Source organism: Muscardinus avellanarius (genome assembly GCF_963383645.1).
Source record: "Muscardinus avellanarius genome assembly, chromosome: 7".
In the NCBI taxonomy this organism is placed as follows: Eukaryota; Metazoa; Chordata; class Mammalia; order Rodentia; family Gliridae; genus Muscardinus; species Muscardinus avellanarius.
The window spans coordinates 32,132,702-32,204,566 of record NC_137793.1 but is presented as its reverse complement, the minus strand read 5'-3'; the positions used below and the strand labels follow the sequence as shown (position 1 = coordinate 32,204,566).

At 47.4% G+C, this 71,865-nt stretch overlaps 1 protein-coding gene across 1 annotated transcript; it reads right to left on the bottom strand.

Annotated features, from left to right (window-relative positions):
- Window positions 1–21,077: 21,077 nt before the first annotated feature.
- ARHGEF37 (Rho guanine nucleotide exchange factor 37) lies at window positions 21,078–59,483 on the bottom strand (the record flags this gene model as incomplete). Its single annotated transcript, XM_080699407.1, has 12 exons — window positions 21,078–21,287; window positions 22,796–22,953; window positions 24,958–25,153; window positions 28,878–29,006; window positions 32,168–32,497; window positions 33,386–33,496; window positions 37,025–37,129; window positions 37,727–37,857; window positions 40,185–40,384; window positions 50,235–50,382; window positions 56,338–56,461; window positions 59,301–59,483. The coding sequence occupies 12 exons, from the start codon at window positions 59,481–59,483 to the stop codon at window positions 21,078–21,080; spliced, it is 2,025 nt and encodes a 674-aa protein (XP_080555533.1).
- Window positions 59,484–71,865: the final 12,382 nt, after the last annotated feature.

Here is a 71,865-nt window from a genome sequence, read left to right as displayed (position 1 = left end):
CCCGCGCTTGGGAGGCGGAGACAGGAGGATCGCGCAGGTTCGAAGCCAGCCGCGCTGGCGTAAGAGACCCTGTTTCAAAAATATAAAATAGGTCTGGGAGTGTAGTCCGGAGGTAGAAGGGCTTCCAGGAACCCCAGTACCACCAAACAAACAAACAAACAAACAAACAAACAAACAAACAAACAAACACCCAATAAGTAATAAGGGGACATTTCCTGCTGTATCAGTGACGTTTCCATGCACGCGCGCGCATGTGCGTGACCTCCCTGAGTCGGCGCCGCTCTGTTCGCAGCTCCGGCTCTTCTGCTAGCGCTGGCTCTCTCCCTGCCCTGGCCAGAGCTGAAGCACTTCACAAATAGCATCTCGAGGCCCTTTTACATCAACCACCCGCCCTTAATGGCTGTGGTTGACAAGATCAGACCAAGTCAAAATGGACTCTGGGTTTTTCTGGGGCTCGGGCTCCAGGCTTAGAAAACAGAGCATTTCCGCTACTTACAAGTCCCAGAGGGTTTGAAAATGGGACCGCAGTGACAGATTAGAACAGAGGGGCCCCAGGCTAGTGCACTCAAATACTGGGGTAAAGGTGGCTCTGCCAGCTCTTGGAGGGCTGATTGCTTCAGGCAGTAGGCAGCGCTGGTGTCTGCAGTGGAGCCCTGCTGCCTGCCCACCTGCCCCAGCTCTCCCACCCCAACAGAGCTGGGTGCAAATCCTGACTCCCCACTTTCTCACCTGGTAATCTTGGGAAACCATCAACCCCTTCAAACTCCAGTTCCACTGTTGGGAATTGCAGGTGACAGGGTGGGAGCAGGGCTCACACCTGGCCACACCTGTTTTTGTACAAACCATGAGCTAAGAGCACATTTTATATTTTTAAATAGTTGGGAGGGGGTGTATTCATTTCGAGTCACCCCCTCATGCCATTTTGGCATGGTGCTGTATTTCTATTTTCTGTATTTCTATCTTTTTAATAAACTTCTTTAAATCTTCAAAAAAAATAGTTGGGAGAAAACTCAGAGGAAACATTGAAAATGATATGAAGTTCACATTTCAGCGGCCAGAAATAAAGTTTTGTCCATACCCAGCCATACCCATATATTCCATATAGTCTACCGCTGCTTTTGCACCGAGGCAGAAGAGGTGAGGAATTGTGACAGTTTGTATGTGGCCCTCAATATCTAAAATTCCATGTAGCCTTTTACAGAAAAAAATTTGTTGACCTTTGGCACAGACATAAGGTGCAAACTACTCAGGTTCAAATTTCCTCCTTCCCTCCCTCCTTTCCTTCCTTTTTCTCCTCTTCCTCCTCCTCTTCCTCCTCCTCCTCCTTCTCCTTCTCTTCCCCCTCTTCCTCTTCCTCTTCTTCTCCTCCTCCTCTTCTTCTTCTTCTTCTTCTCCTTCTCCTTCTCCTCCTTTCTCTCTCTCTCTCTCTCTCTCTCTCTCTCTCTCTCTCTCTCTCTCTTTCTCTCTCTCTCTCTCTCTCTCAGCATGCTGGGTAAAGGCTATATCACTGAGATCTGTTTCCAGCCCTTATTTTTTTATTTTGAGGTAGGGTCTCTCTAAGTTGCCCAGGCTGGCCTCAAAAACTTTTTTCTTCACTCTCCTTTTTCTTCCCCTCCTCCTCTTCCTCCTCTGGAATTAACCCAGGGGCATTCTATTCTAAGCTACATTCCCTAGCCCTTTTTTACTCTTTGTTTTGAAACAGGGTCTCGCTAGGTTGCTGAGAATCCTGCTATGTTGCTGAGGCTGTCCTTGAACCTGCAATCCTCCTATCTCAGCCTCCCACGTACTGGGTTTACAGGTGTGCACCATCATGCCCAGAGAAGAAAAGATTTTTGACTCATGGAATCCTGCAAAGGAATTAAAGGTGGGGGTGTTTCTCCCAAGATGGGAGAGGGATTGGAAGACGTGAGGTGACCTGGGAGACATGACTTAGTAGCAACGTATGTGACATCCTTTTAAGCACAAAACATAAGGTGGAATGGCCAGAGTGAGTACGATTTTAGGCTGCATTAAGTAGGTCTTATAAAAAGAGGTCAGAGCTGTCTTCCCCTTTACCCTGGCCAGCCTGTGTCCTTATGTGGGAAGCTCAGTGGGCCTGTGGACACCTGCTGGCTCCCCGCCCTACTCATCAGCTACATTATGTTTCTCCCCACTTCCATCACCCCTGACCCCCAGGAGCAGTTAAGAAATGCAAGTACCCCCTGTCTTCCAACTATTCTCAATTATGCAGAACTCACCTGACTATCCCCTGGCCAAAGTGTGCCTAGAGGAGGGTCCTGCTGCGGGTCAAGCATTCTTCTTTATCAACAGCTGCGAAAACATTAACCTGATCCCTAGGGGCAAAGTTGAGCCTGTTTGGCAGTTACTGAAATTGCCTGGCCTCAGGAGATCCTGTGTCTTACAGTGGTCTCAGAGGTGCCATGGCCAGTTATCCCCCACCCCCATGGGGCTCCAGCCTAATTTCCCAACCTTGTCATCCATTATTCCCTTTTACACAACCATGCCTCAGCCAAAGGACAGCAGTCCAGCTTTTTCAAGTATACACACAGCCAGGCACAGTGGCACATGCCTGTAATTCCAGTACTTGGGAGGCTGACAGGAGGATTGCAGGTTTGAGGCCTGCCTCAGGAACTCAGCAAGATCTTATTTCAAAAGAAAAAGAGCTGGGAGTGTAGCATGGAGGTAGAATGTCCTTGGGTTCAATCTCTAGTACCAAAATCAAAAACCATAAAAACAAAAACAGAAAAAACCACACCATACCAGTTGCCTTTTGGTCACAAGGGGCAGAACGCCAATGCAGACTGGGTTGACCAGGAAGGAGACTGGGGACTGAAAAGGTGTAGGGTTTCTGGTGCCAGACCCAGCTGGATCCAGATGCTTGGAATCTGAGTCCTCCATTCTCAGACCAGCTTTCCCCCAGCACGTTGCAAAGTGGATGCTGAATGCTCCACACTCAGGTCCTGTAGCTTGTGGAGATGGAACTGTTCCCAAGAGTTGGAGCCCACGGCCTAGAAAGCAATTATCATGGAACAGACCAGGGTTACTGTCCTTCACAAACTCTATCCTATGGAAAAGATGCTGAACACAAGAAATGAATGGGCTGAGGCCATATGCCTTGGGAGAGGAGTCTGGGGTCCCCTGAGGATCTAGGGTGTATATACCATGTGGTTTGAGACTAGGAAAGGGTGAATCCCTAAAGGACAGCGTGGATTTTGTATTGAGAAGCCAGGAATCTGGTGATGAGCAGGCAATAGCACACGCCCATTGTACGCTGTCCTCCTGGCCACTCAGCAATGGTACTAACCCAACAGGAAACAGGGAAGTCAACCGGAAGTACCCGACAGTGTGTGAAGGCAAGTCCTGTGTTTCTTCAGGATGACTTACTGGATGTGGAGAGAGCTGGTGAGGGGCTATGGGGCGGCCTTTGAACTTGAAAGTTGACCTAATGAGGGAAAGAGACTAAATTAGCCAGCTTTCTATCACTGTAGCAAACAACTGAGATAATCAACTTAAAAAAAAAAAAAGGTTATTCTGGCTCACCATTTTAAGGGTTTCAGTCCATGACGGTCGGCTCCATTACTTGAACCTGTGGTGGTTGCAGAGCATGATAGGAGCCAGGGTGCAGCAAAACGGATTACCTCACGGATTACCTTCGATTTCCTCTCAAAGAGGAAGAGAAAGGGGTGGGGCTCCTAGAGTGCCCTCCAAGGGCACACCCCCATGATCGAGCACTTCTCCCTGGGCCCTGCCTCCTAGAGGCTCCACCAGTAGCACCATGCTGGGGACCAAGCCTTCAACACATGGGCCTTTGGGGCACATTCAAGATCCCAACTCTAGTGGACCATGGGAGCCAAAGTTACATGGTGAATACTACCCAACGCCTCTGGTCTCTTCCTTCCTTCCTTCCTTCCTTCCTTCCTTCCTTCCTTCCTTCCTTCCTTCCTTTTATTCCTTTCCTTTCCTTATTATTATTATTATTATTATTATTATTATTATTATTATTTTGTGTGTGTGTGTGGTACTGGGGATTGAACCCAGGGCATTCTACCTCTGAGCTATCCTCCCAGCCTTTTAAAAAATTATTTACTTTAAAACAGTGTCTCACTAAGTTGCTGAGAGCCTCACTAAGTAGCTGAGGCTGGCTTCGAACCTATACGATCCTCCTGTCTCAGCCTCCCAAGAGCGGGAATTACAAGCGTGCGCCACCTCGCCCGGCAAAACTATTTACTTTAAAACAGGGTCGCTAAGCCAGGCGTGGTGGCGCACGCTTGTAATCCCCGCGCTTGGGAGGCAGACACAGGAGGATCGCGCAGGTTCGAAACCAGCCGCGCATGCTGGTTTAGAAGACCCTGTTTCCAAGTACAAATTGTAAAAATAGGTCTAGGAGTGTAACCCGAAGGTAGAAGGGCTTCCAGGAACTCCAGTACCACCAAAAAACAAAAAACTAAAAACAAAAAACCAGGGTCGCCAGGCGTGGTGACGAACGCTTGTAATCCCCACGCTTGGGAAGCAGAGACAGGAGGATCGAGCAGGTTCGAAGCCAGCCATGCTTGCTTAAGAGACCCTGTTTCCAAAAATAAAATAGGTCTGGGAGTGTAGCCTGGAGGTAGAAGGGCTTCCAGGAACTCCAGTACCACCAAAAAAATAAATAAATAAATAAAACAGTGTCCAACTAAGTTGCGGAGGGCCTCGCTAAGTAGATGAGGCTGGCTGCGAACCTGAGCTTATCCTGTCTCAGCCTCTCAAGTCCTGGGATTATAAGCGTGCGCCACCACATCTGGCCCCTTTCTTTCTTCCTTCTGTACTGTTCGGGGTTTACTCAGCTCTCCTTGTGCAGTGAAACCTGATCAGACTTTGCTGGGAAGCTTTTTGAGAAATACAGATTTTTAGACTCGATCCGTGGAGATCATGATTCAACAAATCTGAAATGAGTTCCGTGTACTAGTCAGGACTCTCTCAATGGCAAGAAGCAAAAACTCAAGTCCAACTGGCTGAAGAAAAAAAAAAAAAAAAGAATGTATTGGCTCATGTATCTGAGTAGCCCAGGGGAATAAACTGAAGGCTTGGCTGGATGCAGGTGCTCCTGGAACGTCAGGTGTGTGTGTCTGCCTGCCTCCATCTGTCTCTTTCTCTTTCCCCCATTCCTTGTCCTGGTCTGTCTCTGTTGGCTTCCTTCTTAGCCTTCAGTTCCAGGCTGACAGCCACCAGCCTGGGGCCTCTGTGGGAGGACATAATCTCTCCTCTTGCTCTGACCCATCTTGGGGACTGCTGATCCGGCCCCAGCTCTGGCTCCAGACTGATCACTCCATTTGTGATTAGCCAGGCCCAGGAGCTGCGTGTCCCTGGAGTATCAGAGCAAGGTCTCCCCCAAAGCACATAGATGGCCTGGGGCAGGGATGGCTCTCTGAGGGCTCATAGGGGATCTCCTCAGGGGAAAAAGAAATGGATATCAAGCAGGCGAAAGTATTACTGGGCTCAGAATCGGTTTTTCTTACCACCACACAGTAAATTCTCATTCATAGGCAAGATGGGGAATGACTGCTGGGTCTATTAGAGCCATGGAATCTCTTTCTTCCTAGAGCATCTTAAGCAGGAGTGAGTAAACAGAGCAGACTCCCCCCCCCCCAACATGCTCTGTCCTCATGGAAAGAGATAGGGGCCCCTCGTCATTGTTGAGCAGCTCCTAAGGCATCCCGGGACCCCCTGAGCTCTTTTTACATACCTCTAGGATTTAGTTGCTCTCTGAGGCCTTTGATTCCTCACTACTGCATTTTGTGCAATGGACAGGGGTGGGGGCTCGAGGAGGTCGGTCACCTAATGCCATCCCCCATCCCCTGCCCAGCCCAAGAAGCCAGTGCTTAAGGATCAAGGGGGACAGGCAGAGCCAGTGGCTGGCTTGGAGGTGCACCAGACACGCACGTTGGATTCTCTGGCTTTGAAAGCCTGGCCCGGGGCCAAATAACTCATGGGCTCTGCAGAGCCGCTGGGCTCCAGGGCTGCGTGGGCGTTGATGACGCTCCCGTCTGCCAGTGACGGAAGGGATGGCGGCAGCACGGCATCCGCTGCAGCACAGCGAGATGATACCGGGACGAGCTGGCTGGGAGGTGTGGCGGAGGATGAAGTCAATTTCACACTTTATTAGTCAGTTCAGGGCCAATTGAGGCCATCCTGAAATGGGACCGAGGCCCCAACTCTCCTCCCTTTCTCAGCCGGAAACTCTTCTTGGTGAAGGAAGAGTATTATTTCTTTCCACTCAAACCCCATAGCAATCAAACAAGGGCTTGGGATCTTTTTATTCTGAAAGAGAACGCTGCAGATGGGCAAGGCCTGCAAAGCCGAAAGGTGGGCATATGGGATATCATACTGCTTGAGTCACCGTATTTATGCGTCCATTCATTCCTCCCTCTGTCATTCAGTGGATATATTTGGAAGCCTACTATGTGCAGCAAACAGAGTTTGGTACTAAATATAGATAGATAATTGATGACTGATACACATATAGATAAACAGATGCTAGACAGATACAGATAGATAATGGCACCGGGTGTGATGGTGCATACCTGTAATCCCAGTACTTGGGAGGCTAGACAGGAGGATCACAGGTACCAGACCAGCCTCGGCAACTTACTGAGTGAGATTCTCAGCAATCTAGCAAGACCCTGTTCAAAAATAAAAATAAAAAGGGCCGGGGCTTGAAGGCAGACTGCCTCTGAGTTTAATCCCCAGTGCCACAAAGGTATAATGATGGTAATAATAACAATGGAACCCTCATTGATGTGTTTATTGATTTCTTCAGCAGCTTTTCACTGAGCATCATCCTGCTACCTACGGAATCTGTTCCACCAACTGCTGCTCAGAATCTCGTTTGCCGGTGACAGTGACCCCGTGCAGCCGTCAGCGCTCTGGTCATTGACTTCCTGGGTTTGAGTCCCAGCTCTGCTGCTCAGCAACTCTGTGACCTTGGACAAGCTACTTAAGGTCTCTGCCCTCCTCGGTTTTCCTCGTAGGGAGTGACAGTAGCATTTTTTCAGAACCACTGGCATAGATGAGAGGGTGCATCCCAGGTGCTCCGCCAGGGCCTGACACATGCAAATGCTCGAGAAATATTGGCTTTTGTATTTGAGCAAAAGGAAAGATTATTGGTCCCTTTAAATAAACCATAGAAAAAACAAGCATGGATCTGACTTTGGGTCACCAAACTGCAGGACTTAGATGCCAGGACTTAGATGCTGTCAGAGGATACCTGTTGGTCTGTGACATGTGTGTGTGTGTGTGTGTATTTGTGTGTGTGTGTGTTATTGGATATTGAATCCAGGTAGTTTCTACCTCTGAGCTATACCCCTAGTCCTGTTTTATTTTGTGGTACTGGGGATTGAATGCAGGCATTCCACCTTCAAGCTATACTCCCAGCCCTCTTTTATTTTTTATTTGGAGACAGGGTCTCACCAAGTTGCTGGGACCCTGGCTAAGCAACTGAGGCTGTCCTCGAACATACAATCCTCCTGTCTCAGCCTCCCAAGTACCGAGATTACAGTTCTATGCCACAGAACCCACCCTAACTGACCTCTCCCTCTCTCTCTCTCTCTCTCTTTCTCGCTCTCGCTCGCTCTCTCTCTCTGTCTCTGTCTCATACTTTCTATACCATTTTTCCTTGTTCTTTCCTCTTATACTTTATTTAAGCTTCTTTTTCTTTCTTCTTCCTGTTATTTACTCTCTCTTCCCCTTTTCTTCATATGCCGGCTTTATTCCCTTGGTTCCATGTCCTCAAGACATGAACCATGGGCCTGGAGTAGGATTGCCAGTTAAAATAAAGGGCACCTCGCTAAATTTTAATTCCAGATAAACAATACAAAAAATTTTTAGTACAGTATCCCCAAATTATTTGAATTTAGCTTTGAATAAGATAAATAAAGCTTCTACCTTTAAGCTGGGAGTGCACTATAGTAATTATAGTACTTGGGAGACCGAGACAGGAGGATGGCAAGTTCAAGGACAGCCTCAACAAGTAAGTGAGACTCTCAGAAACCTAGTGAGACCCTGTTTCAAAAATAAATAATAAAGCCAGGCCTCGTGGTGCATGCGTGTAATCTCAATACTTGGGAGGCTGAGGCAGAAGGATAACAGGTTTAAGGACAGCCTCAGCAAGTAGTGAGAATCTCATCAACCTAGAAAGACTATTTCAAAATAAGCCAGGCATGGTGGCACACGCTTGTAATTCCAGCATTTGGGAGGCTGAGACAGGAAAATCACAGTTCGCAGCCAGCCTCAGCTACTACTTAGTGAGACCCTCTGCAACTCAGTGAGACCCTGTTTCCAAATAAAGAATAAAAAATAAGACTGGGGATGCAGTTCAGAGGCCAAATGCCCCTGGGTTCCATCCCCAGTACCACATTAAATAAATAAATAAATAAATAAATAAATAAATAAATAAAAATAGGACTAGGGGTATAGCTCAGAGATAAAATATCTCTAGGTTAAATCCTCAGTACCACAAAACAAAAAAAAAAAACGAGCTTGAGGAGTAGCTTGGAGGTAGAACGCCCCCTAGGTTCAATCCCCAGTATCACAAGAAGAAAAAACAAAACATAAAAAGCTTTTATTTATTTATTTATTTATTTATTTATTTATTTATTTATTGCAGTACTAGGGATAGAGTCCAGGGGCATTTTACCTTTGAGCTATACCCCTAGTTATACCCAGCTCTATTTTTTAGTCTTTTTTTTTTTTTTTTTGAAACAAGGTCTCACCGAGTTGCAAAGAGCCTCGCTAAGTAGCTGAGGCTGTCCAAGAACCGTGATCCTCTGGTCTCTACCTCCCGAATGCTAAGCTTACAAAGGTGCGCCACCACGCCTGGCTGTTATTTATTTTGAAACAGGGTCTCACTAAGTTGTAGAGGGCCTCACTAAGTAGCCGAGGCTGTCCATGAACCGGGATCCTCCTGTCTCAGTCTCCCAAGTACTGGGATTACAAGCATGAGCCACCACGCCCAGCTTATATTTTGTTTTGAGACAGGGTCTCATTAATTTGAAGCTGGCCTCAAAACTGTAATCCTCCTGTCTCAGCCTCCCAAGTCCTGGGGTTAGGCGTGTGCTGCCACGCCCAGCAGGTTTTGTTTAGTTTTACACAGAGGAGACATATTCTTTACTACACAGTTTCAAAGAATCACTCTGGCAACTCTAAAGAGTGGGTTCCAGGTAAGGGACAGGGTGGGAACAGCAGCTGTCTGCGGCCACTGCAGCAGGCCAAGCAGGTGGAGGGCACAGGGCTGGAGGAGGGGTGGCCTGACTTCAGGGGCGTTTCAGAGGTAAAGATGACAGGCCCACTGAGCTCTGAGTGTGAGGACAGGACCACGAAGAAGAGAGGACTCAGGGGCCAGGCCTGGGTTTTCAGCTTGAGTGTGCCCGCACACGTGTGTGTTTATTTTATTTTATTCTATTTTATTTCATTTTTTTGGACTAAGGATTGAGTCTATAGGCATCCTACCTCTGAGCTACACCCCTAGCCCTAATTTTTTTTTTTTTTTTTTGCAATACTCGGATGGAACCCAGGGGCATTCTACCTCTGTGCTACACCCCCAACCCTATTAATGTATGTATGTATGTATATATGTATGTATGTATGTATTAACGGGTCTAGGGATGGAACCCAGGGGCATTTGGCCTCCAAGCTACACCCCCAGCCCTATTTTTTTATTCCTTATTTTGAAACAGGGTCTCACTAAGTTGCAGAGGGCCTCACTAAGTAGCTGAAGCTGTTCACGAACCACAATCCTCTGGTCTCAGACTCCCAAATGCTGTGATTACAAGCATGCGCCACCATGCCTGGCTCTATTTTTTTTTTTTTTTTTAATTTTGAAACAAGGTCTCATTAAGTTGCTAAGGGTCTTGCTAAATTGCTGAGGCTGGCTGCAAACCTTTGATCCTCCGGTCTCAGCCTTCCAAATCCTGGGATTACAGGTGTGTGCCACCACACCCAGCTTTATTTTTATTTTATGGTTACTGTTGTGATTGTTGTGATTTTGAGGGGAAAGGGTAAAAAAATAAAAAAGTGTGAAAAGCTGGGTGTGGTGGCACACACCTGAAATCCCAGGACTTGGGAGGCTCAGGAAGGAGGATCGAAGGTTCTGGATCACCTTCAGCAACATAGCAAGACATTCAGCAACATGGAAAGACCTTGTTTCAAAACCAGAAATAAGGCTGGGCATCATGGCGCACGCTTGTAATCCCAGCATTTGGGATGCTGAGACAGGAGGGTCCCGGTTCGCCAACAGCTTCAGCTAATACTTAGTGAGGCTCTTTGCAACTCAGTGAGACCCTGTTTCAAAATAAAGAATAAAAAAATCAGGCTGGGGTTGTAGCCCGGGGGTAGAATGCCCCTGGATTCCATCCCCAGTACCGAAAAAAAAAGAAAATCCCAAACCAAAAATAAGATGGGCAGAGAGATCAGCCCCGAGGTAGGATGTCATGGGCTCCAACCCCAAACACACACACACACACACACACACACACACACACACACACACACACACAGGTAAAATAAAAGCATTCAGAATTTGGAATAAACAAAACAACCTAAGAACCAAAAACATAGAGGAAGCCAACTAACAAGCACCGGCCGCATCAGCGAGTCCTCCCACAGCTGCACCGTCCGCGGGGCAGGACCCAGGAATCATTCAAGATGGCGGACTCTAATCACCAGAGAGTAGCTGAGGACATGGTCCCAGTGACCTCCCTCAGGAACGACCTTTGGCTTCTGAAGACAGCGCGTTGCTTTGGTTTTGAAAGAGCTTGGGCTCCATGGGGTGTTTCAGAGTTGCCCCTGGTGGGGGTCAGGAGCGCTGCATTAGGTCAAAGGGTGAGGCTCGCAGAATTAGGCCAGTGGAGGACGCCTGGGGCCCAGGAGCCCTGCCTGTAAGGCTTGAAGGCATACTGGGGAGGACTAAGAGGGGACAAAATGCGTATGACCAAGGATGGATTATTCAGTGAGGTCCTGTAGGTCCAGGACTCAGGACCCAGTGCTCCATTCAACTTCAGCATCCCAGCAGCCCCTCGAGGTAGACTACTTCCTGGCTTAGCCACAAAGAAGAAAGTGAGTGGCCGGGCATGGAGGCGCACGCTTGTAATCCCAGTACTTGGGAGGCTGAGACAGGAGGATCCGGGTTCGCAGCCAGCCTCAGCTACTTAGTGAGGCCCTCTGCAACCAAGTGAGGCCCTATTTCAAAATAAAGAATAAAAAAAAATCAGGCTGGGGGTATAGCTTGGAGGTAGAAGGCCCCTGGCTTCAATCCCCAGCACAAGAAAGAAAGAAAGAAAGAAAGAAAGAAAGAAAGAAAGAAAGAAAGAAAGAAAGGTTTTAGACAGAAAGACCTTGTTTTACAAGGTCACATAGCTGGAAGTGTGTGGTCAAGATTTAAACTCCAGCATCTTGTGTAGGCTCCTGGCCACCCCAGCTCTTCATCCCCCAGCCCCTGTCATGAGTCCAGGGCTCCGGGGACCAGCCAGTCCTCAGATGGGAAGGTTTGCAGCTGCTGGCAGGGCCCAGGGCCGAGCCCCTGGCACCGAAGCTGGTTCCCTGACCTTGTGTCCTTTTCACCACTCTGCTTTCTGCCATGATCTCTGTCCTCTAGGGACCTGAGTCCCCAGAGCTGTGTATTTGGGCCACCACCCCAAAACTGGAACCCTGATGCCCATGCTCTGACCTGGCTTTGGCCTTTGTCCTGCCTGGACACTAGGAGAGGCCTGTCCCCAAGTGTCCCTTGGGTTCCCAGCTGCCTGATGGACACCTGTGGCCTCCCTACCCCCACCCCTGGGGAGCAAGTCTGGGGTCACGGTGTCCTCCCACCCTCCCCGCTCCTTTACCTGACTTGACCCTGCCTGCCCTGGCAACTGGATCTGTGTCCCCACCCTTGCCCTAGCCCAGGACAGGCCTGGGGCTCAAGCCCACCGGCCATCTCATGAGACGCCTAGAGAAGGACGACCCCGGGGGCTGGCTGCCGCTGAGCTTTCTCGTTTTTGTTTTGTTTTTAGCCTGTAGTACTGGGTTAATTATGTAAAGTGGATCCAGGTGTGACAGCGCACACTGGTAATTTCAGTACTTGGGAGACTGAGAAGGGAGGATCGCAGGTTTGCAGCCAGCCTCAGCAACTTAGTGAGATCCTGTTAAAAAAAACCAACTCAGGCTGGAGGTGTAAGCTTAGAGGTAGAATGTCTCTGGCTTCTATTTCCAGCAACACACACACACACACACACACACACACACACACACACACACACACACACACATCATGTAAAATGTATTTTTCTTTTTCTTTCTTTTTTTTTTTTTTGGTGGTACTGGGGTTCCTGGGAACCCTTCTACCTCTGGGCTACACTCCCAGACCTATTTTTTATATTTTTATTTGGAAACAGGGTCTCTTTAGCCAGCAAGGCTGGCTTCAAACCTGCGCGATCCTCCTGTCTCTGCCTCCCAAGCGTGGAGATTACAAGCGTGTGGCACCACGCCCGGCTGTAAAATGTATTTTCCATGTAACCCTCCAATATCCCTAGGCATGGTGGCACATGCCTGTAAACCTAGGCATGTGCCACTTGGGAGCCCGCAACAGGAGGATTGCAGGTTTGAGGACAGCGTCAGCAACCGAAAGAGACTCTCAGTAACCTAGCACGACCCTGTTCCCAAACAAAAACATAGAAAGGGCTGGCTATAGAATGCCCCTAGGTTCAATCACCAGCAAAACACACCACACACATATACACACATACCCTCCCCCAAGCAGCCTCTCCCTGGTCAGAAGCCTTCCCATCTCCCTGGCCTGGGACTGCTGCCCCTCCCTAGGCAGGATCTGATAGATGCTGCTCAGGTACCTTGGTAGAAAAACAGTATCCCCTCCCCACTTCTCTCCTCCAGGGATGTGGGGCCAGGTCTCACCTTAAGCTCTGCTCTGCTGCAGTGACCCTTGGATTTCTTCTGTGTCTGTCTGCTCTGGGCCCTGCAGACACAGCCTCGGCCGGCCCAGACTGAGGCAGCTCAGCAGATTCCCACAGCCACTGATCTTGGAGCATGACCACTTAGCTGCTGGTAGCTGAAGACACTTCCAAGAGCTCTGGAGAAGGTGCAGACAGACCTGGCACTGGTCCCCAGTCTTCCATGAGGGCTGGGAAGCCTGAGGGGTAGAGGTGCTGGGAGGCCCATAGTGCCAAGCCCCAGTCCCTCCCTGCAACCCGGGCTCCTGGGTGGCTTATTGGTTGCTATGGAGTCAGAAAGCAGAAACCACTCTATGCACTTCGAGCAGAAGGAATTTAATATAGGAAGTGGGTTTCATAGGTGAAAGAAGATCTGAGTAGCAACCCAGAGACTGTCAATGGCAAAAAAATATTACAGCCTGCAGGTGGAGGGGCACAGCGTTAGTGGTGTCTAGGATCTGAGGCCACCAGACAGTCCCAGGAAACACAGCCAGGCCTTTTCAAATGGGACTAAAGACCCATGAAGGAGGGTCCGGTGTGACCGCAGAGGAGACTAGCCACTGACAGAGATGCTGCTGAAAGCAAAGATGGGGAAAATGCCTTGGTTTCTCCCACCAGCCAATGCCTCCCATGCACCGACCTATTTGGGAGCCAGAGGGAAAAGAACTTGAGGAATACATAGTTCAGAGAAGAGCAGGGAATCAATCTAAGGGTGGGGGAGCAAAAAATAGGCGCTGCTCAAGAAGGGGGGCTGCAACTCCAACCTGCCTGGGGTGCAGGTCTGTCCCCAACCTGCAGCCACCGTGGGGAGCTGAGTTTCCACTCATATGCCCCAAAGATGCTCAGATCTCCGAGGAGTGGTAACAGGAAGTAGAGCAGGGGCATCTGCATAGTGGAGCGGTCAGGCCTTGTCTCTATCGACACATACAGGGGATGCAAACTTTTATTTTTTGCAGGTCTGGGGATGGAACCCAGAGGCAGTTGACTTCTAAGCTACACCCCCTGCCCTATTTTTTATTCTTTATTTTGAAACAGGGTCTTAGTGAGTTGCAAAGGGCCTCACTAAGTAGCTGAAGCTATCTGAAAACCACAATCCTCCTTTCTCAGCCTCCCGAATGCTGGGATTTCGAGTGTGCGCCATCATGCCCGGCTGGGATGCAAACCTTTGACAGGTTCTGCAAACCTTCTTCCAAATTTCACGCATCCCTGCTGAAGTCCCCATAATACTAATACTATGTTTATTGAGCACGAATGAGATGGGCACTGGCCAAATGAACTCTATCAGTAAAATCAGTAATGCAGGTATTTCTCCCAAGAATCTTGTGAGATAAGGGACTGTGGAGTCCTCACTGGTTGATTGGAAAATACAGCCAACAATCTAATAGAAATGTGAAGGCAGCCGGGCATGGCCGCACACGCTTGTAATCCCAGCATTCGGGAGGCTGAGACCGGAGGATCGTGGTTGGCGTACAGCCTCAGCTACTTAGTGAGGCCCTTTGCCACTCGGTGAGATCCTGTTTCAAAATAAAGAATAAAAAATAGGGCTGGGGGTGTATCTTGGAGGTAGAATGCCCCTGGGTTCCATCCACAGAACCGGAAAAAAAAAAAAAAGGAAACATGAAGACAATAATAACAATAGGTACAATAACATAAAAGGAAATGAAGCTTCCTGGAGCTCCAAGGAAGAGAAATTAAAGTCGGGTGGCTTAATGAGTAACATGGGGACACATGAAGATATTCAAAACTACTTTTCCAGAAAAGATCCTCCACCTAGTAGGGTTACCCCACATTTAGTCAGCAGATACAAAGAGAGGACCTGTTGTAGATGATACAATCTCCCCACAGAAGATTTCATGCAAAAAATTAAGGACAAACAAAAACCCTGGTTTCTGGCTTCTCTTAAAATCAGAATGTCCAAGCCAGATGTGGTGGCGCACTCTTGTAATCCCAGCATTCAGGAGGCGGAGACAGGAGGATTGCAGATGGCAGACATTTTCAGCTACTTCGTGAGGCCCTTTGCAATTCGGTGAGACCCTGTTTCAAAATAAAGAATAAAAAATAGGTCTGGGGGTGTAGCTCGGAGGTAGAAAGCCCCTGGGTTCCATCCTCAGTACCACAAACAAAACAAAACAAAACAAATCAGAATCTCCAGAAGCACAGGGCCCTCTTTCTGATGAAGCAGCAGTGCTGGCTGGGACCATGAAGCCGCAGTCTTTAGACCTGAGGTGTCAGGCTCTGGTACAACACAGTCTCGGAGGCTCCCTTATGTCCCTTCTCTCACTGTCCTATCTGCCCAAGACTGTGGATACTTCAGCTTGACCCCAAAGGCCTTTCCAGGCCGCCTCTACCTACTGCAAGAGCCCTGCTGCCACCTGGTGGTAGGTGATTCTACTGATGCATGTCCTTGATACCCCTGCACCACCATTTTCACTGATCGCCTCATTTAATCCTTAACAAAGCACACCTGTAATTCCAGTACTTGGGAGACCGAGACAGGAAGATTGCAGGTTTGAGGCCAGCCTCAGCCACTTAGTGAGACACTATTTCAAAATAAGAAGGGAAGCAAGGCGTGGTGGCGCACGTTTGTCATCCCAGTATTCGGGAGGCTAATACAGGAGGATCGTGGTTCGCAGCCAGAAGCAGTTACTTAGTGAGGCCCTTTGCAACTTGGTGAGACCCTGTTCCAAAATAAAGAATTAAAAAAAAATAGGGCTGGGGATGTAGCTCAGAGGTCGAATTCCCCTGGGTTCTATCCGCAGTACTGCAAAAAATAAATAAATAAAAAGGACTGGGGAGCCGGGTGTGGTGGCGCACACTTGTAATCCCTGCGCTTGGTAGGCTGAGACAGGAGGATCGCAGGGTTTGAAGCCAGCCTCAGCTACTGAGTGAGGCTCTCAGCAACCTAGTAAGACCCTGTTTCCAAATAAAATATAAAAAAGGGAGTATAGCCCGGAGGTAGAAAGCCTCTGGGTTCCACCCCCAGTACCACCAAAAAAAAAAAAAAAAAAGGACTGGGGATGTAGATCAGAGGTAGAGGACCCCTGGGTTCAATCTCCAGTATCACACACACACACACACACACACACACACACACACACAATCTTTCACAATCCTATGAGAAATAGATTGCTATATCTATTTTATAGATGAAAATTTTGAACACAAAAATTTCCAGAGGAAGAAGCTTAAGGGAGTATATTGTTATATTGTTGAGGATCCCAACACCTGCGACATTGCCAGAGCTGGATCTCGTCCCTTACTCCTAGTCCAGAGTATCTTAGTCTCTGCCACAATACTTCCTAAAATGACTCTTCCATGTTAGAAATCATGACCTAGTAGAGGGAGCTGAGGATCCCTGGAGAGAAGCCAGAACACTGCAGTGAATTTTTGGGGCTTAGTGGGAGGGACAGAGCAGGCTGGAGGCCCTCATTAGACTCCTCCAAGAACAGAAACCATGGCAAACACACTTGCTACTTGCTTATGATCAAGCGGACCTTGGATTCAGGTTTTTCTTTTTTACTGGGGTGGAGGGTAGTACTGGGGATTGAACCCAGAGGGGTTTTACCTCTGAGCTACATCCCCAGCCCCCCCCCCTTTTACTGGAACGGGGGTCTTGCTAAGTCGCTGAGGGTCTTCTAAGTTGCTGAGGCTGGCTTTAAACCTGTGATCCTCCTGCCTCAGCCTCCCAAGTACTGGGGTTACAGGTGTACATCACCATGCTCAGCTTGGATCAGGTTTTTCTGAGGCCAAGTTTTGGGCACTTTTATGTCAGCACACTGCTTCCCCAGGCCTGGGGCTTCTCTGTTTTTTGTTTTCTCCAATTCTATGTATCCCACAAAGTGTAACACCAGTCCCATCTCCAGGAAGCTTTCTCGGACCACCTCAGTCTTCCCAAATCTCTTTGTCTGAGCACCTATGAGCCAGCCCATGACCCCCTCTAGTGCTGATGGCATCTTGCCCCATGGAATCAGAAAACTGTTTGATACTGGTACGTCTCCGGCCAGCCAAGGCGTTGCCTGAAGTTAGGGCTGTGGGATTCTCATTCCCTCTGTGATGCTGGTCTAAGTGATATGTGTCCATCTGTTACTTAAGGCACGTGACAGGGGCTTAGGGAGATTCTGGAAGGAATCAGAGCTTCCTGACCTCGAGAAGCAGCCACCTGGGGCACACCAGGGGCATATCCTGGTCCAAGGGATCTTTCTCACACACAGTCTTGAGCCCCTCACTCCTCTGCCCCAAACCCTCTAGCAGCTTCCCACTGCCCTCGGGGTAAAGTCTGAAGATCCTCGCCATGCTGTCCTTGCCAGCTCAGCTCATGGCCCCCCACACCCCAGACACCCTGTCCCAGCCCTAGGCTTTCGGCTCTGGGATGCACACACACTGTCTCTGGCCTTAGCACGCGCTCTCCTGACCACCTTCACCTGCTCTCCTGACCTCCTTCACCTGCTCTCCTGACCACCTTCGCCTGGCCCCACTTGTCCACTGTCTCTGCTTAGATGTCACTCCTCTAGGTGGCCTTCCTTGACAACCTTGTCTGTCAGAGGCGGGCCCTCCCCTCTTACTGCCCCACACTGACCCTAGAAGTGTTCAACCCGTGTTTAACCCTGACCCTCATATGTGTGCAACAGTAGACTATGGGTTCTGGAAGGACCCATCTGTCTGGGGTGTGTGTGTGTGTGTGTAGAATGCAACCCAGATGCATTCTACCTCCAAGCTACATCTCAGCCCTTTTTCTTTGTTGTATTTTGAAACAGAGTCTCACTGACTGACTGAGGGTCTCACTGAGTTACTGAGGCTGTCCTTGAACCTGTGATCCTCCTGCCTCAGCCTCCCAAGTACTGGGGTTACAGGTGCGTGCCCCGCTCTGTCTGATCCTTTGCTGTATTTCCAGCATCTAAATTTAATTCTTGCTGGGCATGGGGACCCGCACCTGTAATCCTAGTACTTAGGAGGCTGAGACAGGAGGATCGCAGTTTGTAACCAGCCTCAGCTACTTAGTGAGGTGCTTTGCAACTCAGTGAAACCCTGTTTCAAAATAAAGAATAAAAAATTGGGCTAGGGGTATAGCTTGGAGGCAGAATGCTTCTGTGTTCCACCCCCAGTGCCACAAAATAATAAAATAAAATAAAATAAAATAAAATAAAATAAAATAAAATAAAATCAGCTGGGGAGGATAGCTTAGAGGTAGAATGTCCCCGAGTTCAATCCCTAGTATCACAATAAAATACAAATAAAAATAAATAAATTCAATTCAGTTCAATTATTGGAGAAACCAAGGGTTTTCAGTAGTCACCCAAATGAACGCATGCGTGACCGAGGTCCCATTTTTACATATAGCAAGCGTCCCATGAACAAATGGCTCACTGCAGCATTTTCCCCAAAGGCTAAAGTCATACCAACTCCAGAGACAGTCATTTTGAAGTCTTTTATTGCCGGCAGTTCACATCAGTTAGTCATCAAGCGAATGTTCATCATATCACCCAAGAATTTGTTCTTCCCTGGGATACTTTCCAATGTGTCCCCGTGTCCAGAGCCGAGTGGGAGCCCAAAGGGTTCGAGAGGTCTCGCTCCGCCACAGGAGCGAGGGTACCTCGTGCGTCCGTGCTCGGCCCTCGGGGGTTCCGTTCAGTTCGCAAGTATCTTAGCAAGTTCGCCCGTGACAGCCCAACAGTGAAATAAATGACAGCGCCATGGGGCCCAGGCATTGCGGGGTGAAAAGGCACATTATACAGAGTCCCCTGGAGAACACACAGGCCCCTCTCCATCTTCTCAGGACTCATTTTCTCACTCTTCAGTGACTTTTAATCTCATTTCCTGGTCTGTGAGAAGCCATAACCCACATGCTACTGAATACATTTTTATTTTCCCTTCATGACACAGCCTTGGCTCCAAGCATATTTCATTTTTCTCCCTTATGCCTACAAGAACATCCAATTTTGTTCAGGTCCCTTTTAATGGCACTTAATAAATATACATTCTGAGACCTGACAGAACAGGCTGTCCTATTTCAAAATGTTTCTGAAGCTGCGTGTTTGAACAGCTCGTACAAAGCTCACACGCGGCAGGCACATCCTAACTTAGCCCGTGCCATCTCTGACTGTGGCCTGTCTACCACTGTGGGTCTAGGGCAGAGGGCCTTAAGCTGCTGCCCCTTAGCTGTGCCCGGGGAGTTTCCTGTGATCCTGAGGCCTGGACCACACCCGGCTTGAGCACGCTGGGTGGGCTTCTGGCTTGTGTCGTGATTTCAAGTTGTCTAGGTTGCCACAGTGAGCGGCCATGCGGACAACCCCTGAGCTGGAGTCCCCGTACACAGTGGGCTGTCAATATCTTTGGAACCCATAAGTAGATTTCCTTATTTATTTATATATTTATTTATTTATTTATTATTGTGGTACTGGGGATTGAACCCAGGGACATTCTATCTCTGAGCTACCACCCAAGCCCTATTTTATGTTTTATTTAAAAACAGTCTCGCTAAGTGGCCGAGAGCCCCCCACTAAGTTGGTGAGGCTGGCCTCAAACCTGTGATCCTACTGTGTCAGCCTCCCAAGTATTTGGTAATCCAAAGGCCGGCCAGATTTCCTTCTTTATTATGTTCTCCTATGGTTTTCATTTTTATCAGAAGTCTGAGCAGGACAGAGAAAGGAAAATGCAGCCAGAGCATCTTGTGAATGTACAGCCGGAAAGTGGATGGTGGGGACCGAGTTTCCCTTGCGTTATGCAGTCTTCATGCTTTAACAAGCCCTGCAGAGGCACGCTACGAGCTGCCTGACACAGACAAGCACATATTTCTCAAGAGCCCTTCAGAGACCACAGCGATCGGCGTCGGGCACTCTAGTTATAACGCTAAGACATTCTTGGAAATAAACCTAAGCTGCTGCTCTCACAAGGGTTGGTTCCAAATTTGCAATATGCATGAAGATCACGGCAGATCACCCTTTCCCCTCTCCGGGAATCTTGCAATGGATCTTAGCTGAAAGCAACAGCCTAGAGGCGATGCCCTGGTAGCAACTGCACCCGACGTTGCCCAGGTGGGGCCAGGCTTCCTTGAGCAAGGATGTTTTTGAAAGACATGACTCACTCACTGAGTTCAGGGGATTTGCTTCCTACAATACAGTTCAGTCATGCGCTCCATGGGGGGTCTAGAAACCGCATTTTACCAAATTATCAATGTGACCCATAAGAGAAAAGTGTAAAGTTATACTGGTTAGCGTTTAAGTTAAGTGATTTGGATATTTCCCCTCAAGCAGGATACATAAAGTCTTACCTACCGCGGCCTCCAGGCCCGCAGAGGTGGCCTGAAAGCCGAGGGGCTTCCCCTGGCTCTTCTACCCAGAAACAGGAAACCCAGCCCTGACCTCACCTCCCCACCCACGAGCCACCTGCCTCGCAGAGGTTCTGCAGTGACTTGCAAGTCCCTTTGTCCTTTCCTTCAGAGAAAACAGCAGCAGTGTACAACACCTTCACACACCCCATCTAATGCGCTTCCAAATCCCCTCTGCCCCAGCATCGCCTCTGAATTTGCCTACACACATTCCAGAGCCATGACTGGGCTTCGCCCACTCCCAGGCGGGCCCCGCCAAGAGTCTCCTGGGAACCACTGCACGGGCAAAGCCATGGCTTCCCACTTGAGAGGCCACCGGTAGCCCACTGTCCGAGACAACCCAGCTTGCAGCATGGGAAACAAGAGACAACTGGCCGGCGGTGCCACACATAGGGGTGAACTGTCAGGCCAGGTGGCTCTGGACTTCTCCAGTGCCCCATCCGCCCCCACACACCCCGCAAGCCCATAGCACACAGGTGCACCTAGGCGGCCACTCCCACAGGCAGGCAGGGATGAAGGCACAGAAGACTGGCCGTGAGCTCTGGCAAGTGCTGGAGGTGACCTGCGGTCTAGGCTACCATGACCCCAAGTTGGCACGGCTTCTTCAAGCAGGCATAGCGAGTAGTCCTGGATGGCACTGCAGGGCCCAGCCACCTCTGCCTGCCGCCTCCCAGTGCCCTCTGTTCACCTTGGCCTGATCTCTTCCACATCTTTGTGTTGCTTCTTTTTTCACCAGAGGAACAGCTTCTAAGCCCTTCCCAACCCTTAGCAACATGGAGCCCCCAGAGGGCACCCTAAGAGGGCAGACTCCAGCCCCATGGAGCTGGGCTGGGGGCCCTGACCAGGAAGCTGGAAGGCACGTATCCCCTCTGTCCATCCACTTCCACCAGGCTCCACTCCGGATTCCCCTTCTTGTCCTGCGCCTCCAGGACAGTCACCGGCTGGCCTGCCTGCAGACTCACCTCGTGGCTACTCCTGGCCACAAAGGGGTACGCTGCCACCACCTGAAACACACAGGGATCCAAGGGTCACGGCCAGCCTCAGCGAGTACTGAGACTCTCGTCAGCCTAGTGAGAGCCTCTCTCAAAATAAAAATTAGGGCTGGAGATGTATCTCAGAGGTAGAATGCCCCTGTGCTCAACCCACAGTACCCCACCCACACGGAAATAAAAAAAGAATAATGCTAGCCAGGCATGGTAGTGCCTGCCTGTAATCCCAGTACTTGGGAGGCTGAGACAGGAGGATCACAGGTTCGAGGATAGCCTCAGCAAGTAGTGAGACTCTCATTAACCTAGTGAGACCTTGTTTCCAAACAAGAAATAAAATTGGGCTGAGGCATTCTAAAGTAAAATGCCTCTGAGTTCCATCCCCAGTACCACCAAAAATTAAAAAATTAAAAAAAATAATAATGCCACCGAGCCGGGCATGGTGGTACACGCTTGTAATCCCTGCGCTTAGGAGGAAGAGACAGGAGGATCCCACAGGCTCGAAGCCAGCCTCGCTGGCTCAAGAGACCCTGTTTCCAAATAAAATATAAAATAGGTCTGGGAGTATAGCCCAGAGGCAGAAGGGTTTCATCCCCAGTACCACCAATAATAATAATAATAATAATAATAATAATAATAGTAATTAATAATAATAATGCCACCGACATGAATGTACACAATTCCCTTTGCTTTTAAGAGACAAACACCTTGCCAAGGTCATGGGCCCTGCTGGCCTGGCCCCACTCACCTTCCACCAACCCAGCCTGTCCTTCGCTGTCCCCGCCCACTGGTTTCACTCCGTCCCTCCCACGCCCGTCCTCTCCTCTGTTGTTACTGGGCTTGCCTGTGCTGTGCCTGCTTCCTGAAGAGCTTGTGCCTCCCACCCCCGCCCCCCCTGCTCGACTTTTCAATCTGACAGAAAGCGTCTTTTTTTTTTTTTTTTTTTTTTTTTTTTTTTAGGGGGGTAAGGATACTGGGGATCGAGCCCAGGGACATTCTACCTCTGAGCTACACCCCCAGCCCTATTTTATTTTGAAATAGGGGCTCACTGAGTTGATGAGAGTCTCACTAAGTTATCACGTGCTGGCTTCAAACCTGGGATCCTCCTGTCTTGATTCTCAGTACTGGAATCATAGGCACATGCCACCACATCTGGCAAAAAGCATCTCTCCCCTCAGGAAAACCTCTCCACAGCGAGGGCCCGGCACTCATCACTGCCATTACAGTTCACAGTTACTCGTGTTGATGTTATCCTGGCTTCCCCCCGTCCAGGTGGGCAAGGACTGTGACTGACTTCGCTCATTCTTCCCCATCCTACCTAGCTCTGTGCCTGGCAAGTGTGGAATGAATGACTGGCCCATTCCTGTGGCAAGGGTGGAGTGCTCCTTTCTCCAGGATGTGGACATGCCCACTGGGTTCACAAGGTGGCGACCCTCCCGCCCCCCATAGTAAGAGTGTGGACTGTGCCGGAAGAGGCCGTCCAGGTGGCTAAGGGGAGGCAGGCCCGCAGCCCTCTCCCTACTCACCTGGGCCACAGCTGGGATGGGGAGGATGGGGGCTGGGGTGGGCTCTGCTGTTGAATGTCGGAGGTCCTCACGCAGCCCCACCTGCCCGCTGGGCTCCTTCTCACTGGGAATGACCTGGTACAGCTGCAGTTTGCTGGCTGGCACGTACCCCCGATGACCTAGGATTGTGCAGAAGGTCACCTGGCCATGCCACCTTCCCATCCCTTTCAGTGTAAGGGGTGGGGGGTCAGTGACTGTAAGTGCCCCAACACAGCTTCTCAGCACCCAAAGGGACCTGATAGGGTCATGGAGGAGCCTCTCAGCCCCTTCCCCCTCACTCACTATTTCTAGCTTGTTTGCTTACCCCCAGTGACAGGGAACTCATCCCCTACTGGGACAGCCCACGCTATTTTATTTATTTATTTTCTGGTACTGGGGATGGAACCCAGGGACATTCTACCTCTCAGCTACACCCCCAGCCCTACCTACCTACCTACTTTCTTTCCTTCCTTCCTTCTTTCTTTCTGTCTTTATTTATTTACTTATTTTATGGTACTGGGGATGGAATCCAGGGGCATTCTTTATTTTGAAATAGGGTCTGAGTTGCAAAGGGCCTCACTAAGTAGCTGAGGCTGTCTGCAAACTGCAATCCTCTGGTGTCTGCCTCCCAAATGCTGGAATTATAAGGGTGTGCCACCACACCCGGCCTTTATTCTTTATTTTGAAATAGGGTCTCACTGAGTTGCAAAAGGCCTCACTAAGTAGCTAGGACTATCTGTTGGGGTTAGGCTCTTGCGGACCCCCTGACCAAACTTTGACTCAAAATCAACATAAGATGCTCTAGCAACTATCCTCGAACCACGACCCTCCTGTCTCAGCCTCCTGAATGCTGGAATTATAAGCGTGTGCCACCACACACGACTTAGCCCACTCTATTTTCTTTCTCTTTCTTTCTTTCTTTCTTTCTTTCTTTCTTTCTTTCTTTCTTTTCTTTCTTTCTTTTTCTTTCCTTCTTTCTTCCTTCCTTTCTCTCTTTCTCTCTCTCTTTCTTTCTTTTCTCTTCTTTTCTTTTATTTCGCAGTACTGGGGATGGAACCCAGTGGCATTCTACCTCTGAGCTACACCTCCAGCCCTATTTTTTTTCCTTTATCATGAAACAGGGTCTCATTGAGTTGCAAAGAACCTTACTAAGTAGCTGAGACTCTCTGTGAACAGCAATCCTCCTGTCTCAGCCTCCCAAGTGCTGGGATTACAGGTATGAGCCACCATGCCTGGCTCGTTTTATTAATTTTTAAAAATAGAGTGACATTTTTCCTGACAGGCTTTCAGAACTTGCCCTTGTACTATATAATAGTATGACTACAACCATAAACTTATAGACTTATTATATTTTTTTTCAACAAGCTTTCTTTGTTGTTGTTGTTGTTCCAGGGATGGAACCCAGGGTTGTTCTACCTCCAAGCTATACCCCCATCCCTTTTCACTTTTTGTTTCAAGATGGGGTCTCACTAGGTTGCTGGGAGTGTCACTCCAATAATGAGGCTGTCCTCAAACCTGCAATCCTCTGGTCTCAGCCTCACAAATACTGGGATTACGAGCATATGTCACCATTCTTGGCTCTAATAAACCTTAAAATAGCTAAGTAGCAATTATAATAAGCTGTTCAAAGGGGAAAACAATGTTCTGTGGGTCCCCTAACCATACTCCTATGTCATTTGGGGTTCACGGTACTACTGGCCTTCACCAGTTACACAGAGCAGCTAGCCCTGCGTAGCACACCCCACAGCCATGCCCCGCTCATCACTGCCCACACTGGGACATGTGACTCCTGTCGGTGCAGCCAGGATCCAAGCATCCCTTCTCTGTGCATATCTGCATTCCTCAGGACATTGCTGAAGCCCTCTCCATCATCTGTCCACTCCAACAGTCTGGGAGGTCCCCATGATAGCGTTCTTATCTTATTTTCACAGCGCCCAGCCCACAGGTGCTGGATGACAGATGTTCTGAGGGAAGACTGATTCCTGCTTTGGCATTTCCTGCCCCTCTGCGTGACACTAAGCTGCCTGCGCTGTAGGCCCTGCGTCTGTCTCCTGTGCTCATTCTACCATGGATCTGCACAGCCCGCAGGAATGCCCATGTCTCCCTACCGTTTCCGTGGAGGTTTCCCCTGAAGGCCGACCTACCCCCAGTGTCCACCAGCCAGCGGTTGCTGTGGCCCTTGGTGTCCTTGTTTTGAAGGAGGGCCACGATTTGGCCCCGTAGCAGTGCCAGGTCCAGAGTCCCAGCCCCACTGATGTTGCTTGTCACCTGGTACAGCTTCCCGGGGCCGTACTTGCTGAGGAGGGCCTGCACTTGGCGCTCAGAGCCTGGAAGGAGTGGCTGGGAAGAGGAAGGACAGAGACACAGGGCTTGAGCTCAGTGTCAAGGCCTGAGCCCCCATGGGCTGAAAGCCCAGGGTCCCAGCCCAGCCCAGCCTAGCCGGGTTAGTCGTGCCCTTGATGGTTAGCTCTTAGCATCCAAAGGCATTTCAAAATGAACTTCTAACTTCTTGGATTCTCTAACATATGAATTCAAGTTCTGGACCTACTCAGGTACAAAACTCCTAGGATGGGACCTAAAATGAACATGACATCAATAAGGTGTCCCACAGGAAAATGCCTTCATAAGTCTTCTCCCCCTACTCAACAGTGAGCTTCCTCTGCAGCGGTCCTTATCCACTTGGCATCCTAAGAGCCGGCACAGGACGGGCACAAGTGGCCCCTCACGCACGTGTAGGGTGTTAGATGAATTAGGTTCTTACTTCAGAACCCCCCTCCCACCATAAGCTAAGTTTCCTGAAAGGCCCTGGTCTGACCACTTAAGCTACCATCCCCCTCTGACCACACCTGGTCACTTACCTGGGAGACCTGCCCCCTCCTGGTGCCCTTGGCCAATCAGTGAAAGGGACATTCCCCGCTGACTCCGAGCCAATTACCTGGCTGCACGATCCCCTCCCATGGGACTCTAGCCAATTAGTTCAAAGGGCATTTCTCCTAGCCTATTGGCCCCCAATCTGTAACCCCAAGCCCCTATATAACCCTGATCCCAGCACGTGCTCTCTCTCTTCCTGGATTCTTCTTTCTCTCTCTTCCCCTCTGTCTCCTTCTTTCCTTCTCTCTCTCTTTCTATGTTTCTTCCTTTCATACCGGTCCCTCCAATAAATCTCTTGACTACAAGGTGTGGTCTCTGGTGTGGTCAAACTTTGTCCTTTCATAGGGGAGGCATGATCTCTGCTCAGTGAGCTTCCAGCCTCCAAGCACATACTGGGCACCCACCAGGTCCGAGGCACTGGAGGGGGCCTTTGCAAGGTGCAGCAGAAACACAGGAGAGGTCTGGCTCAGAGGGAAGTGCCAGCTAGCTCGAGCCAGTGACTCAGGACACTTTCAGCTCATCTAAAAGCTCTTGCCATTTCTTTGGTTTTCCATTCACTGTTCCCAGCAAAAGAACAAGAAAGGACTTGGGTGAGTTCCCTCTTTTTTGTAAAACAGCAAAAAATTAAGTGTACTATATTTAACATTGTAAATATTTGCAAATATATTGCTATATTTATTATATATACATGCATATATATATACATTTGCTGTATTATGCAAACATGTGTATTATAATACATTCCATGTAGTTATTTCTGCAAGGGAGGTATTGGGATTGGAGAAGGCAGATATGTCTATGGGGGATAATTGGACACACACTCTCTCTGCCATACCCTTACCCCAATGGGGTTGCAGAGTCAGAATTAAGAAACAGGACAGGAGCCAGGTACAGGGACACACATATGTAATCCAAGAGGCCAATGTGGGAGGACCACAAGTTCAAGGTCAGCCTGGGCAATTTAATGAGACTCTGTCTCAAAATAAAAAGGGCTGGGGATGTAGGTCAGTGGTAGAGCACCCCTGGGTTCAGTTCTTGAACTCCCCCCCACCAAAAAAAAGTAGATGGCCAGGGCCAGTGATGAACCTCAGCAACAGAGCTCCTGCCAAGCACGTGCAAGGTCCTGGGTTCAATGCCCAGCATCCCACAAAGGAGAAAAAGAAAAAAGAATAAGAATCGAGATAGCCCAATATTTCTGAATAGGTCTTTAAGCAGATGTGTAGATTCAGGGCAGCTTTGTTCAGAGCTGCGGTGCTGGGGTTGCAAACATTTGCCTTCTTTCTCCAGTTAGTCTACACCCCAACTGTGCAGAGAACAGCAGCACCCCTGAAAGGGCGGGTAAAGAGACCACTGCACCTGCTCCTGCCCCTCGGGCCACCTCACTTCTGGGCTCTTCCAGGCCCGTCAGGAATCCAAAGGGGTATGGCCGAGTGGAAAGCCTGGAGCCAGAGTCTCTTCATACCAACTTGCCACACACAAGGGGGTTAGAGGCGTTTCCATTTGTTTTCTCTGTTGTGTTTTTCTGTGTCTCCTCATATTTTCTAGGATAAGAATAGACTGCTTCTCCAATAAGAAAACTCTCATTTTAACTTGTTTTAGGCAGGAGAGAGAAGGGTGTGCCAGGCTGTGCTAAGTGGCTGCTGTTCTGTTTTCTGCTTCTCTCCTTCCCCCAGGCTCAGGGTCCATGTGCACCACCTTCAGACTGCTGTGGGGCCGCTCTCCCTGGGGGACAGCGGTGGGGACACTGTGGGCCTAGGAGTCATGGCCCACGAGGCAGATTCGTCTCTGGGGCTCTCTGCCCTCCAGCTACCTGCCCTGCTCTACTGGCCCTTGATTCATTTCTCTGTGCCCTGGGGGCCTTTCCTCCCTCCTGGAGGATCCTGGTACCATCTCTTCATCCTCACTTCCCATCTCACATGCAATTGAACACACATCTTCAGTTTTCTCAAATCTAGGTTTTGTCATATTGTGGGGGCCCTTTTCCCTGTAGCTGTTCCAGTTACTTCCAAAACACAGACCACCAGGTGCACTCTTCAGCTTTGTGGTGCTGGGGATTGAACCCAAGGGCATTTTACCTCTGAGATACTTTGAAACGAGGCCTCACTAAGTTGCTGAGGCTGACTGTGAACCTCTGATTCTCCTGTCTCATCTTCCCAAGTATCGGGATTACATGCGTGCATCACCAGGTCTGCCTACTCTTCAGCTTTGTAAACCATCTTGCAGTTGATATAGTATTCTTTTGCAATTTAAAAATGCAATATCATAGGTGGGTGTGGTGGCACATGCCTGTAATCACAGCATTTGGGAGCCTGAGACAGAAGGACTGTGGTTCGAGGACAGCCTCAGCTACTTTGTGAAGCCCTTTGCAACTTAGTGAGACCGTTTCAAAATAAAGAATAAAAAATAGGGCTGGAGGTGTAGCTAGGAGGTAGAATGCCCCTAGGTTCCATGCCCAACACCACAATAAATAAATAAATAACATAACATAAAAATAAAAATGCTGTGTCAAAAATATTTAAATGAGCCGGACGTGTTGGCGCACGCTTGTAATCCCCGCACTTGGGAGGCAGAGACAGGAGGATCGTGCAGGTTGCTGGCTTAGGAGACCCTGTTTCCAAATAAAAATATAAAAAGTAGGTTTGGGAGTGTAGCCCGGAAGTAGAAGGGTTTCCAGGAACCCCAGAACCACACACAAAAAAAAAAGGCCTGTAGTTATTATAAGTTCAGAGGTAGAATGCCCCTGGGTTCAATTCCCAGTAATACACACACACACACACACACACACACACACACACACACACACACACACAAACAACAAGAAGAAAAAAAGTAGTCATAGAAAAGATACATTTTAGTGAAAATTTGAGGATGTTTCAGGTTTGGAGTTGTTAGTACCTTTTTCCCGTCCTTTTGTCCAATTTCATTTAGTCTTACAATGTTGGCTTTTCTTACTCTTGGCCAAACAGTTCATGCTGCCTGCTGTCTATGAGCCATGAAGAGCAGGTGCGTGTGGTGGGGAGAGGTGTTATCCTACCCAACCCCAGCTCATAGACAGAAAGAAGAGAGGGGAAGAGAAAGCAGTTCCCACAGTAACAGGAAATACTGGGAATAAGAAAGGGACAGAGGGGACTGAGCCCCCCTCCCCGGTAGGTGAAGAACTGGACAGTCCTTAGGGAGGGACAGGGACACTTACTTGCTCAGTGGGAGGTGGCAGCACCTTCTCAAAGTTCTCTCGAAAAGAGTGAAGCTGGTCACCGGTCTGGCCCAGAGTGTCCTCCACCAGCTTCCTGAAGGCAAGCTCGGAGAGGTGGTGGTGGGGCAGCTGAGAGGGACAGACAGCGTCAGCAGAGCCTCGTGTGGGAGACGGGAGTGAGGGGAGGAGACCCTGGCCGCCCCCACTCCAGCCCCAGATGTGTCAGGGTGGGCCTTTTGGTTTGGGCAGCTGCTGTCTTTGTCTGCCTACCAGCCCAGTGTCCCGCTATGGTAGAACAGTACTGTGGCCTGTCAAGGTGATCTAGTCATGGACAATGGTCCTAGCATCCATTCCCTCCAGCCACCATGATTGGCCGAAGAGGAGACAACAGATCTGAGCAAGGCCAGTCAGAACCCTCCCATCAAATGTAGTCTATGAATGCTGGGAGAACGAGGAGCACTCTTCCCCTGGATTATCAGAGGTGAAGAAAGGTACATGCTTGGAGCTCTCCCTAGCCACCTCTCCCATCATGCAGGGGAAAAACCCTGCCTGAAGTTAAAGACAACCTGAAGAGGGAAACAGAGCCGAGAGAAGCAGTGAAAGCCAGAGCCCTGAAGCCATTCCTTGTCCTGCACGAGGCCCAGCTGAGCCTGAGCCCCTGGTTACACAAGTCAATGCAATCTTGATTTTCAGGTGGGGTTGGGCCCCTGGTCCTTACAACCCAAGGAGTTCTGAGTAGTGTTGTGCTGAGACCTTGACACTGTTAAGGACCCTGCATTGTCATGGGACAGCCAAGGAGTTCGACCCCATGACTAAGGAAAACTTGTTCGACTCTCTGAGGCACCACCTGTTACTCTTAGTTCTGACCTACACAGCCTTTCTTCCCAGGCTGCAGAGAGGTGGTTTCTGTCTCCCAGGCCTTTCCCAGATGCCCACGGGGATAGGTCCAGGTGAAGAGATCACTGGACACAGATGATCAGACTGTCCAGGTGAGGGGACCACTGGACACAAATAAGCAGACCGGTGGGGCTCCCAGCCAGCCCCTAACACTCCAGACACAGGACCAATCAGGAAAAGCCCTCTCTTTCTGCTGCTGGAGACTTGACCTCCCCTCGCTGGCACCAGGGCCACTGCCCAGCCCTGCACATCCAGGCCTACATGAAGAGAGGACCTCATCGGATTAATTTTTCTGCTTTGGGGAAAGAAGAACACTGCAGATGGCTTAGGCTTAATTCAATTTAAAAATAAAGAGTCTCAGAGCTGGGCATAGCGGCACACACTTGTAATCCCAGAACTCGGGAGGCTGAGACAGGAGGATTGCAGGTTCAAGGACAGCTTCAGCAAATAGTGACTCTTTGCAACCTATCAAGACCCTGTTTCAAAATAAAAAATAAAATAGGACTAGGGGTGTAACCCAGAAATAGAATACTTCTGAGTTCAATCCCAAGAGAGAGGTGGGGGTGGAGAGAAGATAGGGAGAGGGAGAGGGAGGGGGGGAGAGAGAGAGAAAGAGAGAGAGAGAGAGAGAGAGAGAGAGAGAGAGAGAGAGAGAGAGAGAGGGATATTTTTTATTTTGAAACAGGGTCTAAGCTGCTGAGAGAGATTCTCAGACAGAAATCCATATTAAATGCTGGCAGGGTCAAAAAGAAGGAAGCCGCCAGCCCTCCTGACTGGGGAGAGATGCTGACTCCATCACCCCAGCAGGAGGCAGGCTACAGAGGGCTCAGCTAAAATATATCTAAAGACTGCCAGAGTAAAAAGGATGGAAGATGAATTCTCCCGCTTTTTGGGTATAAGGAATCCCAAGAGCTCTGTAGAAATCCTTGGTCATCTGTCACTGTATGCCAGACGCTGTGAAAAGCCTGGGGGACAAAAGGGAGGGCTTCCAGGCTGAGTAGAAGCTTATGCAAAGGGACTGTGGTCACTCAGAAGTGGTGTGCCAGAGGGAGGGAGTACAGGTACAGACTGGGCTCTGGGTTGAACAGGTGATGAAGGTGGGGAGGCAAATCTTAGATAAATTTGCATGCTAAGAATCAGATGGGAAAGCTGAGCTGAAGACTATGCAACACAGGGAACAGCACGTGTCTTCCACCAGGCTCCGCCATCGGCTCTGATGTTAATATCACAGAGGTTGGGAATTCCTTCCTATATCAATCAAGGCCATCAGGATTCTGACCTGAAAGTTTGCATTTTGAGGTTTGTCCAAATCTCTTTGGAATATATGCTTTCAGCTGATTATTCCTTTTACAGGCTGAGCACTGTGTTCAGAGCCCAGGCTCCGAAATTAAACAGCCAAGGTTCAAAGCCTGCTATTAGCTGTGTGGCCTTATGTGAGCTACTCAATTTCTCTGCTTATTTATTTATTTATATTTGGTAATGGGGATTGAACCCAGGAGAATTCTACCTCTGAGATATACCTCCAGCTCTATTTATTTTTTATTTTGAAACAGGGTCTATGTTGATGAGGGTTTCTCTACAAGTTGCTATGACTGGCTTCCAACCCATGATCTTCCTGTCTCAGTCTCCCAAGTGCTGGGATTATAAGCATATGCCACTGTGTCTGGATTCTTCTCTACTCTTTAAATGAAGGTAATAATAATAGTTACTCTGAGCCGGGCGTGGTGGTGCACGCTTATAATCCCAGCATTTGGAAGGCTGAGACAGGAGGATTGCGCAGGTTCGAAGCCAGCCTCAGCTACTTAGTGAAGACCTTTGCAACTCAGTGAGACCCTGTTTCACAATAAAGAATAAAAAATAGGGCTGGGGGTGTCATTCGGAGGTAGAATGACCCTGGGTCCAACCCTAATACAGTAATAAACAAACAAACAAACAATAGCTACTCTGTTGGGCTGCTGTGAGGATTAGGTGAGATAATGATGGGGTAAACAAGCCTGAGGAAGTGGCTGCTGGAAGTAGTAGCAGTAACACCAGTTTGATACATCCACTACTGACTTGTAGAAGGGACCTTCTGTCTCTGCCACCAATTTGTAATGTATTCCAGGAATGGGTCCCAAGTCTGCTATTTTCCTAGCAAGGCCTTCTTTGCTTCTGAGAACTGGGATGGCCCAGAGTTCCTGTCCTATTCTTCCCTTCATGGTCTGGCTCCACTAAGGAGGGAGAACAGGCACGAGAAAGACTTAGAAGGTCCCCACGGCCTTCCCTAGGCACTCGACAGCCTGTTTGGAAGACTCAGCCTCCTTCCATCCCACGGTGCCAACAGCTGGCTGGGGGCTGGGGGCTGGGGCCTTGCCTGCCTATGGCCCAGAGGTGTCCCGCCGCAGCAGTATTACCTGGGTCATGCTGCCCGCTGCCCTCTGCAGCACTTGCTCTGCAAGGTCCCTCTGCAGAGCCACGAAAGTGCGCAGGATCTGGCCCAGCCACTGCATGACCAGGCGGTTGAACTGCGGGAGCTCAGCCACCAGCAGGGAGTTGAGCGCCTGGTACGTGTGCTGGGCCTCCTTCTCCTCATAGGTCACGCTGCCCACCTCCAGCAGCTTCTCCTCCACCCGCTCGAAGTCCAGCAGTTTGTCTAGACGCTTCTTAATCAGGTTCTGAGGGCCGACCAGGGCTTTTGCCAGGCTGCACAGTGGCCGCCACACCAGGCCTTCCAGCTTCCGCTTCTGTGGGGAGAGAGGGACTTGGGAGCCCAGGAAAGAGGCCGCACCCAGCAGGGGCTGGGAGAAGGGGCTTTGAAAGCAGGCAGGCTTGGGATCCAGCACCTGTCCGCCAAAACAGCCATGGCCTGTAGCATGTTATCTAATCTCTCCAGGCCTGAAAAAAATAGGTATGGCTCATAGTGGGCTCACCAGAGTGCCCTCAAAGAGCAGGCACTTGATTTATGGGGTTTCTTAGTGTTGCTACTGTGCAAAGATCTTGAAAACATTTTTACAGGGTGGTTGTTAAAATCATTGACTTTAAAGCCGGGCGTGGTGGCGCACGCTTGTAATCCCAGCATTCGGGAGGCTGAGACCAGAGAATCGTGGTTCACAGACAGCCTCAGCTACTTAGTGAGGCCCTCTGCAACTCAGTAAGACCCGGTTTCAAAATAAAGAATAAAAAATAGGGCACAGGGTGTAGCTTGGAGGCCCCTGGGTTCCATCCCCAAACCCGCAAAAAAAAAAAACATCGACTTTGGGACTCAGACCCCAACATACTGCTGACCATCTGTATAAAAACCCAGGAGATCAGGCTGTTTAAGCTTCAAGCTCCCATCTGCAGAATGGGACTATAAATATATTTTCCCCAAAGCATATGGTAAGGAGTAAATGAGGCAAAGACTGTCAAGGGCCTGGCACAGAGCCCAGCAGAAGGTGAGGGAGGTTCAATAAACACTAGCAGGGGCTATTTTTATCAGAAAATTCACCAGCCAACCGTCATCCGTACTCTGCTGGCCACCCAGGACGGTGATGAATGTGACCGTTGTGCAGTGTGTCTGCCTTCTAGATTTTATTCTTGTAGGATCTGCTACCTGCCTGACAAACCAAGGAGAAAGGAAACGTCCCACTCACAAACTCCAGGAAGGCATCCCGCTGAAGGTCTCTCGTGAGGCTGCAGTACTGCGCCACAGGGCCCCCGGCGATGTCCAGATGACATTCATGTGGCCGGAAGCGGAGGAAAGCCTGGGGCCAGAGCCAACAGGAGACAGGCAGTCACAGCCTGTCATGGCCATCTTCCCTCGGAATCCCCTCCTGCAGACCTCCCAAAGAGGTTGTCCAGGCTCCTAGAACACCCCCGTGACAGGCCAGCACACAGTCTCCTCTACCCCTGCATGATGTTGTTGATTAGAAAATTCTTTTTTTTAGCCCGGCATGGTAGCACACACTTGTAATCCCAGAATTGGTGTGTGTGAGGAGGGTAAGACAGGAGGATCACGGTTTGAGGACAGCCTCAGCTACTTAGTGAGGCCCTTTGCAACTCAGTGAGACCCTGTTTCAAAATAAAATTTTTTTTAAAAAAAGGGCTGGGAGTGTAGCTTGGAGGTAGAATGCCCCTGGGTTCCATTCCCAGTATCACAAAAAAAAAAAAAAAAGAAACTTTTGTGTGTGTGTGTGTGTGTGTGTGTGTGTGTGTGAGTGTGATACTGGGGATGGAACCCAGGGGCTTTCTACCTCCAGGCTATACTCCTAGGCCTCTATTTTATTTGGAAACAGAGTCTCGTTAAGTTGCTGAGAGCCTCACTAAGTAGATGAGGCTGGCTTTGAACCTGCGTGATCCTCCTGTCTCAGCCTCCAAGTACTGGTGATTTTTGTGCCACGTCCACATTCTGCACATTTCTATCAACAGTTCCCTTTAGATCAACTAACTATTCCTACTTAAATCAATGCATTCAAGGAAAAAAAAACTTTATGATGGTAGCCTAAAGGGAAAATAGTAATAACTGCCATGGAGAGGCTTAGAAAAACAATCACTATAAAATAAAAAAAAACAGCCGGGCGTGGTGGCGCACGCTTGTAATCCCGGCGCTTGGGAGGCGGAGACAGGAGGATCGCGCAGGTTGGAAGCCAGCCGCGCTGGCGTAAGAGACCCTGTTTCAAAAATATAAAATAGGTCTGGGAGTGTAGTCCGGAGGTAGAAGGGCTTCCAGGAACCCCAGTACCACCAAAAAAAAACAAAAAACAAAAAACAATGCTAATAGGTTCTAGCTGGGTACCAGTGCCTACTGAAGACCCCTAGCCTGTGGCTGGTTCCACATGTGTTAAAAACACATACAGCAAAGCCGGGCGTGGTGGTACACGCTTGTAATCCCCGCACTTGGGAGGCAGAGACAGGAGGATCACGCAGGTTTGAAGCCAGCCGCGCACGCTGGCTTAGGAGACCCTGTTTCCAAATAAAAAAAATGTAAAAATAGGTCTGGGAGTGTAGCCCGGAGGCAGAAGGGCTTCCAGGAACCCCAGTACCACCAAAAAAAACAAAAAAACCAAAAACAAAAAAACACATACAGCATGGAGGCTTCTCCTTGACAAAGGGTAAAAGAAGGAATCCTGTTTCACTGTACTATTCTGTGTTAACACAGTATCTGCTGTGTAAGTCCTTCAACTATGGCAATGTAGCTTTGCTACTTCCCAAAATTTATCCTGCCTGCCAAATATCCCTCTGGTTTCTCACAGAGGGCCAATACCTGCAGGCCCCCTCCCCCACTTTTCACAACCTGACTCGGCACTTTCACTTTCCCCTTCCGGCTTGCTGTGCTATAACAGGAACCTGGCTTTTTAGATCCTTCCACTGGGGACCCCAGACAGCATGAACAATCAGGGGCACCTGACCCCACACACACAGGAGCACAGAACCACAACCTTCCTCCTTCTGCACACTTCCAATAATGCCGCCAAATCCCATTACCATCCCTGGCCAAGCTGGTCTTTGCTTAATGGACATGACTGCGGATGCCACCACCCAGGGACAGAGGGAATGGAGTCAGCACCGGTGACAGAAGAGGAGGGGGGTTCAGGCTGAACACAGTGGCATCCTAAGCACGCAAGCCGTGGCCCTGGGGCTGAGTTCATTTTGAAAGATTTAGTTTCTTGGGCCTGCATAGCATTTACATTTTTATTCAACTAGTTGCTTACATCGACACATCAGGATTTCCAGGGATTTTTGTCCCCTCTTAAAATCAGATGAACTAGAGCTGGGAATGTATATGCATGGCCCTTGGGTTCAGTCCTCAGCACAGCACAGCAAGAAAAGAAAAGAAAGCCAGAAGAACTGGCCACACTGGGCCCACATTCCCACATAGCAGCAACCTCCCAGAGCCAGGTAAAAGCTGCTTTTATAGCCGGGCGTGGTGGCGCACGCTTGTAATCCCCGCACTTGGGAGGCTGAGACAGGAGGATCGTGCAGGTTTGAAGCCAGCCTCAGCTACTTAGTGAGGCTCTCAGCAACTTAGTGAGACCCTGTTTCCAAATAAAATATAAAAAATAGGGCTGGGAATATAGCCCAGAGGCAGAAAGCCTCTGGGTTCCACCCCCAGTACCACACACACACACACACACAAAGCTGCTTTTATTTTTTGTTTTATTTAATGTGTGTGTGTGTGTGTGTGTGTGTGTGTGTGTGTGTGTGTGTGTGTAACTGGGGATGGAATCCAGGGGCATTCTACCTCTGAGCTACATGCCCAACTGTATTTTATTCTTTACTTCAAAACATGATCTCACTGCCCAGGAGTGGTGGTGCACACTTATAATTCCAGTGCTTGGGAAACTGAGACAGGAGGATCACACAGGTTTGAAGCCAACTCAGGTACTGAGTGAAGCTCTCAGCAACTTAGAGACCCTGTTTCCAAATAAAGTATATTAAAAAAAAAATAGGTCTGGGAGTATAGCCCAGAGGTAGAAAAGCCCCTGGGTACTACCTCCTGTACCACAGGAAAAAAAAAAAAAAGCAATGATCTAAGTTGTGGAGAGCCTCACTGAGCTGCTGAAGCTGGCTACGAACCTGCGATCCTCCTGTCTCAGCCTTCCACGTACTGGATTACAAGCGTGTGCCACCACGCCCAGCCTTAAAAGCTGCTTATTTATTTATTTATTTATTTATTTATTTATTGGTGGTACTGGGGGTGGAACCCAGAGGCTTTCTACCTCCGGGCTATACTCCCAGACCTTTTATATATTTTATTTGGAAACAGGGTCTCACTAAGTTGCTGAGAGCCTCACTAAGTAGCTGAGGCTGGCTTCGAACCCGTGCAATCCTCCTGTCTCAGCCTCCCAAGCGCTGGGATTACAAGCGTGCGCCACCACGCCCGGCCTTAAAAGCTGCTCTTTTAGATCATTCATTCAGCCATCCAATTTCAACGACTATATTTAAGTCTCCTAAACCGCTCGTTAGACAGTAGACCTGTGTGTCCTCTCGCTTGTTCCCAGCACACTTCACTTGACGGTATTTCCTCCTGACCTCTGTGGGCTCCGGAGTTCATCTCCCTGCTCTAGGTGTTGGCCTGTGGAGGGCTCTGTCCTCAGTGAATTCCTGCCCTGCCCGGGGGTGGGGAATCCGAAGGGCTCAGGGGCTGCCCCAGTCTGACCACTGTGGCTACACAGTACATGCGGCACTCCTGACTGGGAGGCCTGGCCCACCTGTCCCTGCAGTGATGCCTCTGCAGCCCGTGGGCTCAGCTGCCCGCCCGGGCCCAACCGTGAACCGCACAGGGTGCTCACCTCCAGATTATCCAAGTAAGCAGACACGTTGTTCTTCAGCTCAGTCACGCACAGAGACACCCACTGGAATCTCTCCTCCAAGTCATCGAATTCCTTGTCTTCGGTCTGCAAGTACACATATGCATGTGTAGACCGACAAGGCCCACACAGAGGCAGTGTACAACTTGTTCCCCTACCCCAAGCCTCACCGGGACCCACCTTGCCACAGACCCACCCAGCCAGCCAGCTCTGGAGCCTCTAAGCTCCAGGGGCAGCGAAGCCTGCAGTGGTTTTGCGTTCAGACCATGGAATGGGCCACGTGACCACGCGTCCTGGGTCATTCGCCTCCTAGCTGTGGGCAAGTGTCCTGCGCTCCCCACACCTCTGTTTGTTCATTTGCAAGATGGGATAAAGACACTTCCTTTAGCTGTATGGAGTGAATGACGGTATTCAGAGGATGCACTCGGTCAGCCTGAGCTGCCGCTGGTAGGGATTTGAGGCCCTTTGACCAGACTAGGTCTTCTCTATAAAGCAGCCCCAGAGAAAGAGGAGCCCTCCCTGCCTTGACTCTCTAGCGTCAGGCAGGGGTGCCTCTTCCTGGCACCCCCTTCTCTGTCTCAGCTGCCTTAATTCTGAAAGGTGCCTAAGCCTCCTCCCCACCCGCTGCACAGGGTCTGGCCCCAGGGAGCAGCCAGGTGACTGTCCTCTCGGGCTCGTGCTCACCCTAGGCACCAGCCCTGCCTCCTGCTTCAGCAGCTGGCTCAGCCGCGTGGTCTTCTTGGACAGGGTGTGTGTGTTGATGCGGGCCAGCCGCTCCCGCAGGCTCAGTGGTTCCACCTTGGTGTACCTGGAGGCTGCAGCGACAGAGAGGAGGGGGACACGGGTGAACCAGGGAAGCCGACATCCTGGATGATCTGGCCCACTAGCACAGAGTCACACGGGGAAACCTCAGGGCTCCTGCCCCCGGATGAGCCCCGGCAGAGGAGCTTCCTGGAAGCCTGCTTGACTCTGGCAGTTCGTCACTCCTCTGGGCCTCAGTTTCCTCATCTGTAAATTGAGGCTGGCCCCGGAGCAAGGCTTCTGGGAGGGCCACACAGGACAGTAGGTGTGGTGAGACATCCTAAAGAACAACCCGGCAAGGGGAGATTTGTTGGGGTCCCTCAGCTAGTGTTAGCCAGGCCAACTGGCTGCCACATTTGCTGGGCTCAGGACCTCTCCCCATCTGTTAACTCTGAGTGTGGATGAGAAGCAAGTGTAGAGACATTCAAAGCTACCAAATAGAGCATGGTGGCGCACGCTTGTAATCCCAGCATTCGGGAGGCTGAGAGCCGGAAGATCGCGGTTCGAGGACAGCCTCAGTTACTTAGTGAGGCCCTCTGCAACTCAGTGAGACCCGGTTTCAAAATAAAGAATAAAAAATAGGGCTGGGGGTGTAACTTGGAGGTTGAATACCCCTGGGTTCCATCCCCAGACCCACAAAAAAATAAATAAATAAAATAAAACAACAACAAAAAATGTGGCCTAAGGTAGAGTTGTTATTGTTGTTTGGTACTGGGGATTGAATCCAGGGGCATTCTACCTCTAGGCCACTCCCCCAGCCCTTTTCATTTTTTATGTTGAAACAAGGTCTTGCTAATTGCTGAACCTGAGATCCTCCTATCTAGTACCTCCCAAGTACTAGATTACAGGCATGTACCACCACAGCCTGCCCAGGCCCAAACATGGCCCTGTGTCTTATCAGCTCTGTGACCAGAAACAGATGTTGTAAGCTTTCGTTGCCCACCTGTGAAATGGGGCTGACAGGCCCAACCTCAGCAGGTTGGTGTCAGAATCAAAAACGATAATGAAGGGCCAGGCGTGGTGGTGGATGCTTGTAATCCCAGCATTCAGGAAGCTGAGGCTAGAGGATCACAGTTTGCGGACAACCTCAGCTACTTAGTGAGGCCTTCCGCAACTTAGTGAGACCCTGTTTCAAAATAAAGAATAAAAAAATAGGGCAGGGGTTGTAGCTCCGAGGTCGAATGCCCCTGGGTTCCATCCCTAGACCCGCAAAAAAAAAAAAAAAAAAAAAAAAAAAATAGTGAAGGAATGAAGGAAAAATACGTGTATAAAGCCAGGTGTGGTGGTGCATGCTTGTAATCCCAGTACTTGGGAGGCTGAGACAGGAGGATCACAGGTTCGCAGCCAGCCTCAGCTACTTAATGAGGTCCTCCACAAATGAGTGAGATCCTGTTTCAAAATAAAGAATAAAAAATAGGGCTGGGGGTGTAGCTCGGAGGTAGAATGTTCCTTGGTTCAGTCCCCAGTAACACACACACACACACACACACACACACACACACACACAAATGTATAGTTAACCCTTGAAAAACATTAGCCGATGCCTACCCTGATTTGGTCATCATACATTGTATATGTATATTGAATTGTCACACTGTACCCCACATATATTTGTACAACTAAAATAAGTTATTATTTTTAAGTGAAATATGCGTGTGCAACTAAATTTCTCTATACATGGGATATTGCTACATTTTCTAAGCTTTTCTACTACAACAACCTGAGAGGAAAGGCGTGGTCCCCTGCCCCCATATCTACATATAATTCTCTAACTCCCCCGTATTCATTTATCCTCCACAGTACAGCAGGTCTGTGGTTTGGAGATGACGGCCCCGTGCCGTCTCCAGGGGTGGCTACTAACTGGTATAAGCCAATCCCTATAAACTCGTCCTCCTGGCAACAGTGATTGGTGCAGAGAAAGACACATAACCCAGGCCTAAGCCAACCAGTTCATGCCATTCTCCTAACCACAATCACTGGTTCATAGTGAGCACATGATCTAAGTGGTCTTAACGGAGTGATGCTCCAATTTAATCTTTATGGGTAAGGGGAGAAAACCTGTTTTACCCTGGAGGGCATGGTGTACAGATACGAACAGCAAGAGCCACTTACACTCTGAGGGACACCAGCATGAAGATGGAGCTGATACACAGTAGCTAGCAAAGACAAGCAAGTTTCCGGGAAATGGAGCTAGCACCTCGATCAAACCCTGCTTAATGCCCAAGTGAACTCCGAATTTATAGTTACATTCTTTTTTATTGGTGAAGCCAGTTTGGGATGCGTTTTTCTGTAACCAGAAGCATTCTGACTACTGTAGCCCCTGAATGCTCCAAGTCCTTACCCACTTCTTTCCGCATCTTGTGTTCATTGATGTTGCTGTTCACGTCCTGGAGGGCGGAGGTGGCTCTCTGTAGGACCGGGTAGGCACTGGCATCAGGGAGTGTGTTCTCCAGGATCTTCTGCAGCAGCAAGGGGTACCTGGTAATCCTCTGCAGAGGAATTACCAGTAAGAAACTGAGGCCGGAAGGTCCAGCTTGAGGCCTGAGGGAGAAGGCTGGTGTTAGGTAGTTCATGGCATTCTCCTAACTATGGTCACTGGTTCATAATTAGCACATTGTGCATTTAAGTATTTAGGGGCAAAAAAGTCCTAATACTTGTAACTTCTTTTAAATAGTTTAGCATTGGCCGGGCATGGTGGCGCATGCCTGTAATCCCCACTCTTGGGAGGCTGGAGGATCGCACAGCTTCGAAGCCAGCCTCAGCTACTTAGTGAGGCTCTCAGCAACTTAGTGAGACCCTGTTTCCAAATAAAATATAAAATAGGTCTGGGAGTATAGCCTAGAGGTAGAAAGCCCCTGGGTTCCATCCCCAGTACCACAATAAATAAATAAATAAATAAATAAATAAATAAATAAATAGTTTAGCATTAAAATAGATGAAGAAAACAGTAAAATATTTTACTATTTTGCTTCTTTTAGAAGGTGGGCAATAAATGCTTATTCTATTATCCTATTTTTCTCTAAGTTTGACTTTTTTATTTTAAAAAGTAAACAAACAAGCCAAAAGCCTTACAGGAACAAATGCTGCTGCGGTTCATGCCAGATGGACAGGTGACTATTTCCAGCCTCCTTCTTGGTGGTGGAATTTCATCAGAAGTCCCCATAGTCAAGGGCACGTTATGAGGCTTTCCTTCATTTCTACCAGCAGCCCTTCCTGACTTCTTAGAAACTCAAAAACGCCACACCTCAACAGTCTGCGGTACCTCCTCCACAAAGACTCGCAAATGCTGCTCGGGACCACCCTCTGGTCTCTCCTTGATCAAGCCCTGGCCTTTTGTTTCTCTTCCTAAGGAAAACTCTCCAGATCAAATGTCCAGGAAAGAGCAGCCATGAGGCTAAGAACAGCCGGAGCAGGTGGGAGACCCTCGGAGGTGGCCGGGGTGGGGAGGCAGGCGGCGCCACCCTAACTGTGCATCAGGACACGCCTACGCTGCCCATCTGCTCTCCCCAAGGGTGTCCTGGAGCCCGGCTGACTGTGGGCAGCGGAGATGGAAACTGTTGGCAGACATTTTGCAAAACTCCATTTTCTGGGTTTGCTTTCCACGGGAAAGCGCCAATGGCTTCCTAGGAACAACTGTCACCTCTCAAATCAGAGGGTAAGGGGGCCTCCAAGAGATGATCACACCCCTTCTTCACAGTCCCCAGAGGGTCACTAGAGCATCATGGTGGCCACTCAAGTACAGCTTTGCTAAGGTAACGTGTAGAGAATGTGGGCTTTGGGGGTGGTACTAGGGATTGAAAATAGGGCCTTGAGCATGCAAGGCAGAACTCTGCCACGGAGCTACGCCCCTAGCCTTTTTGCAAATTTTATTTTGAAACAGGGCCTCTAAGCTGCCCAGTCTGGCCTCAAGCTTGTGATCCTCCTGCCTTGGCCTCCCTAGTAGCTGGGTTTATAGCCACGTACCACCACGTTTGGCAGAGAGGTCTTTTTACATAGCCTTCAGGTAGGTAATAAGCCTGCCAGCTACTATACGGAATTGGCTGTGCGAGAAAACCAGACTTCTTTTATTTTTATTTTTGTGGTACTGGGAATTGAGCCCAGGGGCATTCTACCTCTGAGCTATACCTCCAGCCCTATTTTTTTTTTCCCCCCCTTTGGTGGTACTGGGGTTCTTGGAAACCCTTCTCCCTCTGGGCTACACTCCCAGACCTATTTTACATTTTTATTTGGAAACAGGGTCTCTTAAGCCATGCGAGGCTAGCTTTGAACCTGTGCAATCCTCCTGTCTACACCTCCCAAGCGCGGGGATTACAAGTGTGCACCACCATGCCCGGCTTTATTCTTTATTTTTTAAACAGGGTCTCACTAAGTTGCAGAGGGCTTCACTAAGTAGCTGAGGCTGTCCATGAACCGCGATCATCCTATCTCAGCCTCCCAAGTACCGGATTACAAGTGTGTGCCACCACGCCCCACTCAAACAGGACTTCTTACAGGCTCTTGACAGAAGCAGGGAGCAGTTGGACAGTTTGTGAAATGCACAAACACTTTGCTAGATTGACCCCAGCCTAAAAATCTACTCACAGAAACACTGGTTCAAGCAAACAAGGAGAAAAGTGGAAGCTAGTCCACAACTCTATAATTGCAAATAATTGGAAACAACCCAAAAATCTATCAACAGGAGAATAATCAAGTAAATCAGACTTTATGAACTGTCCTGGAAAGAACTTTATGCATCCATTAAAAAGACTACAGGAAACCAAGCATGGTGGCATACGCTTGTAATCCCAGCATTTGGGAGTCTGAGACAGGAGGATCGTGGTTTACAGACAGCCTCAGCTACTTAGTGAGGCCCTCAGTAACTCAGTGAGACCTTGTTTCAAAATAAAGAATAAAAAATAGGGCTAGTAGAATGCACCTGGGTTCCATGTCCTGAACAACAACAACAAAAGACTATAGAAAGCTGGGCATGCACACCTGCATTTCTAGTATTTGGGAGGCTGAGACAGGAGGATGGCAGGTTCAAGAACAGGCTCAGCAATCTAGTGAGGCTCTCAGCAACTTAACGTTGCCCTGTTTTCAAATAAAAATAAAAAATAAAATAGGGCTGCAGGTGTGGCTCAGAGGTAGAATGCCCCTGGGTTCAATCCCCATTACCAGAAATAAATAAATAAAAAGACTCCAGGAAAGCCAAGTGTTGTGGCACACACCTGTAATTCCAATACTCGGAATGCTGAGACAGGATGGTCGCAGGTTCGAGGACAGCCTCAGCAAGTAGTGAGACTCTTACTAACCCAGTGAGATCTTGCTTAGAGGTATCTCAGAGGTAGAGTGCTCCTGGGTTCAATCTCCAGTAACACACACACACACACACACACACACACACACACTGTCAGAGACTGCAAGAGAACAATCCATACTGTTCTGAAAAGATTTTCATGAGAAGCCAGATATGGTGGTGCACGCTTGTAATCCCAGTACTTGGGAGGCTGAGACAGGAAAACTGCAGCTTTGCGGCCAACCTCAGCTACTTAGTGAGTCCCTTGGCAACTTAGTGAGACCCTAGTTTCAAAATAAAAAATAAAAAGGGCTGGGGGTGTGACTTGGAGGTAGAATTCCCTGGGCTCAATCCCTAATACAAAGAGAGTGAGTAAGAGGGAGGGACAGGAAGGGGGAGAGAGAGAGAGAGGGAGAGAGAGAGATCTATGTATCCATCTATCTGTTTGTAAATATACACAAAAAAAATAGAAAATTCGAATGGCAAGTGTTAACTATTGGGAAAGGGATGGAGAAATGGGAGATGAAGAGAAAATGGACTTTTTCTTTTCACTTTATATATTTGTATATGGTCTAAATTTTCTTTTTCTTCAATAAGCATATATTACTGTTTCACTGAAAACAATCAGCTGATAAGAGAAAACAAAGAAGGATATATTTGCCTTTTCCAAACTTTTCCTGGAGAGTTTGGAATTTGGGTGCTTGCCGCTGTACTGAGCAGCCTCTGCAAGGCTACTGGCACCTCGAACCAAGAGGACACTACACCGTAAGGTGGCACTTCTTGCTCTCTGAAAAGGTACATTCCTGAACGCTGACTTCCCAGGGAAGCGCTGCCTTACAAGACACGACAGGCAGCCGGGCGTGGTGGCGCACGCTTGTAATCTCTGTGCTTGGGAGGCTGAGACAGGAGGATCGCGCAGGTCCAAAGCCAGCCTCAGCTGCCTTAAGAGATCTGTTTCCAAATAAAATATAAAAATAGGTCTGGAAGTGTAGCCTGGAGGTAGAAGGCCCCTGGGTTCCATCCCTAGTACCACACACACACACAAAAAGACATGACAGGTGGCACTCAGCGGTGGAGCCTAACACGCATGTGCGCCAGGCCCTAGGTTCCACTCCCAGCATGGAAATAAAAGCACCCTGCCCTCGTATCCACCCAAATACAGGGTGGGGGAGGGAGAACCATGCATGTCAGGATCACAGACTCTAATTAAAGGTACAATCTAGTGGGGGTGTGGCCGCTTATGCTTGTAACCCAGCACTTGGGAGGGTGGCAAGTTCGAGCTATAGCAATGAGCAGAATTCTCTTCCTGGCAGAGCCTTGGGCCACACCTTCTTACAGAGGGCATCTTGGAAACTCGCAGGCCAGGGGACGCAGACATTTACTGGGCAGGGACCAGGCACCCTAGATGTCTTGCACGCACAGTCCTGCATCACAGAGATGAGCTCCACATTTCATGTGTCCCTCTGAACACGCAGAGCCTGGAAATGTACTGTGATTCCAAGGACCAAAGGATAATGTGTTGACACTTGGACTCTATCCAGTCAGTCACACAGCAAAATACTGGCAATCACGACGACACTCCCTCCTGCAGATGAGACTCAGGTCATTGGTGAGAATATGGCTCTGACTCACTTCCGCTGCCTCCCCGGTGGTTCATCTCATCCCAGCATCAATCAGGTCATATTCTTCTTTCTCTTACCAGGTACAGGTAAGTCACTTTTCTTTCCACTGCTCATCGCTATAGCTCATTGCTATGCTAAGGTCCACGCACTCTCTGCTCCTTCATTTTCTTACACTTTCTTTTTCCTGGTACTGGGGCTGGAACCCAGGGGCATTGTACCTCCAAGATACACCCCCAGCCCTATTTTTGATTCTTTATTTTGAAACAGGGTCTCACTGAGTTGCAAGGGCCTCACTAAGTAGTAGTTGAGGCTGTGCGTGAACTGCGATCCTCCCATCTCAGCCTCCCAAAGGCTGGGATTACAAGTGTGCGCCACCACGCCTGGCTTTTCTTACTGCACTTCTTATACAGATTTGCTCCAGGCTTTTCTTTCTTTAAATCCAATCTTGTTTATTATAAGTAGATACAGCACCTGATTGCTTCATTATATCTTTTAGTATTCTCATATCTGAGAATTTGCACACTGAAACATACACTGATTTATTAGAAATTATTTTCTTAGCTAGGCATTGTGGTGCATACCTAGAATCTCAGTATCTGAGAGGCTGGGACAGGAGAATCACAGGCTTCGAGATTCATGTACATAAATGTAGCAAGACTTTGTTTGTTTGTTTGTTTGTTTGTTTGTTTTTACGGTACTGGGGACGAAATCCAGGGGCATTCTAACTTCAAGCTATACCCCCAATCCCATTTTTATTCTTTATTTTGAAACAAGGTCTCACTGAGTTGCAAAGGGCCTCAGTAAGTAGCTGAGGCTGTTCTCAAACCCAGATCCTCCTGTCTCAGCCTCCCAAACGCTGGGATTACAAGTGTGCACCACCATGCCTAGGTGACTCTGTTCTGTTTTAAAATGGTAGAATGCTGCTGGGTTCAATTCTCAATACTGGAAAAGGAAAAATAAAAGAAATTATTTTCCTTTTCTCTTTAGTTTTACAGTTAAGCCCAATATATTGATTATTTGAAGTTATGCATAAGCTTAGTGTGGTGACGCATTCTTGTAATCTCAGTAGTTGGGAGGCTGAAACAGGAGGATCACAAGTCTGTGTGATCTTGGCACACATATCTAATCTCTGCGCAGCCAAGGAACCTACAAGAGCCGGGTTTTCCGAGTGTCACCGTGTGCCCTGCGAGCGTGCTCCAAGGAGCTGTTATTATTCCTCACCCCTAAGTAAAGTAGGTTCTGAGATTTGAAATTCAGGTGCCAGGTTAGACGAGCCAAGCAACCTGGTTCCAGAGCCTATGCGAGAAGCTCCGACTGCAGAAGTCGTGACCAGCGGCAGCCTCCATGACCCCAGGCCCACCTCGCCTCCAACAGGTGAGGACTAGGTGCCAACATGGAACGCCTGGAGCCGTAACAGCTCAGCTTCTGGCTGGCTTCTCTTGAAGAAGCAGAGATCTGGCCACAGATCTACAAGGCAAATGCCGCGGAAGGTTTGCAAAACCTGGCTGTAACAATCCCTACCCCGTCCCTACAACCCTCTGAAGGTGACGCGCCCTCCAGTCGGGGCTAGCCTTAGGACTTGACTGGAGCGATAATACAAAGACCTTGCCCTCACCCCTGCCCTCAGTGCTGTGACCACCACTGGAACAAGTCAGCCTGCGGGAAGAAGAAACTCATGACCAGAGCCAAGTTGCACACATGCCCCAGGTGCATGAATACGCTCAGTCAGGATCCACAAAGCTGCCATGCCGGTGACTGCAGATACGTGGGGTGCTCAGCCAGGCCCAGAAGAATCATCTGCTGAGCCCAGCTAGGCTACTAATATGTGGAGTGTCAGCTAAATAAATTTTTTTTTCTTTTTTCAGTACTGGGGATGGAACCCAGGAGCATTCAACCTCCAAGCTACACCCCCAGGCCTATTTTTTATTCTTTATTTTGAAACAGGGTCTCGCTAAGTTGCAGAGGGCCTCACTAAGCAGCTGATGCTATCCACGAACCGCGATCCTCCAGTTTCAGCCTTCCAAATGTTGAGATTACAAGCATGCGCCACCACACCCGACTTAAATAAATGTTTTAAAATCCATTGTGCTTCAGCCTGGAGGTAGAAGGGTTTCCAGGAACCCCAGTACCAAACAACAACAACAACAACCAAAAAAATTAAATCCACTGGGTGGGGGGGGGCGGGTTCGTAGCAAAAGCTACGTGACAGCAGTAGTCCCCTGAGGCTGTGCTGCAGCTACAGTTGGCCCACGGTCCGCTGTTTTGGGTTCACTGCAGTCCCTACCGCTCCCTTTTGTCCTACATCTGGAATCTGGTTTCTCTGGTTTCTTTTTGTGCACGTGTGTATGGAACTGGGGAATGAACCCAGATGTGTTCTACCTCTGAGCTACACCTCCAGCCTTTAAAACAGATTCTCACTAGGTTGACAGCAGTCTCACTACTTGCTGAGGCTGTCCTTGAACCTCTGATCCTCCTGTCTCAGGCTCCCAAGTACTGGGATTATAGATGTGTGCCACCGTGCCCAGCTTCCCTGGTTTCTGTAATCTGTCTTGTTCCTATAAAAATGTATTTAGCAACCCTTGAAAAAGCCTACATTTGTAAGACTCGGGAGAAAATCAGTAAAGCTTTTTTGGAGGCAGGGAGGAGCTAAGACACGGGGGCTTGAAATGGAGGCTTTGTAAAAAAAGGAAAGATTGAGAAGTGAGAGAAAAATAAGAGAGGAGAGGAGGAGAGGAGACAGGAGGCTCTGCTTGGGGTAATCTCATTTGCAGAGACCTAAGTCTACTCTGTCTTTCTCTTGGGTGTAAAGGAATGAATGTCTGAGCTGGTCATAGTGGTGCACACTTGTAATCCCAGCATTTGGGAGGCTGAGACAGGAGGATCGAGGTTTGCAGACAGCCTCAGCTACTTAGTGAGGCCCTTTTCAAAAAAAAAAAAAAATATATATATATATATATATATATATATATATATATATAGGGCTGGGGGTGTAGCTCAGAAGTAGAATGCCCCTGGGTTTCACCCCCAGTACTGCAGAGAGGGAGGGGGAGAGAGAGAAGAGAGAGGTGGGGGGAGGGAGGGAGGGAGAGAGAGAGAGAGAGGGAGGGAGGTAGGGAGAGAAGCCGGGCGTGGTGGCGCACACTTGTAATCCCAGTACTTGGGAGGCTGAGACAGGAGGATCACACAGGTTTGAAGCCAGCCTCAGCTGGTTGGTGAGGATCTCAGCAACTTAGTGAGACCCTGTTTCCAAATAAATTATAAAATAAGGCTGGGGTGTAGCCCGCATGTAGAAAGCCCCTGGGTTCTACCCCCGGTACCACAAAAAAAAAAAAAAAGAAAAAAAAAGAAAAAAGAAAAAAGGGATGTCTGAGTAAGATAAATTCATAGTAATGATAACTTCTACCCATCCTCAACCCCAATCTCTCTCTCTCTCTCTCTCTCTCTCTCTCTCTCTCTCTCTCTCTCTCTCTCTCTCTCATACACACACACACACACACACACACACACACACACACCAGGAAAACAACCATATATATATATTGTAATTTGTAATTGCTTGTAAATACAAAATAAGAACTACAAAAAGATACATAGGATGTGATAGTGCAAATTTGTAATCCCAGTACATGGGAGGCTGAGACAAGAGGATCTCAGGTGAGGCCCTGCAATTTAGTGAGACCTTGTTCCAAAATAAATATTTAGCCGGGGCATGGTGATACACGCTTGTAATCCCAGTACTTGGGAGGCTATGCTAGGAGAATCTGAGTTCGAAGCCAGCCTCAGCTAATGAGGCTTTCAGCAACTTAGTGAGACCCTGTTTCCAAATAAAATATAAAAAAATAGGCCTGGAACTGGATGTGGTGGTGCACGCTTGTAATCCCACATTTAAGAGGCTAAGACAAAAGGATTGTGGCTCGCAGACATCCTCAGCTACTTAGTGAGGCCCTTTGCAACTCATAGAGACCCTGTTTCAAAATAAAGAATAAAAAATAGGGCTGGGGTATAGCTCGGACGTAGAATGGCCCTGGGTTCCACTCCCAGTACCATAAAAAATAAAATAAAATAAAATGTCTGGGAGTGTAGCCCAGAGGTAGAAAGCTCCTAGGTTTCATCACCAGTATCACAAAAATAAATAAATAAATAAAGTTAAAAATAGGGCTGGGAGCCGGGCGTGGTGGCGCACGCTTGTAATGCCCGCGCTTGGGAGGCTGAGACAGGAGGATCGCGCAGCTTCGCAGCTAGCCTCAGCTACTTAGTGAGGCTCTCAGCAACTTAGTGAGACCCTGTTTCCAAATAAAATATTAAAAAGGTCTGGGAGTATAGCCCGGAGGTAGAAAGCCTCTGGGTTCCACCTCCAGTACCACCAAAAAAAAAAAATAGGGCTGAGAGTGTAGTCCAGAGGTAGAATTCCCCTTAGTTAAAAAAATAAATAAATAAAAAGAAAGAAAGAAAAGAAAAGATACATAGAAAACTTTTAAAAGTAGTTATCTTAACTTTAGGGGTGGTAAACTAGGCGTGGTGGTGCACGCTTGTATTCCCAGCATTTGGGAGGCTGAGACAAGAGGATCACAGTTCGAGGATAGCCTCAGCTACTATTTAGTGAGACCCTATTTCAAAATATAGAATAAAAAATAGGGCTGGGGGTGTAGAATGTCTCGGAGGTAGAATGTCTCTGGGTTCCATCCACAACAACTGTGGGGGTGGTAATTCAGTGAATAAAGGTTCCAGGTTGGGAAGATTCTTTTACTATGTAAATGTATATAATTTTTAAATTATGTAACTAATTTTAATAAAAATTTTAAATTAAAAAAATGTTCCCTACATTTCTTGCTCTGGAGCTTCTGCCCACGGGTGCCAGCTTTGGGATTTGAGGCCACTAGGGACAATTCTGACCCTTTTCTGCATGGCAAGACTTCAGCTGTCTGTAGAGGGACTCTAGGTAATGCACCCCTGCTTCCCATCACCCCTGCTGATGCCCCTGGTTCCCACCACATCACTGCCCTCCTCTGCAGCAGCTGAATGTTGTTCGCTAAGTGTCTCTATTTTTCTGCCTCTGGACACTTGGTAGGGTTCTGCACCCATCTCCTGGCAGGTGGATAAAGCAGTGATTAGTCCTGGCCAATGAGCTGTGGAAGTGATGGGTGTCAGCCAGAGCCATGAATACCAGTGCCTGACCTCCAGAGCTCCTTCTTCCTTTGTCACAGTTACTGCCAATGCTTCCGAAAGCAGCTGCTATGAGTAGGGCTCCCAGAGTGAGGGTGATAAAAGGAACCTCCCCCCCAGTGTAGCATAAGGAAGGTATAAATCTTGGTTACTCAAAACCACTGAAGTTTGGGAGCTGCTTTTTTTTAGCAGCATGGTTTGGCCTATCCTGACTGATACTGACAATAATCCTGCAGCTGCATGAGCAACCCCCAGTAGGACTGAGATTGGAAGTGGCCCTGGGCCTAGGGTCAATGGGACAGGAGCAAAGGCTATGTTGTCTGCTACTCACACCACTGCCTCAATGATTCCCTGGATCCCCTGCTGCAGGTCTGGCTCCTTCCGGTATATCTCCACCAGCTGCAGGGCCTGGTCATAGTTGGCACAGTAGACCTTATAGACTTGCTCAAACTCCTCTTGGAATTCCAGGAATAAGTTACCTGATGGCAAAGAAGCAACATGGAGTTATCGAGGTCATGCCTGTATGTTCTCTTGCTTTGAGCAGGGAGGTGGTGAGTAGGCAAGCCACCGCAGCTCAGCTGCGAGACCTCAGGCTCTACCAGCAAGTCACCACAGGCCAGTGACCGCATCTTCCTGAGTTTCTGGGTTTTCATCTCAGTTCCATAAATTGCTGAGGGACACATGGTGTAAGGCATAGGCCGGAGACCTATCAGTACAAAAGGCTGAGTATCCCTTATCCTAAATGCTTGGGACCAGAACTGTTTTAGATTTGGGATTATTTCGTATGTTGGGATTTTGCTTATACATAATAATTTTTCTTGGGGATAGGACCCAAGACTAAACAGGAAATTCATTGATGTACTGTATTAACCTTATACTCACAGCCCGAAGGTAATTTTACAGCATATTTTTTGGTGCACCTGTATTTTGACTGTGACCCATCACATGAGGTCAAGTGTGGAATTTTCCACTTATAGCATCATGCCAGTGCTCAAAAAGTTTTGAATTGTTTGAGTACTTTAGATTTTGTGGGTTTTCTTTTTTGGTGTGTGTGTGTGTGTGTGTGTGTGTGTGTGTGTGTGTTGATGGAAATTGAATCCAGGCACATTCTACTTCTGAGCCACACCCCCAGCCCTATTTTAGTTTTTATTTTGAAACAGGGTCTTGCTAGGTTGTTGAGGCTATCCTCAAAACTACAATCATCCTGTCACAGGCTCTCGGGTTCTTGGATTACAGGTGTGTGCCACCACACCCGGCATATTTTATGTTTTGGGATATAGAATTAAGGGTGATTAAACTATATATAAATGGCAGCTCCAGTTGCAGCAGTAATGGTAACGATGCCCGCAGCTGGACAATGCTTTAGAGCTTACAAAACACACTGGTGACCTTTCACTTATTTTATCTTCGCAACGAACTACATGGGGCAAGTACAACCAGGAACCCTGAGTTTATGAAGACACACATAGCAGCGCAGTGAGGGTAGTTACAAGCGAGCAAGGGCTTTGGTGTCAAAGAGAACTAAGGCCAGCCAGGTGTGGTGGCACACACCTTTAATCCCAAGATTAGAAGACTGAGATAGGAAGACTGAAGGTTCAAAGTCAACCTCAGTAATTTAGTGAGACTGTTAGCAATTTAGCAAGACCTTGTTTCCAAATAAAAAGCAAAATAGGGCTGAGGGTACAGTTCAGAGATAGAACAGCCCTGGGTTCAATCCCCACCACACCACACACACACACACACACACACACACACACACACACACCTAAGGCCAAGCTGGACTCAGTGATGCGTGCCTATAATTCTAGCGAAACCCTGTTTCAAATTACAAAATAATCCGGGTGTGTTGGTGCTTGCCTGTGATCCCAGTACTTAGACTGAGGCAGGTGGATCCAGGTTTGAGAACAGTCTCAGCAACTTAACAAGACTCTCACCTAGCGAGACTGTTTCAAAACAAAAAATAAGAAGGTCTGGGGATGTAGCTTGGAGGTAGAATGCCCCTGAGTTCAATTCCCAGTACCAAAAACAGTTAAATTAAATTTAATTAAATTAAAAGGGCTTGATGTGTGGCTCAGAGGTAGAATGCCCCTGACTTCAATCCCAGCACAGAAACAGAATAGAAAGAACTAGGGACAGACGTTAGAGTACTCCTTCCTCATCTTGTAATCTGGTGAAGTTTTCGGCCCTTCTGCCTGTCCATTTTCTCATCTATACAAAAGGCATAAAATTAGTACTCAGCTCCAAGCTCCACGTGGTGTGTGCGTATGTGTGTGTGTAAGTGTGTGTGTAAGATGATACATGTAAGAACACATGACATAAAGTTCCTTCACCAAATATTTGCCAACTGCTTATTTATTTATGTGCCAGACACTCTGCTAAGCTCTGTCAATGAAACAAAGCCCCTGCCCTTTGGAGTTTATACTAGAATGGGAAAAACAGACAATAATGACAGTGGACCCTCTGTGTCTGTGTGGACTCAACCAACCAGGAACCAAATGTGTTACAAAAGGAAAATGTGTCTGTACCAAACATCTACATTTTTCTTTCTTTCTTTTCTTTTTACGGTGGTACCAGGGGTGGAACCCAGAGGCTTTCTACCTCCAGGCTATACTCCCAGACCTTTTTTATATTTTTATTTGGAAACAGGGTCTCACTAAGTTGCTGAGAGCCTCACTAAATAGCTGAGGCTGGCTTCGAAGCTGCGCGATCCTCCTGTCTCAGCCTCCCAAGCGCGGGGATTACAAGCGTGCACCACCACGCCTGGCTTAACATTACATTTTTCATCTTGTCATTAGTCCCTTAACAATATAATGCAACAACTTTGTCCTTAGACTTTCCATTGCATTAAGTACTATAAGTAACCTAGAGATGATTCAAAGTGTGCAGGAAGATGTTCATAGGTGTTATACAAATACTATGCCATTTTATATAAGGAAGCTGAATGTCCATGGATATTTGGTATCTAAGGGGGCCCTGGAACCAATCGATCCCCTGCAGATCCTGAAGGATGGCTGAATAGTACATATGTCAGGTAGTGATGAATGTTGTGAATTAAACAAAGCCAAATATATATAAAGAGAGCTGGGTGTGGTGGTGCATGGTTGTAATCCCTGCGCTTGGGAGGCTGAGACTGGAGGAACACACAGGTTTGAAGCCAGCCTCAGCTACTTAGTGAGGCTCTCAGCAATTTAGCGAGACCCTGTTTCCAAATAAAATATAAAATAGGTCTGGGAGGGGAGCCCAGAGGTAGAAGGCCCCTGGGTTCCATCCCCAGTACCACCAAAAAAAAAAAAAAAGAGTTAGAGAATGGTGGAGGATCTATTTAAGGACGGCTTCTAAAAAAAGATGTGAGCCAGGCGTGGTGGTGCACACTTGTAATACCTGCACTTGGGAAGCTGAGACAGGAGAATCACACAGGTTCGAAGCCAGCCTCAGCTGGCTTAAGAGACCCTGTTTCCAAATAAAATATAAAATAGGTCTGAGAGTGTAGCCCAGAGGTAGAAGGCCCCTGGGTTACATCCCTAGTACCACAAATAAATAAATAAATACATAAATACATAAATACATAAATAAAAGGAAGATGTGAGTGTCAGCTGGACGTAGAGGTACACATTTGTAATTGGGAAGCTGGGAGACAGGAGGAGCACAGGTTCAAGACCAGCCTCAGCAAGTAGTGAGACTCTCATTAACCTGGTGAGAACATGCTTCAAAAAATAAAAATAAAATAAGGCTTGGGGCTGTAGCTTAGAGGTAGAGTGGGCCTGGGTTCAATCCCCAGTAACACACACACACACACACACACACACACAATAGGAGTGCCTATCAGAGACCAGAAGTTATGAGCCCCGGGAACTCAGGGGAGGGGTATCTCCGAGGCTTAAAAGAGCAAAGGCCAAAGCCCACCAAGCCAAGTCTAGTGGCACAAACCTGTAATCCCAGTACTTGGGAGGCTGAGACAGGAGGAACGCAAGGCAGGATAGCCTGGCATGAGGGCAACAGTGGGAAGGCAAGACTGGCTGGAGCAAGGTGAGCAGGGCACAAAGGAGAGCAGATGAAAGGGAGGCCGGGGCGGGGTCACATAAGGCCCCAGTGTAAGTGAGGGCAGCGAGGAGCTTGGACTTTATATAAGGGGCCAGGAAGCTGCTGGAGGGCTGCGAGCGGGGCAAGGCGATATGATTCCTGCTCAGTTTCAGCACACATATGCTAAATTTAGAACGGCTCGGGAAAGGTTATCACAGCCCCTGTGCAAGAGTGAAACACAAATCCACAAAGCGTTCCACATTTAAAAATTAGAAACGAATGAGCTTGGTTGCCTATGGGGGTTACGTGAAATAGGGTGGGAAGAAGCGGGGGTGGGGGAACAGCAGGGATGGGGAGGAGTGACGCTTTACTGAAAATACCTTTCTGTATAGTTCTGACTCTTGGGATCATGGTACTTCCCTGTTTCCAAATAAAAAACATAAAATAGGTCTGGGAGTGTAGCCCGGAGGTAGAAGGCCCCTGGGTTCCATCCTTAGTACCACCCAAAAAGAAATAATAATAATAATAATAATAATAATAATGATGATTTATTAATTAAAAAGAAAAATAATCAGCACTATGTTGAGACTAAACCAGGAATCAAACATGGTAGCAGGAATAGCTGTTAAAAGGCTATTAGAGAACGTGGGGTGTAGTGGCACACACTTGTAATCCCCGCACTTGGGAGGCTGAGACAGGAGGATCGCATAGGTTCAAAGCCAGCCTCCCTGGCTTAAGAGACCCTGTTTCCAAATAAAAATATAAAATAGGTCTGGGAGTGTAGCCCGGAGGTAGAAGGGTTTCCAGGAACCCCAGTACCACCAAAAAAAAAAAAAAAAAAAAAAGCCTATGAGAGCCAGGCATGGTGGCACAAATCTGTATCCCAGTACTTGGGAGGCTGAGACAAGAAAATCACAGGTGGGAGGACTGCCTCAACAAGTAGTGAGACTCTCATCAACCTAGGAAAAACCTGTTTCAAAACAAACAAAAAAACAGAGCCAGGGGTGTCGCTCAGTGGTAGAATGTGTCTAGATTCAATCCCCAGTAACACACACACACACACACACACACACACACACACACACACACACACATCTATTAGAATGCCCAGGCAAGAGTATCTGGTAACCCATGAGTTAGGAAGTGGTGAGGGTGAAGACAAACCTGTTAGCCACAATAGGGGAGGTGGGAACCAGGGACCCCAGGAAATCCAGCTGGCCCTCCCTACTGCTTGCCAAAGCCATCAGCAGGCCCTCTGACCTGGACCAGGCTTCCTCTGGTATCAGCAGATGGTGCCCAGAGAAGTGTGGTCCAGTTCTCAGCAAAGAGGCCGCAGTGAGATCACGAGCACAGGACCTTCCCGAGGGTAGGCTCAGCCAGTCCTCAGGGGTAACTGCCAGGAGAAGCTCCCAGAGCCAGGAAGAACAGGACAGGGCAGGCTACCCAAGGCTGCAGCAAGGGGTGTCTGTGGGGTAGGAGGTCAGCCAGATACAGAGGTGATCCTGATAGCTGGCATGAGCCCGGCCACTTAGGGTGGTTCTCAACATGTCAAAGAAACTGTCATACCAATGGGGCAGGGGCGTTTCAGCAACTGAAGGGCAGAGAAGGGTGAACTCCTGGAGAGCAGAGAGGCAGAAATGCCCAAGACAGCAAAGTAAAGGCTTCCCCCATCCCCTCCTATCCTGACTCATGGGGGAAGAAAGACATCTATTAAAATATGGTTTATGCCAGGCGTGGTGGCATACGCTTTTAATCCCAGTGCTTGGGAGGCTGAGACAGGAGGATCACACAGGGTCAAAGCCAGCCTCAGCTACTTAGTGAGGCTCTCAGCAACTTAGTGAGACCCTGTTTCCAAATAAAGTATAAAATAGGTCTAGGAGTAGAGCCTGGAGGTAGAAAAGCCCCTGGGTTCCATCCCCAGCCCCACAAAACAGTCTTGCCTGTGGCCCAAAAAATCTTTTAAGATGCTGTTACTACCCCACAGGGAAAGAGCTTTCCTTACACAGCAAGACCTGAGGGCTGGAAGGGGACCACGGAAGAGCTGGCAGGAGCCAGAGTAGCCTGATATGGCACAGAGTTGCACCAAGAAGAAAAACCATGTGGGTCCTTTATGCCTCTTTTTAGCTAAGCACAAGGGACAAAGGAAAAAGAAGCGCTATAGCTTGCATGTGGCCCGTGAGGTTCATGCATCAGAAGCTTAGGCGGCTCACAACAGTGCTGACAGGTGGGACCTCTGGGCAGTGATCAGATCGGGGGACCAGACACTATTTGAGGGCCCTGCTGCCTCTGCTGTGGTGCTTCAGGGATCCCTATAACAGGCTCCCATTAAGCTGCAGTTCCCTAGAAGTCTGTAGAAAGTTCAACTGAGGATGGTCCACCCATGGGCTCTATCCAACATCTCCCCTCTTGCTTACCAATTAGGTACACTTGCTCCTCTTCTTTGGAGGTTATCTCCTGCAGACCAGGAAGAAATCTGCTGCTCACCTGGATGATCTCATCAATGTTTGAGAATAGGACATCCAGGTCTCCCTGTGGTAGCTGAAAGACAGAAGCCATTAGGAGGTGGCTGGGAGCCTGGGAGAGAGCCTTTACGTGCAGCTTTGGAGACTGGTCCAGACCACTCACACCAGTGTCCTACCACTTTTTGTAAGGCTGACTGCCCCACTGAAATGTCTGCAATCTTATAAGGTAGGAATGTTCATTACTCTTTAAGAAGAGATGAAGACCTCAAGTATTCAAGATGGAAGGAAAGCTGAACTAGGGTTTTATCCCTGGGTCTGCTGCCAACTGTCATTTTTCTCCTCCCAGTTTCCCCATCTGTCATTTGATGGTGGAAAGTTAGACTTCTCACCATTTCTTGGAGACACCCGGTATCTACCACCATTACCCAAAGATACCCTAAGAATGAGTCCAAACTTTAGCTCCTTATGAGCCAGGCTATACCACTGTTAAAAGGGTACAGAACAAGTTGGGTACACTGGCACATGTCTGTAATCCTAGTACTTTGGAAACTGAGATAGGAGGATCACAAGTTCCAGGACAGTCTCAGCAACTTAGTGAGATACTGTTTCAAAATAAAAAATAAGAGCCAATGGCCCATGCTTGTAATCCCAGCGCTTGGGAGGCTGAGACAGGAGGATCGCACAGGTTCTAGGCCAGCCTCCGCTAATTTAGTGAGGCTCTCAGCAACTTAGTGAGACCCTGTTTAAAAATACAAACTAAGAGCCCGTGGCCCATGCTTGTAATCCTTGCACTTGGGAGGCTGAGACAGGAGGATTGCACAGGTTCTAAGCCAGCCTCAGCTACTTAGTGAGGTTCTCAGCAACTTAGTGAGACCCTGTTTCCAAATAAAGTATAAAACAGGTCTGGGAGGATAGACTGGAGGTAGAAGAGCCCCTGGGTTCCACCCTCAGTGCCACACACACACACACACACACACACACACACACATACATACACACACAATTTAAAAAAATAAAATAAAAAATAAAAGCCAGGCCTGGCAGTGCATGCTTGTAATCACAGTACTTGGGAGGCTATGCCAGCAGGATCACATCTTCAAAGACAGCCTCAACAAGTAGGAAGACTCTCATCAACTCACTGAGACCCTGTTTCAAAATAAAATAATGAAAATAGGGCTGGGGGTGTAACTCAGAGGTAGAATGCTCCTGGTTTCAAACCCCAGTGCCACAATAAATAAATAGACAAACAAACAAATAATTTAAAAATAAATTAATAAAATCGAAATTAAAAAGGGCTTGGGGTAAAAATCAGGGATGGAATGCCCCTGGCTTCAATATCCAGTACCAACAAAATAAATTTTAAAATTTTTAATTTTTTAAATTTATGAGTTGAGTATGTCACTTGGAGGTAGAATGTCCCTTGTTCTATCTCCAGTACTAAAAAAAAAAAAAAATGCAGAACTCTATATGTGCACAGGCATGGAATCGTGCTGGGACCCTCATCAGCGGGAAAGCTAACTGCACTACAATGTGTAGAGAATGTTCTCAGTTTGCTAAAATAACAACATATATTTGTTTGCTTAGTACGCACAGAGAAATAGCCTAATTTCTGAAAGGTAAAATAAGAGAAGTCTTTTACTTTCTACATTTTATACGTTATTATTTTCATTCATTCAAGAATCACTAACTAGCCTGGCATGGTGGCACACACTTGTAATCCCAGTACTTGGGGACTAAGACAGGGGGATGGCAGGTTTGTGGCCAGCCTCAGATGCTTAGTGAGGCCTCACAACTTAGCGAGACCATCTTTCTTTCTTTCTTTCTTTCTTTCTTTCTTTCTTTCTTTTTCTTTTTCTTTCTTTTTTAATTTTTTTGGTGGTACTGGGGTTCTTGGAAACCCTTCTACCTCCAGGCTACACTCCCAGACCTATTTTATATTTTTATTTGGAAACGGTCTCTTAAGCCAGCAAGGCTGGCTTCGAACCTGCTCGATCCTCCTGTCTCTGCCTCCCAAGCGCGGGGATTACAAGCGTGTGCCACCACGCCCGGCAGCGAGACACTATTTCAAAAATAACGAATAAAATATAGGGCTAGGAATGTAGCTCAGATGTAAAATGCCCCTGGGTTTAATCCCTAGTAACACACACACACACACACACACACACACACACACACACACACAAAAGAATCACTAACTTCCAGGCATAGTAGCACATGCCTGTAATCCCAGTACTTGGAAGGCTAAGATAGGAGGATCTCATGTTCAAGGCCAGCCTCAGCCTTCAGAGAGCCCCTCATGAACTGTTTAAAAATAAAATAAAATTAAAAGGGCTGTGGGTGTAGCTATGAGGTAGAATGCCTCTGGGCTCAATCCCCAGCATCAGAAAAAAAAAAATCATTGACAGTACATTCTTTGTGTGTCCAGGCTAAAAAATATTGAATTAAACAGTCTTTGCCCTTCTGGAGCACACATCCTTGAAATTATATAGCAAGAGCCTGTATTACTTCTGCAACCAGAAAAAGAAGATGTAAAAAATGAGAACTATAATAGAAACTCATGAGAGTAGTAATTTCTCCATGTCACCACCCTGCAAATGAGACAATTAGAATGTAGGTCAGTTTAAGCAATCTGTTCTAAACTGGAAAAGGACTTGTTCATTAGCTCACTTAATTCTCCTAGGGGATTATTCCTCTCTCCCCATCAGCAGATAAATACACCAAGACCCTAAGCCAGGCAAGGCCTTGCTGAAGGTTGCACGCTCAGTAAATGGCAGCCCTGGGGCTCTGGTCCAGACTATCAGACTTCATACCCACCATGTTTGCTTTCCATCCAGCCCGCCCCAGGACAGACGAGAGGTCCCGCATCTGTAAGCCTGCCCCATAAAGGTAGGCAGTGGGTGGTCCTGCCCCAGTACCTGCTGCAGGCGGTCTCTGATGGAGACACAGAGTCGGAGCATGTGCAAATAGGAGACCTCAGTGTCCACAAGCTCCCTGACAGCCAGCCTCTGATGGAGCAGCAGTTTGTCCTCAGGGCTGCCACCTTCCCCGTCCGGACTCCCTGACCTGGAGGACGGCTTGTCAGCCCCAGGATCAGACATGTCTGCAGGTTCTGGAAAAACAAAACAAAACCATCCCAATTCACTTCCAGGAGGTCGATTGGGAAATGTCCCTCATTTGAAGCCAGGTCTAAAAACACATTTGGCTGCAGACAGAGTTGAGATAAACTACTCATTAGCATTTGTGGGCAGTATCTGGATACACAAAAAGGCAAACAACAGCTCAGATCATTGCTGACATTTTTAATTCATTTCCCAGAACTCAGACAATGTGCTTTCCTTCTCTTTTCCCCCCAGCTTTTGACCCAGATTTCTTTATCTGGTTCAGCTTAGTCCCCCTCACCCTCTCTCTCCCAGCAATCCCCCTCTCTCGCTGTCCCAGCAGGACACACAGCCTATCACTTGGGCTATTTCCACAGGCTCTGGAATCGTCCTTCCAAATCCAAACCTCTCTCCTGCTGCCACCCATACACACTCGTCCTGGACATGTTTCTAGTTTAAAGTCCCAGAAACAAAGCTCGTGATCACAGCAGTCCCTGTTGTAAGACTTTTATAGCTCCCTGCTGCTCAGTGGCCCGTTCAACCTCATTTTCCCTCCAGCCAAAGAGAATGCAATGCTTCACTCCACACCTGCACCGTGGAGTCCTGCTTTGGTGCTTTTGCACCTGCTGTGCCTCCAACATTAATCTCCTCTGAGGCCATTCCCGATCCTCCCCCTTCTCACTCTCACCAGTTGTACTATTCTTCTCCCGCCACATCTTCATTTCTAAAATTTTAAATTTTTAAAGGGCATTGGTATGTGGACAAAATGACCTGAAAAAAAGAAAACTTTCTATTTCCAAACACTTAGAAATGCCAGATCAGCTGTAAAAAAAAAAAAAAAAAAAAAACTTCCCTTTAACTGCATGGCAGAGCTTGCAAGAGAGTAAAAGAAAATCATGCGGGCCCAAAGCAGAGGAAACGGCCCAGAGCAGGGAGCCCCTGAGCAGATGCAGCTGTGGTCCACCACGGAGGGGCCAATCTTAGCAAATGGGGACCCTCAAGGACCTCACAAACAATGTATTGGTCCGGAAAAATAAGTCTTCCCATCCTCATAGAAAATGACAAAATTACTCTCCATGATGGCTTGGGTCTTAGATAAATTGGTTTTCTGGGTGCCAAATCAAGGAAAATAAAAGGGCTAAAGAGACAGCAAATGTTTTGGCCCTTGTCCTCCAGGGTCAGCTAGGATCCAGGGAATGATAGTCAGGTCTCTAAAGGACCTTGATCAGGGGGATCCTGAACACTCCAGAGACGAAGAGGCAATCAGCACATATTCTGCAAGGAGTGTCCCTAACACTTTCGAGGGACGCCATGTAGTCAGCAAGATTCTAACTCAACCTGACAGATGGCACACTGGTAGAAAGAAAAAAACCAAGAGCCAAGGTACTCCTTAAAAGTCTCTAAGAAGCCGAGCGTGGTGGCACATGCTTGTAATTCCAGTGTTTGGGAGGCTGAGACAGGAGGATCCAGGTTCACAGCCAGCTTCAGCAACTTAGTGAGGCCCTCAGCAACTTAGTGAGACCCTGTTTCAAAATAAAAAATTAAAAATAGGGCTAGGGGTGTAGCTCAGAAGTAGAATGCTCCTGGGTTCAATCCCTGGTACCACCTAAAAAATAAAAGTTCCTAAAGTTCCGAAGAGCCAGGGATAGTGGTGCATGCCTATAAAACCAGTACATGGGAGGCTGAGACAAGAGGATCACAGGTTTGAGGCCAGCTTCAGCAACTTAGCAAGAATCTTTCTCAAAATAAAAAATAAGCCAGGCGTCGTGGCGCACACTTGTAATCCCTGGACTTGGGAAGCTGAGACTGGAGGATCATTCAGGTTCGAAGCAGCCTCAGCTGGCTTAAGAAGACCCCGTTTCCAAATAAAATATAAAATAGGTCTGAGAGTGTAGCCCGGAGTAGAATGCCCCTGGGTTCCATCCCCAGTACCACCAAAATAATAATAATATAAATAATAATAATAATAATAATAATAATAAGCCTAGAGGTGTAGCTCAGAGGTAGAATGTCCCTATATTCAATTCTCAGTACCAAAAACAAACAATAAAATGTCCATAAAAAACCGGACATGGTGGTGCACACTTGTAATCTCAGTACTTGGGAGGCTGAGACAAGAAGATCACAGGTTTGTGGCCAGCCTCAGCCATTTAGTGAGGCTTTGTTTCAAAATAAGGAATAAAAAAAAAGGTAGAATGTCCCTGGGTTCAATCCCCAGTACCACACACACAAAAAAAATCCATGAAGTAACCCCTGAGGAACCTTGATTGACCTTATTAGTAAGAAGGAAAAAGGTTAATTTTTGGTCAACATAAGACGACCTACTTGGTCTTAAATATCCAGCAGGAATGTTAAACCAGAAACAAATGTGCTATTATTGGAGTTAAAGAAACACTAACCCCACAGTGGTGGCACATGCTTGCAATCTCAGTATTTGGGAAGCTGAGACAGGAGGATTGCAGGTTCTCAGCCAGTCTTGGCTACTTTGTGAGGCCCTCCACAATTTAGTGAGACTCTGTTTCAAAATAAAAAATAAAATGGGAGCTGGGCGTGGTGGCTTGTGAGGCTTGTGAGGCTGAGACGGGAGGGTTGCAGGTTTGAAGCCAACCTCAGCAGCTTAATGAGACTGAGCAATTTAGTGAGACCCTGTTTCCAAATAAAATATAAAATAGGTCTGGAGGTATAGCTTGGAAGTAGAAGGCGCCTGGGTTCCATCCCTAGTACCACCAAATAAATAAATAAATAAATAAATAAATAAATAAGCTGGGTATGGTGGCACACACTTGTAATCCCAGCATTTGGGAGGCTGAGACAGGAGGATTCAGGTTTGCAGACAGCCTCAGCTACTTAGTGAGGCACTTTGTAACTGAGTGAGACTGTTTCAAAATAGAGAATAAAAAATAGGGCTGGGGGTATAGCTCAGACGTAGAATGTCCCTGGGTTCCATCCCCAGTACTGCAAAAATAATTAAATAAATAAATAAATAAATAAATAAATAAATAAATAAAATGGGACTGGGGTGTAGCTCAGAGGTAGAATATTCCTGGGTTCAATCCCCAGGATCCTACACAACCACAAAAAAAAAAAACTATATTTATATGGAGCCATTTAAAAGAAAAAGACTCCCCTCCCCCACACATGTTCATAATTTATTTAATTAGACATCTTCCGACTTTGGCTTCCTCTTATATTCTGCTTTGTAATTTACTTTCAGGCCTAAGCATCTGGTTGTTTTCACTTTATATACTTCAGTCCTTGAAGACTCAGCTCGTCCCCTATCTCATGTTCCAGTTTACTACCAGCCAAGAAACCTATGAAGTGAGATTGTCTGATATCCTAGTCTCCTCAAGGTCAAAGAATGTACAAGGCAAAATGGGAATTACAACAGGGACTTAAGAGAGGCTGCCTTTTCTAAAAGCAATAATTCTACTTAGACCTGCAGGTGTCCCCATGGGTAACTAGGAGCAGGAAAAAACTTGGCATCTCTGCCTGCACTTTATATCTGTCACCTTTATTATCTCAAACTTTTTTTTTTTTTTGGTGGTGGTACTGGGGTTCCTGGAAGCCCTTCTACCTCCAGGCTACACTCCCAGACCTATTTTAACATTTTTATTTGGAAACATGATCTCCTAAGCCAGCATGTGCAGCTGGCTTCGAACCTGCGCGATCCTCCTGTCTCTGCCTCCCAAGCGCGGGGATTACAAGTGTGCGCCACCACGCCCGGCTCAGCACTGCACCTAAACATGGTAATCAACTGAGGAGTATTCATCTAAAAACTGCTAGAAAAAGGTTTATTAGCCTTAAATGCACCACATCTGTTGTGTCTGCCTTCAAAACTAGGACAAGATCTACAAAGGTGTTTCAACTGTCAGTTTTTACAGTCTTGTTTAAGATTGCTGGAGTTGCACCTAGAAGCCTTGGGTTGCCTCACACCTAGCAGTGGGAGCCTTGTGGGCACATCGCCCTATGAGGGGGCTGGCCATCTAAGCTGGAGCAATCATCTCATGGGGTATGAATCCCCTCCAGTATCCCTTCCAGGATCGCAGTTCTGATAGGTTAACATCCTGAGTAGCAAGTGGAAATTGCCCCCTTAAGTGATAAGGAACTTTTCCAGAGCCACCTGGCAGAAGCAGAACTGAAATAATGATCAACCAGACCACACTCTGACCAAGACTGCTTAGTTATGCATACGTCCCACCCTCCCCCACTTTGCCTGACCCCAATGCTTCCTTTATGGAAACCTAAAGCTTATGGCAGGGCTGAGACATTTGATCTCATCGCCTTCTCAGTATAGCTAGATTCATGGCCAAAGTTCTTTTCTTTTTTCTTTCTTTCTTTATTTATTTGGTGGTACTGGGGATAGAACCCAGAGGCTTTCTACCTCTGGGCTATACTCACAGACCTATTTTATACTTTACTTGGAAACAGGGTCTCACTAAGTTGCTGAGAGCCTAAGTAGCTGAGGCTGGCTTCGAACCTGTGTGATCCTCCTGTCTCAGCCTCCCAAGCTCTGTGATTACAGCGTTCGTTCGCCACCACGCCTGGCCAAAGTCCTTTTCTTAGCTGGGCATGTGGTAAGTGCACACCTGTAACCTAAGTACTTGGGAGGCTGAGACAGGAGGATTGCAGGTTCAAGGCCAGCCTCAGCAATTTAGGAAGACTTAGAAAATCTAGCAAGACCCTGTTTCAAAACAAAACAAAACAGAAACCATAAAAAGGGCTAGGGGTATAGCTCGTAGGCACAATACCCCTGAGTTCAATCCCCAGTGCTCTCCCCACACGCACAGTTATTTTCCTGCGTTACACCATTAATTTTCTGTTTGATTTTAGCATGAGTGGCCTGACCTGGTTTGTTGGAACCCCTAATGTCAGGCTTATGGCCTAGGATTCTGGTAACAGTCGTTGACAAATAAAATATCTCCAAAGAACACATCTTTAACCAAGGCCACAGATGACCACACCCTGCAGATGAGTGAAAAATCTAAAATTACAAATGCCCATCTGAGTGAGCTAAGCCAAAACAACAGAGAGTAGGATTAGACCCCAAACTATCAGCTAAACACTACGGCCAGTTTCCATGGTACATGCCTAGAATCCCAGCTACTCAGAAGGCTGAAACAGGAAGACTGCAAGTTTAATGCCAGCCTGGGCAACTAAGTGAGACCCTGTCTCAAAATAAAAACTAAAAAGTAGCCGGGCATGATAGAGCACGCTTGTAATTCTAGTACTTGAGAGGCTAAGACAGGAGGATCACAGATTCGCAAACAGCCTCAGCTACTTAGTGAGGCCTTCCACAATTTAGTGAAACCTTGTTTCAAAATAAGGAATAAAAATAGAGCCAGGCCTGGTGGTGAACACTTGTAATGCCAGTATTTGGGAGGCTGAGACAGGAGGATTGAAGGTTTGCTGCTGTGTCAGCTGCTTAGTGAGGCTCTCCTCTACTTAGTGAAACCATGTTTCGAAATGAAGTATAAAAAAAAATAGGTCTGGGGGTGTATCTCAGAGGTAGAATACCTCTGGGTTCAATCTCTAGTACTGCAAAAATTTAAAAATTTAAAAATTTAAAAACTAGGTTTGGAGCTGGGCGTGGTGGTCTATGCTTGTAATCCCAGCATTTGAGAGGCTGAGACAGGAGGATCGTGGTTTGAGGACAGCCTCAGTTACTTAGTGAGGCCCTTTGCAACTCAGTGAGCCCTGTTTTAAAATAAAGAATAAAAAATAGGGCTGGGGCTGTAGCTCGGAGGTAGAATGCCCTTGGGTTCCATCCCTACTACCCCCACCCCCAAAAAAAAGAAACACCATGCCTGGCTTTTGTTGGTTAATCAGCCATTTAAATATCTTCTTTGAGGCTGGGTATGGCTTGTAATGGAGGGCCACCAGGTGCTGTGTGCATGTATGTCACTGTCAATATGATTTACATTATGATGTGAGACTATCATGCACCAATAAAAGCATATTTTAGGCCGGGTGTGGTGGCACATACATGCAATTCCAGTACTTGGGAGGCTGAGACAGGAGGATCACAGGTTCATGGCCAGCCTCAGATACTTAGTGAGGCCTTCTGTAATTTAGTGAGACCTTGTTTCAAAGTAAGGAATAAAAACATAGGAGCCAGGCTTTGTAATCCCAGCACTTAAGAGTCTGAGATAGTGGGGCGTGGTGGCGCACGCTTGTAATCCCCGCACTTGGAAGGCTGAGACAGGAGGATCACGCAGGTTCGAAGCCAGCCCCAGCTACTTAGTGAGGCTCTCACAACTTAGTGAGACCCTGTTTCCAAATAAAAATATAAAATGGGTCTGGGTGTATAGCCCAGAGGTAGAAAGCCTCTGGGTTCCACCCCCAGTACCACCAAAAAAAAAAAAAAAAAAAAAAAAAGAGTCTGAGATAGACTTCCGGGAAGATGGTGACCACGAAAAGCAGCATTCATGAATCCTGCTAACACCCAATCTCTATTGACACAAAATCAGCGCTTTTCATAGCCAGAAAACACTCTCAGCAGAGAAATAAAAAATGTAAACACAAGGGACAGAGAAAAAGAAGACTAGAAGAACAACCAGAGACCAGAAACCAGGCTGCACTGTGGAGCCACACCCGGCACCATCATGCCTCACAGCACCAGGCTCCAGAGAGGAAAGGTCAACAAGGAGCTGAAGTGAGCAGCTGTGGATCATTCGGGTGTAATTCAGCAGTTATTTCAGTGCAAAGAACGTCTAAAACTCCCAGTGGCCAAGCTCATCCGGCCTTCCAGGGACTCAGAACAGAGCTCAAAACCAGAAAAAAAATAGGCCAGTCTCACGGCCGAGGGCATAACAGTGGCGCCATACTGCCAGCAGTGGCGGTGAGTTCACCAAACACGCAACAGCTCCAGATCAGCATGCACAATAACTGTAAGTGAAATTGCAGCCCCCTACAGGAAAAATTTCAGCACTGCACCCCCAGGGACTTGCACAGCTTTGATAATCTCTCTGGGTCTGAGATTTTGCAGTCCAACCCAGTGAAGGAGAAGTGGTAGCAAAGATACCACACCCTAGTCGCAGCTCCCTGTGGGAAAATGCCCAACCCGGCACCCCCACGGTCTCGCGCAGCCTCGATTAACTCCCTGGGTCTGAGACTTTACAATGCAACCCAGTAAAGGAGTAGTGGCGGCTGAGATTACCACAAACTCGAGATCCAGAGTACCCTAAGTGAAGTCGTGGTGACCTAGGGAAGAACCTGGAGAAGGCACAAACTTCTGAAATGATGGGAAAGAGGAACAATAGAGCAATGAACGCCCACAACACCATAATATCAGAACCTGATAACACAGAGATTCAGAGATCTCCAGAAGATCAAATCAGGAATATAACTGTAGAAATAATACAGGACTTTCAAAAAGAATTTAGAGAGTCTACAAGAAATAAAGGATGCAATCATTGAAGTAAAGGCAGCAATTCAAACTATAAACAATCGATTAGACCACATGGAGAATAGAATCTCACTCCTAGAAGATGATCACTCCAAAAACGAATGCATAATTTATAACTTAGAAAAAAATATCAGACATCAGGAATCTGATATTTAAGAAATATGGGCCCATTTTAAGAGCGCTAACCTAAGAATAATCAGAATAGAGGAGGGAAAAGAAGGTGAAACGAAAGGGATCAATAATCTCTTCAAAGAAATAATAGCAGAAAATTTTCCAAACATAGAGCAAGAGGTCGATACACAGGTCCAGGAAACTTACAGAACTCCCTTTAGATCAGAAAAAAGGTTCCCCCCCACCACATAACTGTCAAAATGACCAATGTAGAAGCCAAGCAGAGATTTTTTTTTTTTTTTTTTTTTTTTTTTTTTGTGGTACTGGGGGTGGAACCCAGAGGCTTTCTACCTCCGGGCTATACTTCCAGACCTTTTTTATATTTTATTTGGAAACAGGGTCTCACTAAGTTGCTGAAAGCCTCACTAAGTAGCTGAGGCTGGCTTCGAACCTGTGCGATCCTCCTGTCTCAGCCTCCCAAACGCGGGGATTACAAGTGTGTGCCACCACGCCTGGCATAAGCAGAGAATCTTAAAGGCAACAAAAACAAAAGGCCAAGTGACATTCAGAGGTAAACCAATTAGAATCACTCCAAACTTCCCAAACCAAGTCATGAAAGCCAGAAGGGCTTGGAGTAACATATTCCAAACTCTGAAAGAAAACAACTTCCAGCCAAAAATTTCCTACCCAGCAAAACTATCTATCAAATTAGATGGGGAAATAAGAAACTTCCATGACAAACAGAAGCTGAAGGAATTTATGTCTTTAAAACCAGCACTAGAGAAAATACTCAAAGAGATTAACTACAAAGAAGAAATAGGTAATACATATCAGAACCAAAGAAACAAGATTTTCCATCCAGCAGACAACTAAGCAAAGAAGAACAGACAGTATTTGAAACAGAAATAAAATCTTAACATGTTAGGAATTAAGTTATCTCTCAATAATCACACTGAATGTAAATGGCCTTAATTCCCAATAAAAAGACATAAAGTGGCAAAATGTATTAAAAAACCAGAATCCATCCATTTGCTGCTTACAAGAAACATACTTTACAAGTAAAGATAGTAACAAACTCAAGGTAAAGGGCTGGAGCAAGGTAATTCATGTTAAGTAGCCATCCTAACAAATGTGAAGTAGTATTTCACTATAATTTTTATTTGTATTTCCTTAATGATTAGTTATGATAATGATGAGTGATATTCACGTGTTTATTGGTCATATAAAAATCTTTGGAGATTCATTATCTATTTCAGTCTTTTACCTATTTCTAAATTGTATTGTTTGCTTTTATTGTTGCTAATTTTTAGAATTTATATTTGAAATATTAACACACCTTCAGATATAGCATTTGGAAATATTTTATCCCATCCTATCAGTAACTTTTAATTCTGTTTACATTGTCTTTGGATGTACAATTTTTTTTATCTTTTAGGAAGTTTATTTGTTTATTCTTTTGTTGCCTGCGTCTTTGGAATCATATCCAAGAAATCACTGCCAATTTCAATGTTGTGAAGTTTTATGACCCTGGTTTTCTTCTAAAAGTTTATAGTCTTAAGATTTACATTTAGGTCTTTTATCTATTTTGAGTTAATATTTGTATATGGTGTTAGGTAAGAGCCCAATTTTATTGTTTTTCATGTAGTTATTATTTTTCAACAATATTTAGTGAAAAGATTATTATTTCCTTCACCAAATGTTCTTTGAAACCTTGTCAAAAATAACTTCACCAGATATGGAAGAAACAACCCCAAACATATCAAAGTTAATCAGGAAACCAAGCATGGGAAGAAGGGAGGGGGAGCGAAGGGTTAGGGATTGGGTAGGGGCTGATTGGGTGATGTGTGCATATCTATCTCCACAAGGTTTTTTATCCCATTAAGATGTAGGACTACAACGTGCCAATAAAAATTTATTTAACAACAACAACAACAACAACAACAACAACAATAACAAAAAGAGTCTGAAATAGGAGGATCATAGGTTCAAAGCCAGCCCCAGCAACTTAAAAGAGGTTTTTGGCAACTTAGCGAGACCTTATTTCCAAATAAGAAAAAAAAAAAAAAAAAAAAAAAAAAAAGCAGGCCGCCAGATATGGTAGCTCACGCTTGTTATCCCCACGCTTGGGAGGCTGAGAAAGGAGGATCACACAGGTTCAAAGCCAGCCCCAGCTACTTAATGAGGCTCTCAGCAACTTAGTGAGACCCTGTTTCCAAATAAAATATTAAAAAAAAGGTCTGGGAGTATAGCCTGGAGGTAGAAAGCCCCTGGGTTCTACTCCCAGTACCACAGGGAAAAAAAAAGGTCTGGGAGTTTAGCCTGGAGGTAGCAGGCCCCTGGTTTCCATCCCCAGTACCACACACACACACACACACACACACATACACACACACACACACCAAAAATAATAAAATATAGGGTTGGGGGTGTAGCTTGGAGGTGAAATGTCCCTGGGTTCTATCCCACACAAAAAAAGCAAGTCCCAAAAGGATACATAGAATACAGCACTATTTTCTAAAGTCTAGAATATCTAAAATGATACTGGATATTATCTAGGGATACATACATAAATAGAACTCGTATGGAAAATGTAAGCAAGAAATTCAGAAGAGCAGTAATAACCTCTGAAAAGGTAAGCAGAGAAATGGAATTGAGCATATTAAAGGAGCTTAATGGTATTTGAGATTTTTTTAATTAAACATTTTGAGTTAATCATAGATTTATATACAGTGATAAGAAATCTACAGAAAAGTTCCTTGGACTCTTCATGCAGTTTCCCCCATTGTAATAGTCACACAATGATAGTACAGAATTACAATCAATATATTGTCATTGACATATCAAAGAAGCAGAACACTTCCCAAGTATCGTTCAGATTCCTTTCTACCCCCGTGGCTCCAGCCCTTATCATCTTTAACCCTTGGTAACCACAAATCTGTTCTCCATTGCTATAATCATGTCACTTCAAGAACATCATGCAACTAGATTCAGATATTACCTACCCTTTTAGGGCTAGCTTATTCAATCAGCATCATTCCCTGGAGATTCTTGTAAGTTGTTGTGTATATCAATAGTTCTTTCCTTTTATTGCTGAGTACCTGAGATGTCCTATTTGTTCTGTAAAATGGGAAGCAAATATGACAAAAATGCTAAAATTAAAGCCAGGAGATAACTGCATGGGTATTTGTTCTGTTTTTCTCTGTTATTCTCTAGATGGTTCAAGCATTTCATAATAAAGTGGCATGCATCCCATTCAACCTTAGACTTAGGATTTTTGACTGGACTCATATTCTTGGCTACACATGAAACTCTTAGAGGCAAAATAAGCTCACTCGCTTCCTTCCTTCCTTCCTTTCTTCCTTCCTTCCTTCCTTCCTTCCTATCTGTGGTACAGGGATTGAGCCCTGGGGCATTCTACCTCTGAGCTACATCCCCAGCTCTATTTTTATTCTTTTTACTTTTTCAGTACTGGGGATGGAACTCAGGGCTTTCTACCTATTTTTTATTCTTTTTTTTTTTTTTTTTTGGTGGTACTGGGGTTCCTGGAAACCCTTCTACCTCTGGGCTACACTCCCAGACCTATTTTTTATACTTTTTAAAATTTGGAAACAGTGTCTCTTAAGCCTGCAAGGCTGGCTTTGAACCTACGTGATCCTCCTGTCTCTGCCTCCCAAGCACGGGGATTACAAGCGTGCACCACCACACCTGGCTTTTTATTCTTTATTTTGAAACAAGGTCTTACTGACTTGCAAAGGGCCTCACTAAGTAGCTGAGGCTGGCCATAAACCACGATCCTCCAGTCTCAGCCTCTCAAATGCTGGGATTACAAGCATGTTCCACCATGCCTGGCTCCCTCTTTTTATTCTTTATTTTGAAACAATCCTCACTAAAGTAGCCGAGGCTGGCCATGAACCTGGATCCTCCTTTCTTAGCCTCCCAAGTACTGGGATGACAAACATGTGCAGCCACGCCCAGCTTCTATTTATTATTTTCTCCTCCGGTACCAGGGGTTAAATCAGGGGTGCTTTAGTACAGAGCTAGGTCCCCAGTTCTTTTTCTTTTTTCTTTTTCTTTTATTTTTTTGTGGTACTGGGGATGGAACCCAGGAGACTTCTACCTCCGGGCTACACTCCCAGACCTATTTTATATTTTATTTGGAAACAGGGTCTCTTAAACCAGATGAGGCTGGCTTCGAACCTACGCGATCCTCCTGTCTCGGCCTCTCAAGCGCGGGGATTACAAGCGTGCGCCACCATGCCCAGCTTTTCTTTTTTATTTTGAGACAGGGTCTCTCTAAGTTGCCAAGACTGATCTTGAGCTTGCACTTCTGCCTCAGCCTTCCCTGTAGCTAGGATTCCAAGTGTGCACCACTGTTGTTGGCTCCACTGCTCATCTTCCTCCGTGCCTCACAATACCAACAAGGAATACATATTTGTTTAAATAAATGGTTCTTGTGGCTGTATTAATAGAGTTCAAGTTTCTGTGTTGTGCTGTCAACACAGATAGTGTGTGAGGAGTGCAAGGTTGTTCAGAAGGGAAAGGGCCAGAAAGATCCCGAATGAATTTCTCTGGAGCGCAGCTCTGTCCAGCAACTCAACACTGCTCGTGGTGGGCTGAGCTGTCCCTGGCCTGAGTCATACACTTGTTATCATGTGTACAGCACACAGGACTCAGCCGGGCGTGGTGGTGCACGCTTCTAATCCCCGCGCTTGGGAGGCTGAGACAGGAGGATCATGCAGGTTCGAAGCCAGCCTCAGCTACTTAGTGAGGCTTTCAGCAACTTAGTGAGACCCTGTTTCCAAATAAAATAGAAAATAGGTCTGGGAGTATAGCCTGGAGGTAGAAAGCCTCTGGGTTCCACCCCCA